Source organism: Xiphias gladius, chromosome 16 (genome assembly GCF_016859285.1).
Source record: "Xiphias gladius isolate SHS-SW01 ecotype Sanya breed wild chromosome 16, ASM1685928v1, whole genome shotgun sequence".
NCBI classification, from domain to species: Eukaryota; Metazoa; Chordata; class Actinopteri; order Istiophoriformes; family Xiphiidae; genus Xiphias; species Xiphias gladius.
Genome location: NC_053415.1, coordinates 26,559,363 through 26,620,310, shown reverse-complemented (window position 1 = coordinate 26,620,310; position 60,948 = coordinate 26,559,363). Strand labels below are relative to the sequence as shown.

Sequence of the window (60,948 nt, the reverse complement as noted above, 5' to 3'; positions counted from 1 at the left end):
TGAGGATTATCTTGGATATTTTTGGGGGGATGAATGAACGTCATTTTTAGCTGCGCCAGCACCATGGCTCTAGGGAGGGCGATGTCTGCTGGTTGGTCCAACCGCCTCTCTCCAGACGGAAACACGTCAACAGCTGCCGAATGGATTGTCCCGACATGTTGTGCATTACATTCATGTTCCCCTCAGGATGAAACGTGAAAGGGCAACTTTTCCTCTAGCGCCATCGTCAGGTCAAAGTTTCAATTTCTCCAATACTTTGGTTTATGACCAAAACACAGTAGCAGAACAAACTACGTTCCCATCAGCCTTAGCTGTACTTTGTGTTTAGTGCTAATTAGCGAATGGTAGCATGCTAATAGGCTAAACTAAGATGATGAACGTGGTAAACATTATATCAGCAGGTTGTCATTTGCATTCTGCTCAAAGCAACAATGAAGGTTTGGGACCGTCCTCCCTTAGAAAGTGGCCCCATATGTCATCGGTGCGAGCGGCTTATCACAACCCATAGTTACGTTCTCAGGACAAAAATACATCTCTGAGCGCCTGAACCCTCTCAGCTTCTCAGGTCATCGGGTCCTCAGGCCGCTAACTGTTCCCAGAGTGCAAACCCAACACGGACAAGCTGAATTTAGTTACCGTGCACCCCGGAGCTGCGCAGAGCTCGCTCCGACTTCACGTGCTTTACAACTTTGACGCTCTGCGCTGTCTTTGAGCGAACCTCGAAGACTGGTGACAGTCCCGCAACACAAAAGGTTTCTGTCCTCTTAATTTACATATTAGTTTTTAATGAATTATGTCGTGCACTGTGAATTCCCTCCGTGTGTGATATTTGCTAACAAAGAAACTCACCCTGCCAATTTTAGAAGACTGTAGATATTTTTACGCTCATTGTAAAACTCTTTTAAGGCATTAAAATATTTGCACCATGTGACTGGAGTTCTGTTTTCATTACACGACAATGTAAAGTATGATTTGGGTTCTTTATATTATTGCCTGCGTAAAGGCTTAGTGGGCGCAGGTAAAGAAATCGAGACGCATCGGCCTGTGTGCCGATGGCTCAAAGCGGGGTTTGTCAAAAGGTGCTGGGTCACAACAGGCACATAAAGCAAAGCAAAAGCAAAGAAAAGAAAAGAACAGCTCATGCAAACGGGCAGGAACGCGTAGCTAGCTGAGGGGGAAGGGGGCAGGTGTACGTGCTGGGCAGCTGATTGGGGAATCGGGAACAAGGGTGCAGGTGTGTGTGGGAGTCAAGCGATGACTGAAGGTCAGAAACAACGGGGACTTACTGGAGGGCGAGAGGGGACGAAAAGGCTCCGACATGACCGGGAAAGTTACCGATAAACATGCGGTGCAAAAATATTAAGAGCTGGCGGTAGCCATGACAACCTGTTATTTATCCTCCTTACTGGGAGGAAACACACCGGTCGTGCATCCCCTCGCAGGACACTATTTGAATAACTATCCAGATGTTTCGAGTCCAGGGCTGATTTTTGGCGTGCGGCAACTCATTTTAGAGTCTCGCTTCACTTGTCCCACCTCGAGGGCTCCGATTTAAATGAACCCATTATGATGACGAGGAAAAAGTCGAGCGAGACACGAGCTTGTAACACTCGAATGGAGATTTCTCATCATGTTTCACCACCAAGCCCGAAATGAGGATGCTCCACTCTGTCTGTGCTGCAGCTCTGCTCTTAATCCGCTGACTGACACCTTCCAGTCGTTCGAAGTGACACAGTCAGCTAGATTGTATGGTGACAGTGCTGCAACTGGTTTATTAGCATTTTTTGATGGCGAGTGATGGCAGCATCACCCCGAAAGCACTAAAGGGAGGCATCACATTATGATAAACATTGTCTCTGCATATGATACCGACGAAATGAAAGCACATAATTTCACAGAACAGCCTCACTGCTGAATCAAGTTAAATGCTGGGGGACGGCGATCGCAGGGGAACTGTTGCGATCGCGCCCTGAACACACAACCTTGAGAGGCAGTTCGGCACCGGCAGCCCCGCTGAGGTGCGGCGTCGAGAAGATGGGACAACACGCCCAGGTGTGATGAGAGAACAGAGAAGAGTATGCGGTGGCTGGTCAGGATTTGTGTGGAAATGCTTATTTAGCCACGGGCAGCTGCAGTCAGATTGAGATTAATGGGCTTCAGTGAATGTCGGGACGCTCATGGAAGTCACGCATGCTAAAAACAAAACAAAACACACACGCATGCACTGCATGCATATGGTACAACAATTCACCACAGCAATGAATCTTAAAATTGCATTTAAAACTTAAATCGCATTCGTTGTCACTTTGTGTAATTCACTTTTTTCTGGAAAAATGTCATTCTAAAGGCGAACTCCTTGTGCACTCAGCCTTTCCTTGTGAAAACAGTCGTATAATGTCTGCTGTGAACAGAGGAGCTTTGTAAAGTCTGAGAAAAATAATCTCGGCTCGTTCTTGTCTCTACAGGACACGAGCATGGATTTGAATTTAAGTGCAGCACTTGAGTAAAAGTAGTTAAAGTGCGCTCCGTCGCTGTACTTGGACTGATTTGACGTGAAATGTTGTCCTGTCCATGTAGGATAAAAGACTAATTAGAAATCGGATAGCAGGGCACTTGTGCTTCCTGATGACGGCTCTTCTCCAACTTAATGCCAGAGCAATTCTACATTTCTCGAGGACCCCTTTATAGCCGAGTATGGCCCTACCCGATGAACATTATTTTGCAGTGTGCTCCCTCTCCTCCTCTGGTTTAGCGAGTTTGAATCCAGAGCGACACCCTGCTAAACCACGTGTGACCGAAGTCGATTCCTCCGGATGATTTTCTAATCGGGAAAGTCTGATCCATCACGACAGCCCCCCCCCCCGCACGCTCCTGTTCACTCAGACAACACAAAATACTCGCATCACTCGATTCAGCCTCTTTGAGATGTTTCAGCGCGGCGAGGGCCAGTTTACACGAGGAACTTTAAAACGCCGAGTCGTTCCGCGAAACACACTTTCCGTCGGTGGGATCTGATGGCTTACTCTCATCTCTACACGACGACGCACTTGTGCGTGTTCACACCTAACGCCCAACTCCCCCTGCAGAGGTGAGCTCTCAAGCTGGGTCTGCAGCGGGGCGGAATAATCAAATAACACTCCACACAGTTAGCTTTCCAATATGATTAAGCCAGGTTGCCTTTTGTGGAGACTAATTGAGAATGAGTTGTGATTAGCTATTCCCACCCTCAAAGGCATTATGCATTTAATTGGGACACATTTTAACCAGCTGGGAATATGACAGTGGCAGCTGATTCCACTAAGTGCTGCACTTGAGTGTTTATTTCTCTGCTTTCACTGTAATGACCAATTTACCTGCACCGACAGGAGACAGGAGCGTCTGGCTTTTACTGTGTGGAGAGAGAGAATGAAAGACAGGGACTATTTCGGGGTCCAGGATCTGACTTGTACTGCAGTGGTTTCACTCGAGGGATTAAGACTCAGAAAGCCTCCCTGGACTCTCCCTCCCTTCTGCCCCCCCCCATAGTTATCTATCACTTTGGGGCTGTGATGGAGAGGCCTGCAGGGCCGGAGAGAGTGACATGATGCCAGGTCGTCCACCAGCCGAGGACGCCCTTCGTCCCTCTGCGGCTGGTCCATTCCTGCTGCAGACGCTGGCTGTATGGATGTCCTGCAGGGGGACGAGCTGACGTCACACTCGTGTCACCTGCCATTCGGCGTGACGCTAAAGGTGCCGGGTCATTTACTTTCACCGTAAAGTCGGAAACTCTCATCCTCAGCAGCCCACGGGATTCTCTAGAAGTAAATCCCAGGGATCGGGAGGGACAGAAGACTCTTGTTGTTATCAGAGTACCAGAGCAAATTGTCCACATGTTCTCGCCTTTCTCCTCTCCACTTCCTCTTGACGTTTTCTGCACCATCACCTCCTTTTTCCCCGCTCCCCTCCGAAGATCTTACCTCTTACTAACTTTTCTTGCCGCGCTCCCTTTCTTTTGTCTATGTGCTCTGACAGGGTGAGTGATGTTGATCATTACTCGGCTCTGATGGCTCTGTATCAGATGAAATCCACCTCAGTGCTCCGTCAATGTCACCGAGAAGCCATTCTGAGGCTAATGGTCCAGCTCCACTGCCGGGATCTCGGTGGACCTTCAGACTAAAAATAACCAATAGACGGGGCTATATTGGATATCATGAGCACGATATTTCCTCAAAGCTAAAGGAACAGTTTTTATCAGATTTTCGGAACTACGCTCATTCGCTTTCTTGCGAAGAGTTTTCACTCATGTTTGTACATGAATATGAAGCTAGGCCCAGGAGACAGTTAGCCTAGCTTGGTGCAGAGACCTAAACGGGGAGACAGCTAGCCTGGCTCTGCCGACCATCAGCTCTACAGCTCGATGATTAACGCATTAAATCTTGTTCGTTTACTCCACACAGCGACAGCGACGTCCTGTCAGCCAGGGCTGCGCTCCCGGCTAAGCTGAGCGAACCGGCTGCTGGCTCGCAGCTATCCATCTTCTCATCTGACTCTCAGCGACGGTAGAAAACGAACCGGCGTAGCTCCAAAAAGGGAGACGTGGCGTTTTCCAGGCGGCAAAAATGGCAGAGCAGGAGTTGCTCTGGACAGACGCAAGACTGAAAAATGACACAACTTTACGATTTAACGCACACAGTTCAATAAAGATGAAGACCGACTGAGCACAACCACATTCACTGCATAGTCTAGATGACTCCTGCTGCTTTCACGTTCATTAAGCGTCTCAGAAAGATGCTTCACTTCCTTAAAGCCCGTTCTGGACCAGGTACCGTCCCCCTCCGAAATAACACACCTTATTTGGCATGCTAGCAGTTAGCATATTTTTTTTGCCCCGGGAGATCCAATCTTCACTGAGGCTGCAGTTATTATTATTTTTTTTTTAGCAGGTGGGCACCGAGCCTTTCTTCGAAATGCCGACTTTCACAATGGTACCGTAGAGGGTAACCCGCTCCGCTGACGGTGACCACAGCTGCTCTCTCGTTAAAGTGTAATACTAACTTCTGATCAGCATCTGACTGGTAGTCCGTCAAACGGCAGCGTGGCAACAGGCAGTCAGCTGCACCCGGCATGTGCGCAGTTGTTTTCCAACTTGGGACACTGGACATTGTGAGCGTGGGGCTATCTATCCCCACATCGCGGCCTCTCAGGCCAAGCGCAATGAAGCTACCGTTTTTAAAACTATTCTCTCCGGCCACTGACCTTAAATTGTAGAATAAAGATAAATAACAACTGTAGCCAAGGATTTTTTTTCCTGTTGTCATGAGCTGGAATATTGTGTAGCCTCTCTTTGTTCACATTTACACAAAAATGTTCCATGAATCATGACGGTGGACGCCTGGAGAGCATATTTTTCCTCTTCCAGCCGGAGCGAAACTTCTGACGAGAGAAGAAGCTGCAATCAATTGAGGATCTCGCAGCAAATCCTGCAGCGGTCCCACCAGCCCAGAACAATAAGTTAGAAAGCCTGTAGCACGGCGAGATGGGAGAAGCACTGAACACCTCAGGCTCAGCGCAGGCTGGGAAAGCTCCGTCCTGGCCTGCTGATTCATAGAAGGCCCCGCTGTTAGAGTCAAGTGGGATGAGGAGCGATGATGGCTCTATTAGCTGCAATATACAGCCTACGCCAGCGGAGTCACAGTTCTAATAAGATGATGACGGTGACTGAAATATAGTCAGTGGGGATAAAAAAAAAAAGTATCTGCGCCACTTTTCTAATAGGACACTCTATATTAAGGGTTTCTAAGTTTATTTATTCATGCGTAATGAAGAATTTGCTAAAGTTTGATCGGTCGGTCATAGGCCGTTAGTTAGAACACGTTTTGGATTCCCAAGTTGTGAAAAAATCTTTTGACCAGTTGGACAGTCTGATCTGAACCCATTCATTCAACAGTTGTTAACGTTCATGGAAGATTACATCAAATAACGAAATACAGACAATCGACACTTTGGGAAATACACTTCTTTCTTGTCGGAAGTTAGATAAAAACATCAACACTCTCATTTATGTCTGTTAAATATGAACCTAGCAGAAGGTTAGCTTAACTATTAGCTTAATTATTCCTTTAAGAGCCCTTTAGTAACGACTTATAATATTCATAACTGCAGACTTGATGGTTAATTAAGACAGTGACAGACCCATCTGTGAATGGATAACCAAGATTCTCACCTGATAGAACAAACAACGGTTTAAAAAGGATTTTTCCCAACCTGGCAACCCAAAAGTGTGTTCTGATTAATGGCCTGTAACAGGCTGTAAAGCACTAGTAAATGTTCTGTTAACCATTAATAAAGCTCTTTGTTACAGCTTGCAAGCACTTTACGAACAGTGCCCAAGTTTTACATTGATTATTGCTGTGTTTGTCAGGCACATTTATACTTTAGAAGGAGGCCTGCTGGGGCTGGGGCCTGGTGGCCCTGGGTCGTGGTGTGGTCGTCCGGTGTTTGAGCGGAGCATGTCAGTCCACCACCTCTCTCTCCCCTCATTTCCCGCCATCACTCTACTGTCAGCTTGATGATAACAGCATTAAAAGTATGACCGTCATAAAGTTGCGTATCCTACGTCTCTGTATGTTGAACGTGCTCTTAAATAAAAACATGTGTCCATCGATCAAGTTGTGAACTTGGGCAAATCCCAAAGCTTTACTCAGGCATTTGCGAACCGCCAGAGACAGAGAAAGAACCCATTTTTCACCAGAAGCGGCCGTTTTTAGCGAACTTCGTTGTTGCTGTTCCCCTCGCCCCCGGGGTAGAGATTCCCTATCCAGCTCCCTCCCGCCCCGATACCTGCGGAAAACAATCTAACCCCCCGAGTCTGGGAGCGAGAACATTTAACGGGAGATTGCAGGCGATTTCAACGTTGAGGGAACTCGTGGGGTGCTGGTTGTGGGTTTGGGTGGCGGTTATCGGTTGTCAAGGCCACAGCTCCGAGTCCCCGGGCCCCCGCAACACTGCCGTCTGAATCCAATCCACAGTCTGACGGATTGGGAGGCAAATTGGCAGTGTCACATTTCATATCACGGCGAGCTGCAGCGGGGCCACGAGCTGGGCTGTAGTTCTAACAAAGAGAGGACAGCGTGTCCAAATGTGGCGGGGGAGCCTGTGTGTGTGTGTGTGTGTGCGTACGCGCTCCTTCGTGCAGTCGCATGCAGATGTATCGACACCTGGATGAAACGAAGGAAAAACAGCAACCCCAGCACCGCCGGCGTGGCTGCTGAGGTTTCACAACCTTTGCGCAGACGGGGAGGCGTACGCTGACGGCGCCTTGCAGCGTGGCACCGGAGAGCGGTCGCCGTGACCAAGTCTAGTGTGTCAGCCTGGGACTGCACAAGCCCCTGGCCACCACAGCTCCGACGGGAGCGACGAGAGCGACGCAGGCAAAACCAGCCGGGGGACAACATGACGAACCCCCGGTTCAGGACGCAAGCCCCCCCGCTCGCCTGCGTGTGTGCTCGTGCGGGCATGTGAACAATTCTCACGCCTGCCGTGGCGACAAACGAGAGGATCGGGGGAAAGAAACAGTGCTCAGACGACAACGTGTAGGTATTTGCACAGCAGTCTGTAGCGAGTTTCCTGTGATGGTCGTCATCTGCCCTCCAGTGGCCGTGCAGGTGACTGCAGGAGGACGTCACTGCCTCAGACTGCACTTCATAATCAGACTCTTGCTGGGCAGAAAAAAACACGACAAAAAAAGAAAAAAAAAGCCAGTAGGGACACATTATCTCGATGCTCGCGTCCAATCGTGATTGATATCGATGTTACAATTCCTGAATTTATGTGAATGGTCCTGGAGTGAAGAGCTCAGAGGGGAGATTAAGTTAAACACAGAGGAGATGAAAGAGGATGACATTTTATCCCCGCAGAGCAGAGCGGAGCGGAAGTCCTGGCATGAGGCCACACACACACACACACACACACACACACACACACACACACACACCTCAACTTGTACTTCTATCTTTGTGAGGACACTCATTGACGTAATGCATTCCCTTGCCCCTCACCCAAACCTTAACCTGGACCCTAAAACGTCCGAAGTCTCAACCCCCACACGGCGGTCTCTACCTCAACTTTCGCCCCCCACCATTTTTTAGTGTGCGTTCAGGTTCAAGTCCCCGCCGGGATATACGAACAAGTTCAGACACACACACACACACACTGAGGAGACTAGACTGGTCTGAACGAGATAAGCTACAGCGTGTTTTGTCTCAGGGAGCAGATTATCTGGGTTAATCAGAATGAAAGGTTCCTACATTTGGAGTCCGACATTTGTGCTTCAGACCGGCACCCTCGTTCTCCCGCTGGTCTGGCTTTGGTCTTGTCTCTGAAGAAATGAACTCTCTCCAGCCATTGTGTGGCCGGCGGCACTTTACGTCCGAATTTGAGCTCTCTTGGGGTTTTGCCAGAGATCTTGATGGGTTTCAGTTACACACACACACACACACACACACACACACACACACACACACACACACACACACACTCTGTACAAAGGGTCTCAGCGAGGCTGGAGGGCAGCTTTGAAACCCTCAGTAAATGTGAGTTTAACGTAAATCACTTATTCATCTCTCTTAATAACCTTTGACTGGAACTTTTCATCACGACCTACTTCTGGAAACTAATCAGCTTTCAGCTGCTTTTTGTTCACTGCACTTAAGATGAGATAACACCGAGAGCTCAATTGTATTTTCAGCAGTGCCAGTGGTCTGTTAGTCCACCGCTTCGGTCTAGACCTCAACAGGTACCGGGTGGATCGCCGAGAAATTTTAAGCAGGCATTCATCTTCCCCGTGGGATTATTTGGTGATGCCAAAGCGCCACCAGCAGGTTGACATTTGCAGTTCAGCGTCTAACAACTGTGGGATAGATTCCCGTGCAAATTGGTGCGGACATTAACGGTCTAGTTAACAATCAATGGTTAACTTGATCACGGTGATGGCGCTTTCATCTAGCGCCATCATCTGGTCAAAATTTCAGTTCTCAATACTTTGATTTGTGATCAAATGCCTGCAAAACTAATGACATTACCATTGACCTCAACCGCACTTTGTGTTTAGTGCAACTTCACGTCGATGAAAACACTGATGACGACGTTTGAACTTTACAGAAATGACAAACAGTACCATGCATATTATAAAGACTTCATGCCTAAAGGTCCAAAAAAATGAAGTTATATTTTCCCACATCTCTCAAAGCCACCTTTAAATATCATAAAATGTCAGGAGTGACTTGAAGGAACAGCTTGACATTCTGGGAAATAAACCTTCCTCGAGACCGGCTAGCTTAGCTTAGCATAAAGACTAGCACGGACACGAGTGCACACAGCTAGCCTGTCGTCCCCGAGAGGGGGGGGGGGCATCGGTCCTCTCATCCAACTCTCAGCGAGATTTTCAAAGTGTCCAACTATTCCTCTGACGTGTCGACCTTTTCTGTGAACACTGTCCTCACACAAAGAAACGATCTTTATTAGACACATTTCTTTACACTTTCCCGCTTAAAACGTGATAGACCCTTCTGATATAGTCTGCCAAAGACCTTTCCTCCGATAACACCCTCTGGCCAGTTATGACATTATCTTACCATGACTGATGAAGATCAAAAGCTAATTCCGGACCCCAGCTTTTATCTGTCTAAAGGTTTCTTTCCAATAAGCTTTATAGCATGACTGTAGACCATAGTCCTCCAAGTGGATGTAATACATGTGGCTGTATCCCCGCAACAGGAAGAAACACAGTGATACACAAGAATGGTTTTAATACGAGTAAAAGATTTATTTCACATTTTTTCTTTTAAACATCACCAGCTTTGTTTGAGGAATCAAAGACATCAAAGAACGGGTCACAGGGATAAATCAGGAGGCTCATGTGCACAGAAGGACGAGAGGGACGGTGGAACGGTCTCAGGTCTTCAGAAGACCATGGAGAAGGGGTCAGAGAGCGAGTAACCACACAATGTCTGCTGATGGTTTGATGCTAGCACTGTAGTGTGGAAGGACGGACAGAGTGTGCTGGCTTTTTCCTTTCACTGAAGTCGGATAACCCTAACCGTGAACACTTTGAGATCATCAACGTCCGGTCCTTACTTCTAGAACTGCAAAACCGGTGCAGGTGCTGTGATGAGGGGGGTCGGGGGGTAGGTCATAGGGGGTAAAGGTTGGGGGGGGGGGTCAGTGCTGACAGGGTGAAGTTAAGCAGCTACAGAGACACGGGGGCCATCACAACGAGTGGAGACAGAGAGCGAAGCACTGCAATCACGACACAAGCACACACAGACTTGGCTTCACTGGAGATAAGCAGTTTGATGAACCCAACAGTCTGAGCTCAATTATTCAAAGGTGACACTGTGTTTATACACCTGGCTTTACCTGAGTCCAGTTTATGGTGAGGATACAACTCAGGTAACACAGGGGGAATTTAAAAAGTAAAGGTTTTGGACACGCCAAGAGCGACAAGGTGGTGTTGTCTTGCCGGCCCCTGTGCATCGGTGGTTACTGGAGACTGCTTAATCCAATGACCCGGTCCATCTGACCTCTCACCCCCGGCGCAGGCGGGAGGGGACAGGAGCAAAGGGCAGAGTCACACAGGCACTTGAGAGAAATGACAAAAACACTACGACTTCCATTAAGGCACGACAGATAACTACACTCACAAACACACACACACACACACACACACACACACACACACACACACACACACACACCAGTCTTTGGGACAAGAACAGTGAGATTCTCTCAGTGAGCATACAGAGCTGCACACACAGTACACTGTCCTTCAAATCAGACGCAGATTCAGTTGTGTGTTGACTGGTTTTCTTCACGTCTACCTCCAAAATCGGATTTCCATTCGGCTGCGACTAAACACGACTCCTACTCCGACAAATGGCTGCGGACGCGACTCATCGCGGACTGCCGTTCGAAATGCTCGCGACGTGGCCGAAAAGGAGCATTTACTGCAAGTAGTCAGCTGCGTTTCTCAACTGTTAAGCACGAGCTTTGTTCCTCCAAATGTCTGTATAATCTTTTCTGAGAACAATTCTTCATTTATTCGTCTGTCTTCTCCCGTTATTTGAAGGAGAAGCAGTTTTCTGTCATTTTTAACAAATCAAAACTTTTCTTACAAACATGATCTACACCTCGTGTCACCTAAACTCATTAGACTCTGTATAAGTAAATAATTCGATAAAGCATCTATTAGGTGCAATAATTTAAGTCAATAGAACCCAACACGATTGTTGGAGGCCTTCGCAGAGGAACTGCAATGGTGGACTGCTCTAAAACGGCTTCATATCGGTTTTGCGTTTTTAAAAAACATAGTATGTTGGCTTTGTTAGTCCACAGTACTATAACTCTTGTGTTAATCGAAATTACGAATGAGAAAAAGTAAAAATATATATATATATATATATCTCAATAATTGGATCATCATAAAACAGCAACAAATAATTTTTAGTATCTAGTGTGAAGAAAATACATTCGAATGCCTCCGTTACATCTACCAAAAGATTAACCATACAGAGCAGCTTAGTAGCACATCACCACTAAATACAGGTTTTAATTTGAAGAAGAAAGCTGGCACTATTCATCCAATGCATTCTCTCATTGATTTAGAATGTCAACAAATCCCATGAAAACTGATGATGCCCTTGTCCAAGTTGAGGACATTCATCTTTAAAAAAAAACAAAAACATAGAAGCCCGAGAAGTCATTTTTCTAAACAGTCGGGCCCTGCCCTTCTCAGGAAATGTTAGTCAAACAGGATTCAATTCTGCATTTGCTGGGAACTATTTTGAGCCGTGAGCTTGGTTTGCTAGTGAGTGATATCTGGCACGGGAACAGTTGTTGTGGGATTCATTTAAAATAAATTAAAGTCAGGGTTGGCTCATGTTGTACAAATAGCAAAATTTTACAATTTAAGGCAAATGTGTGTGATTCTTGGATGCATAAATAAAACCGAAAATGTTTCAACCGGAACGAAAGACGGGAGCTCCTCGGGAGGGTGTACGACTCCCCCTTCGTCGTCGTACAGAAAGCGAAGAGAGCAAAGGAGAAAAACTGGAGCAGAACAAAAGAATGAACTGGAGTGTGAGCCTTCACATAAAGCTTGGATAACTGCATAAGTCACTTGGGCTGCTGGGGGTGAATAAAGGCGGGATGCCCGACCACACATCTGCAAAAAAAAAAATAAAGACACCGGGCAGGATTCTGCATCGATTCTGAACACGCCTTAACACGACCAGGCAGCAGGGCAGCGTGTGTGGAGTTGACGTAACAAATAACCGTGCTTAAGTTCGTCTTAGTGAAAAAAACATTTCCGACGACGCCGGAGCTCTGTGGCTCGGAGGAGCGAGCGATATCAGGCTTTAGCTGCACCAACGCTACTTGAGAAAAGGATGGATTCGTTGCCGGTTCTTGTCTTTTCATGGGACCAGTTGACGCATGAGAAAAATGTACAACATCACCAGCCTCATCCCTGAACCTCCTCTGTGATTCTCTAACGGGCAATGGCACAACTCTGTTCTATTCTGATGTTACTGGATCTCATCAAACAGCCGCAGCTGCTTGGCCAGAACAAATCAGCACCTAAAATCAGCAGAGGTAATTAGACACAGTGGGTACACACACACACACACACACACACACACACACACACACACACACACACACACACACACACACACACACACTCTGTACACAATTGACAAACACGCGCACAAATGCATGCTCACCAAAGAACGTGCGCATGCGTACAAACCCATACACACACAATAAGCATGATAAGTTAATCAACTCTCATGTGATCAAGAATGTGAATGTCATTGGCAATGAGTGGAATATTAACAGTGATGTATATCTTTTACTTTTAAATTGATTCGGATCATTTTCCTTCATTAGTTTCATCGTTTCAGTCTGAATGGAGTCTGAAGCAGGTAAGATTAGGATGAAGAGAAGTCTTCCTCACTCCCCTCAAACTAGCATCTCTTTAGTGTTAATCAGCCCGTTACTATTTCTCTCTCTCTCCCCTGCACAGAGTGACGGTGCAGTAGTGAGCTGAACGGTCTTTCTTACAGCAGGGTGTTAATCACAAAAACATCCTATTCCCTATGTAGTTCAAAACTTTGTATCTTGGAACATACTGTAAAGTAGTGCACTAGGAGTACATGAGTACAGTGTCTATTGAGATGTTACCCCCCCCCTTGAGATGCAGAGGAGTGAGATGACGGGTGCGGGCGGTTTAACTCTGGGGGAGGAGGCCCTTCTTGCAGGCCACCACACCGGCTGCGGTGGCAACAGACAGGAGGGTGGAAATTCCCATGAACTTGAGGAGACCGCCGACCGAAGGCAAATTCCTCTCCCAGAAGGTGGTGACAAAGGGCAGCGCTGGGACCTCCTGTTGGCGGGGCAGAGGGCGGAGAGGGGTTTGAGTTACCTTTATTCAACTTCTCAGTTTCATCTGGGACGTAAATATTTAGAAAGCTTTCCCTCACCACACACTGAGGCTCCGTCTGCCAGATCTGGCTCTGGTGGATTTTACCCATCGCACACATGACCTGCAACAGAACAGACTGGGTGGTCAGTCGGGACACGCACATCGAGCTGCAAAACATCTATTTCGACACGATGTGCGCTTGAGTTCGGCTCTGCTCATGTGCTTCTCCGGAACAAATCTGCAGACTGTCCCTCGGCTCGCGCACTCCCCAGCAGGGCCTGGGCTAAACCACGCGGACACACACAGGAAGCTCTCCTGAAACTGTGGCTGGGGAGGCGGAGGGAGAAAAATTGGAAGCGGCAGGGTGCGCGGGCATTTCAGTAGGCACAATAAACGGGTCTGATTTTATGAACAGTCCCCATAAGCGGTCCTCAAATGGGAGGTGGGCACCTCTGGTGAGTCACTGCAGGGGAGGGTGCACATGACCGGCGGGAAAATCCATTTACCGTCGGAAGAATCTGAATCATGCGAAAGAAATTAAGCAAACAAGTTTGTAACTCTCTTCCGTCTCGACTGTGCTCTGACCTCTCTGGCTGCCCGCTCTCCGGCCTGCACGGCCCCCTCCATGTAGCCACTCCACTCCGTGGCCGTCTCGGTGCCTGCGAAATACAACCTGCCGACCGGCTCCCTCAGCACCCTGGTGGCAGGAAGAGACAGAGGACAGCTGATTTACGGAATAGGGCTTAATGGTGGCCTTTAATGAAATACACTGCCATTAGTCTCCGGTTTTAGGGACGTTTGTCCCCGACCGCAACCACTACATAAAAACAGCTGCAGAGAAATAACATTATGCTGCACTACCTTTTCATTTCAAGCTCTGTCTGCCCTACTGCACCTGAGCAAACGTCATGGTAAATGAGTGAATTTCGTTGCTACGGGTTTTAGTAGCTCATGGTTCGGATTCCCGTTGTTGGGTGAAAACCTTGAACCTCCACCACTGTCAACTTTAAAGGACAGAAAAAAAACAGCGTCGTCTTGACTCGCTCCAACGGGATCGAATCACCGTTTTCTGGATTTTTCAGTTGAGCTGAAATCATGAAAAAACTCGAAGACAAAAAAGGTTTTCACCGGACACCGAGGAAAATCCAGCGAAAACATCTTTAGGCTTTTCTACCCAAGCGAGAACAACAATCTGACAAACGCCAGCATGGATTTGCATTAGTACATTTACCGTTAGCAACTTCATCTAAGAAAACAGCCATTGCAGGACGTTAAATGCCTGCCCAACAGCCACTAGCATAAAAAGGCCTGTGTGTGTGTGTGTGTGTGTGTGTGTGTGCGGGACTTACTTGCCATACTGCGTGAGGATTCCTGGGGGGAAGTAGGCTGTGTAGCAGCCCCCAGAGTACTCCTCCTCACACCAGTTCTTCTCCTCATAGTGCACCGGCTAAAAGACACAAGTGGCCACGTGAAGGGTTCAACTAGTGATGCAGTTCCCCTGCAGCTGGGTCACTATGTGTTCACCGTGGCACCGGTTCCCAGAGGGGCCTTCAGACCAGGTGAAGGGTGCCACGAATTTCATTCACTATTTTTGTCGGTTTGACCTTGAAAACATTTTATGTTTTGTTTTCAAACATTTCAAAACAGGTGAAATAAGCAACACGAAGTTTGCCGGGTTGAAAACCCTGTTAAATGTCCCAACACTGTTCGTGATGCTAAAACCCGAGCTGACCAGAGAGAGACAGGAAATCTAAATGTACAGTCGAAGCCACTTGAGCCAGAGCTTTACAGTAAGGTTTTGACTTTGTAAGGGGATGTAAAGTCTAGTCTGCACCCAAACTCACATGCAGAGCCTCCTCTGAGCCCAGCACCCTGGAGTAGATCTCGCAGATCCTCTTCAGCCTAAAAACAGCGAGACAAGAGTCTGGATGAAAGCCATCTTGCGGCTTGTGAGCGTACTGATCTGCCGTACCGTCTCCACCATGTTACCCACCTCTCTTCTTTGGTCAGCCCTGACAGCTTTCTGCACTTGCGGGCGAGGATGAATCTGGAGGAGCGGGAGGAGAGAAAAATCATCCACAGGAAAATACTCCACTCGGGCACTGGGCACACCACATCGCTACGTTTTGGACACGCTGTCCACACAGTTTTCTGAACTTTTGGTCTCTGAGGCCCGAACTGTTTAGACATTCAATGCTCCTGTGCACAAAGCCAGGCCTATAAAGAAACGGTTGCATTTTGGCAACATATTAAAGCTTTTTTTTCTTTTTCTTATTGTCATCAAATCTCATGAAAAGACCCAAACCAACAATGAAGGTCTCCTACTAACAAGTGTTGTGTGTGTATCCAAAGCCTGATATATCTGGTTCCACTGTCCCTGCAGAGCTGCACTGCTGCTCAACGGTTAGCGACACATCTGTGAGCCGCTCTGTTGCACCTTCATTGCCACAGTTCATTTGGATTCAATGCCACATTCACCATCCTGCTGTTGTAAATACAGACCAGAGCCCCAGGTGTGACAGTCGCCAACAAGCGCACTCTTCCCTCCCGTTGTAGGAACGCTGGTTAAAAACCACAGCGCCCAGCGGAAATGACTGGGCCGGATCTAAAGATTAAACTTCATGTTTTGTTCTTGTTTTTTTTTTTTTGTTGTTGTTTTAAAGATTTACTGTCTGTCTTGGGCAGGAAACAAGCGGCTTGGTGCTGAGCGCCACAGATGCCTCTCATCAGAACAGAGCAGTCACAAGGACTGAGAGACAGACGCACACGTCGCTGCTGTTGGTCTTTTTCTGGGATTTGTTGAGAGGAAAATACTGAACACTGCCAGACTTCGCTCCTTTAAACGGCCACGGTTTCGGGATGAGACGAGACAATCGCATATGCAGGAGGCCGCCTGCGCTTGGCCACGCAGTCAACGTGGCGTAAGCATAACGTCACCTATGTCACTTTGCGGAGAACTGGCTGGAGCTCTGTACTCACCCCATAATGGCAGGCACAGTCCCATCAGGCTTTGTGTCATCCAGTGTCAGGCCGATGGGAGCGCCTTCCTCCTCGATCACCATACTGCCACAGTAGCCTGGACACACACATCCACAGGCAACAATATGTAAAAACTGCGTCACACAGAAGGGAAGGCATGCGCGGCCCCGGAGGCTTTTGTTGGGATAACGGATCTTACTACTAACTGGTTCCCAACACCTGCAGGGGCAGAGCAGGGCGACGTCCTCTCCCCAACACCGTCTGCAGTCTGTTTTGATAATCTCCTCGACGCTTAATTCAACGCGAGCGCCCCTTCTTAACCAGGACGATATCGTTTTCATCGCAGAGACAGAGGAAAATCTGCAAAAAGATAATTACTGCCGCCGACGAACGGCCTCATCTCAACCCACAGGTAAGTTCCAGTTCACGTTAGGAGACAAACGTGCAGAACACGTAAACTCAGATAAATGACCTGCCTTCTTGTCTCCATGAATGTATGAGTTTTGTTGAAGGGAGAACACGTTCCCCCTGAATCAGCCAGCGGGGCTTTAGCTGTAGTCACAGGTAAATCTAAATTCAGTGCTTCTGGTTTCTCCACGTACACCCAACTCTATCAAGCCAGTGTTTGTAGTTTATTGGACTAAGCCGCTGGGGCCTGGGGATTTAAAAGGATGTTGGGCAGGTGGAGAAAAAAAGCCGTGAGATACCTTTTTTTTGGAGTAAACTCATTTGTTCCAACCACAGCTGGGACAGGAGCCGTGGGGTGGGGACCCCGTGGAGTGCGTTTGTTTGAGAAGACTGTGGAAAAGTCTGCTACGTATGAACGACAGCAGACTGTTTTAGAAAACCCAGACATGTGGTCCTTGGCCAGAGTGTATACACACTTCATCTCAAAGAGTCTGGTCTGGGGACACTTAGGGAAAATTGGCTAATATTGCTTAAGATGAAAGATTTTGTTTTTCAGTGGTTTAAAGAAAAATGGGCTGATGAAAAGCCAAAATTTAGAACATACGGTTGAATCAAAAACTGACTTTAGTGCTGAAAAGGATGCGAAATTGAATCTGCCTGAAGAGACAAGGACCCCTGTGTTCCCAGCTGAGAAGTGGTGTCTTACCACGACATTAGGAAACAGGACGGAATTGAAGAACAATATCGGCTTTGTTATGAGAGTTGAGTGAAGTCGACAATGAAATGCACTTTGTTTCGTAACAACCCCAGAAAGAGGTTGTTCAGTACAACTAAGAGAAAATGACTTTCCTATGGAAGAGGTTGAAAGTATGAAAACACTTGGACCCTTTGACCTGTTTGAGTATCTGAACAATCAGTGAAAAATGTTTCCCTCTTTGGAACGTGAATGTCATTTATATGTTGTACTATTCCCTGTCACGTAATCTCATTTTAAGAGCATTGCTTCTCTCGCTCTCTCCCACTCCCTGCTTACCCTTTTTCCTCCAGAAGTTCTCTTTGTAGTACACCATGCACTTGATGACCGAGCCCATGGGGACGCGGTGGATCAGCTGGTTCCTCAGCGGTGGCAGCTCGGGGTTAAAGTGCATCTTCAGATTTAGACCGGGAGGGGTTGCCACGATCACGTACTTGGCCTAGAACAGAGACAGACGTGCGCTAGACCGGCCTCTCCAGAGCAGATGTGCCTGCATCAAGGCGAAAAATGTCCCATCTCACGCTGTTAGGGAAAGTGATTAAAACAAATTCCCCGGCTCTCCGCCACGTTCGGTGCCTTTTGCGTTAATCCAGCTGACAAATAAATAAAACAAACAAAGCAGCAAAACCGACGCAGGTGAAAACAGAGCCTCCTTGGCGGAGGTGAAAAAAAGAGACAAACACAGACACAGACAGGACAGGACAGGACAGCGCGAGCTGCAGCACATGGCGCGTGGCGGCCAGTGGATGGCAGCACAGAGCAACACTGCCGGCTGCAGTGTGTGGCTCAGACTGTGCTGGTGGAAGCCTTACGTTTTTACAAATCTATTTCCTCCTCTCTCTAAGTGGCCAAAACAAGAGGATCCATGGTTTACTTCAGTAAAAGAAGTATTCAAAATCCTGCTTGAGTAAAAGTAGAAAGTGCAAAAGTACTGCAGAACGTAGAAGTACTCGTTCTGCAGAAAAATGGCCCCCGTGACTGATGGATAATTATTGCACTATTACACTTCATTCTAAAGGATCATGAGTGGTTGTGAAAGATTAACGGCCGAGGAAAGAAGAAAAAAAAAAAAAACATTCTGCTTCACAGATCTGTATACATTTCTGGACTTTTGTCTAATCCGGTGCTTTTCCTGTGAAATATTGGATAGTTTGACATCTTTGGGCCTTGAACGACACTGCAGACATGAGCCAAGAAGAGTGGGGGCACCGCTGGCGTCACCTTGAACAATGTGCAGTACATTTAGTAACTAGTAACTACAGCTGTCAGTTCAATGTAGTGCAGTAAAAAGTGCATTGTTTCCCTCTGATATGTAGTGGAGTATAAAGTAGCAAGAAAATGGAAATGGAAAATGGAGTAAATGTACTTAGTTACTTTCCAGCAGCGTATTGCTGTAGCAGACACATAATACGGCTGTAACGGTTACCATGTAAGTCTGCTTGTCCACCGTCTCCACCACCACCATGTCTCCGGTCTGGTCGATCCTGTAGACCGGAGACTGCAGCTTCACTTGGTCGCCCAGCTCCTTGGCCATGAATTCGCTGATCTGACCGGAGCCGCCCACAAACTTCCTCTCCTGCGGAGGTGGACGAAGAAAGCAGGGGTCACTCACAGAGGAAAGTAGCGCCACTGTTCGCTTGAGCCAGAGAGCGCGGGAGCCGCAGGACCGGAGGGGTCCCGCCTGGCTTTTTAGGCTCCACTTGTCAGACAGTCTGAATTTACACTGGGTAAAATAGCTCCTATCCAGCCTGGCACTGCTCGGAGTCTGACTCCGCCTGGCAAGTAAAACCTACATTTAGGAGGAAAGCTGATAAAATGTGCTGGTTTATCCTGGCGTTATCCTCAATCCACCCTCTATCATTCACTGCGACTTTCTAAAGCAGCAGGGGAAAACGCATTTGCAAAGCTCGGGCTAGCGACTGCTGAGTGGCAGCGAGGACTGAGAGGGTGGAGAGAGATTAAGTGCTGCCAAAGCTCTCGTACACTAAATTAAATAGACAGTGACCTTTTCCATATGGTTAGTGTCAACGTCTGTCCGTTCTCCCTGATCGGAAACACATGGTGTGCATTCCACTGTGGCATTTGGATGAATTTGCCTGCCAGTCGCCAGAGAACAATGAGCTAAATAAATCTGAAACGGTTCTGGCAGAGCAACAAGGTGAGCCCGCGCCTGCCTTGCTTGATTAAAGCCAGGACTGTTTCTTCAGTTTCGGTGGAAAGTTGCGCCGAGAGCGAAGAGTACCCGACGTGCCTCCGTACGCAGCACTTTACACTACACCTCTAGCTCCCTCCTTTACACAGAATATCCAGGGACCCGTAAACAAGCGCGCACGTTTGAAATGGGAAGGCGTGCAGCAGACGGGAAATGACGACAGAGCTGGCTACGACGTGGTCTGTTTATCTCAACACAGTCCCTTTCCTCAGTGGCTATGGCAACGGGGCGGCCCAGCCTTAGATGGTACGGCGGCAGAATGTGAACTCCAAGAAAACAGCTTTTGTCGGGCTGATAATTATGCAGGGCTGATCAGCAGCAAACTAAGGTAAAAGTCCCAGGGCTGATTTAGGAGGCTGTGGGAACGAGCCTCCTCTGCACTGGCCCCCGCCCTCGCCCCCGCCCCCCAGAAGCCTCTCGCAGGGAGACTTTTTAGGCTTTTAACGCTCTGTTTTACGGGTCCCGTATTTTTCCAGCTGATTTCCTGCGAACTCTCACAGTTTCCTAAAAATTAGCTGGTATTTAGCTGCGGATTACAAGGATATTTCCAAGAAAGGCCCAGACAATCTGGTATTAATTATAAGGGAAATGGAGGCAGTGTTAATTGCTACGGTTGCTGAGAACCCACAAACGACAGGTGGGCATGCAACATGCAACAACATGAAGCAATGACGTCGATTCATTGAACAAACATAATTATAATGTGTGGCTGCTCAAAGTCACGAGGAACCCAATCTTTTGTTAGATTTTCCTGGAACATCACTCACTTACCTAGTAACAACTAACACTTTTCTCGGAAATATCATTTACGGCTAAATACCAGCCAATTGTTTTTTAGGAAATGATGACAAGAGTTTCCAGGAAAAACAGGAAAATACAGGACCTGCAAAATAAAGCGTTATCTTTTATAGAAAGCTGAAAAGTGATACTGGGGCATTGTGATTATATTTTAAGTTCAGTGGGTAACAATTTACAAATGACTATTTTGATATCTGGCTTCTTCAAAAGCTGCATCTCACGTCGGTCTTTGATATAGATGCACTTCTCTAGACCCGACGTGTGGCTGCCTCTCTAAACAAACAAGACAACCCACAGGTACAGGGACTAATGCAGACACATTCGAACAGACCCACCTGCCCCCCGTTAGTAGTGGAGAAGATCCTCATGGTCCCTCCGCACTGTTTCACGTACCAGAGGAACCACAGCGCCGACACCTCGTGGGGTTCAGAGGTCACGTTCACGTTGACAAACAGCGTGGCGAAGCGGCGAACGGTACTTGGAGAGGGATTAAAGGAACAGTTTCAACATCACCTACGAGATCCAACACCAGTATTTGACTTACAGGCCTTTATTCATTCCCACGGTTTGGAACATCTCTTCATTGACATTGAAATGAATGAACCTGACAACCTGAATTAGAGGAAGGGAAAATACATTTTCTCCAGAGAAGGATAACGGATCTAACTGAACCAGACAGTGTGAGTTACTTATTTATAAAGTAACACATTTCACTGGCGGAGGCAGTGATCATGTAATAATTGTGGGTTTGTGTTTAACATTCAACAGTATTAAACTCTCGCTGCTGACTCATTACATAGACAGTGTGGTATCCCTTCTCTTGCTTTGTGTTACCTGGTCCAGCAGATTTTTTCAAAGAGCTGCTGCATGGTCATCTTGTCCCACTCCTCGGCATGGGGAGCTCTCCAGGGAGCCTCTCTGGGGATCTGAAACACGAGGAGGAGGATGAGCCAGAGGCGGACGTGCAAGCAAAGATGAGACACAACCGGTGGGGGGTAAAAAGCACACAGCAACGGCGACTCTTGCTTTACCTCCCTGCCCATCTCGTCCATTGTCCTCCACAGGTTGTTGAAGTCCAACAGGACGATGGGGTTCCACATGGTAGGGAAGGAGCCTTTGAATGGGTAAGACTTTCCCTGGTGAACACACAACAACAACATCAACTAAAAATATTCTTATAATATTATATGATAATATAAGATATTCTTATGATCCTCAGTCACCTGCAAGAGTTCACTTCCTCACATTTCTGTCCCATCTACAAACAAAACAGTCGTGTAAACTCTTTCTGCTCAACACTCCACCATTGGAGAGAGACACCTGATGATTAACTGTCACTAACTTTACCTTTTAGATATTGGCAGATGCTGTGTCTTATATTAACAGAAGTTTCCCCTTGATTTCAAGCAGATTTTTCTATGCATTCATTTTGCATGCATTTTCCTTTTAAATGGTCCCTTTTGTCCTTTTTTTTTTTTTTTTTTTAGGCACAAACTCCGCTATAAGTCTGTCCTATCATTCTGTCGATTTAACAAAGCTCTCAAGAACTCAAAATACATGGAGAACGACACAGATGCCTGCAACAATTTACAAATCTTTACCGATAATCACTCAAAATATTATCCTACAACAGTTCAAGGGTGGGTGTATCCCCATGTCTATCATACCACCATATATGTAATATATACTGTATGGCCGTCCCTGAGTTCCCGAAATTTATTCCCATTTACAGAACTGCGAACCCTGAAAATAGTGGAAAATTATTAGAAGTGGCAGGTTCAAAGCAACAGTATTGGTATTTGCTTTTGAACACCCAAATCAGTCGACCTTAAACTGACCTCTGATGTGCTTAGTCACAGTGACTGTGAACAATAGACAAAGAGGTGTGCAGAAAGAGGAACAGCTTGGTATATTGCCAGTTGTGCAATATTTTACGAGACTGATTCAAATATTCAGAGTCATCGAAGGGCGATAAAGAGCGTCCACAATCCATATGTTTATATGCCTGGACTATTGCTCTATTTCTCAACCACACAACTGATTTACAGTTGCAGAGGGAGTGGGTGAGTTTCACAGGGATCGGGGTCATTTATGCCAATTCCCTGACATGGGAGCTTGCACGTTAAACTCTGTGTCGCAAGAGTGTTTCCATAACACTAAAACCAGAACCCCACACATGGAGCAGAACCAGATAAGGGTCTTGATTAACATCTCTGGCAAACCCCCTGTCTGAGGAGAGCAGTGAAAGTAACCACCAAAGGATCACATTTTGCCCCTACCTACTCTCCAAAGGAATTTGATACTACGATTGACCTGTTTTGCTTCTACAGGAATTTACACCTCAAGACATGGTACAGGAAAAATCCCATGGCCTCTACAAGCTCCACAGACTCAGGTCAGACTGCCTCTCTTACCCTTACACCACAGTTTAACCGTAAATCCACCTTTTGTCCCTTGGTTCAAAGTGCTGCCTTAAATACATTTGCAACAAATTTCGATATTGAGAACTTATTCAAGAACAAAAGGGCACCAAAACACTGTAACCTTTCCCACGAAGAAAAAAGGACCTTGGAAGCTTTATCAATGGTTGTCATCGGGGGGGGGTGTATGTCATGTATGTCAAAGAGGCTCATTGTCAACTAAACAACACTGAGTTTTATCAACCTATGACACATAATCCAACCGAAGCTCTCAAGATAGAACTAAGAGAGATGCTCATGGACTAATCTGTACTAAGACTTCTATAGAATGAAAATCCACGAATGGCTTCTTTCTTCACGCTTCCAAAAATACATAAATGTGTTCATCACAGGTCCACCTCAGCAAGTGTCAAGGTATACTGGCTGTTTTATTAAACCGCTTTCACCTTCACTTCCTGCTTATGTCCGGGACACTACTGATGTGCTCAGCAAGAACCAAGCACCTGGAAAACACAGGCACAGAGACTGTTCCAGCCGCCGTGGATGTCCAATCGTTGTACGCAACCTCAGAACACGAACAGGGCCTAGCAGCACTTCGTCAGTGCTCGGCCAGAATCTGAAAACGCCAGCCAGCGATTTTCTTATTGTCACTGACAGAATGGACCCCGACTAATAACATTTTCATTTTTCAGAACAAATGATTTAAACAGATAAAGGGGTGTGCTATGGGGGCTCGCTAGAGCCCCTCTGAAGCAGGCCTACACCGGGGTAAATGGGAAGACTTTGTGTTAAACCGTGATGGGGAGGGGATGGTACATTGATGATGTCTACTTGTTTCGGTCGGGGTCGGAGGCAGAGCTACGAGCTTTCTAGATCTTTCTCAACGGTATTAAGGCCCAACTGCACGCTGTCTTTAGATTACAGCACGGGGAGCATACATTTTTTAGATCTAGATGATCAAGGGACAACACGCTACATGCCAGGAGATTCCATCCCAAGGGGGTCAAAGAGAGTGTGCCTTGTGGCCAGTTCCACCGGGTGAGGAGAAGTTGCGACCAGGAGAAAAGGACTCTGAAGCCAGATCGGAGGAAATGGCGTCACGCTCTCAGGAACATGGATACAGACACAGTACCCTGCAGAAAGCGTACACTGGGGCCAAACACCTGGACAGACAAACTTTACTACAATGAAATGCTCTCGAACAAATAAAAGATAAGAAGATCTGTTTTTTTCACAACACATTGGAGAGGCAGAGAATATTAAATGGGGTATTATTGAGAGTGGTAGTATACTCAGTCAGGTCTTCCCTAAACCACCATTAACCCACTTTAGGAGAGGCCCTACTCTACAAGATAAACTGGTACACAGCCAACCTCCGCCTAACACCCAACAAACATGGTTGGGTCCAAAACCCAAGGGGTCCTACAAGTGTAACCATTGTTGCTGCTCTTTAACTCAGCTTTGAAAAATATTGTGGGCCAGCGCGACGCCATCTGCTGGAGTCTCTGTATATCTACAGCCTCTCTTGGCCACAAAACCATGTCCAAGTGGTAGGTTCCTATTAGTGGGGCACCACTGGCTCTGTGAGAGCCAAAGGCTCGATGCTGCACCGTGTCAGAGTTTGTTTTCAGGTTAAACATGACAATGTCATGATAATAAAGGCAATTTAACCCTTTAAAAAAAAGAAAGAGCGTGCCTTGGAGTTTTCGTGGATTTTTATGTCTACATGTAACCCATCCACAGAGCGCCTCAAACAGACTCACTTTGAGTCCAGGAAGCGCTCATACCCAAACATCACCGCTTAGCTGTGTAGAAGGAACCATATCTGTCCATTCATGCAGGTGTGTTGTTGTGACCGCAATAGTCTCTCCAGCGTAACGTCACTGACATTTAGACTGACTAGTAAATTTCTTTTAAACCCCATTAAAGTCCAGCTTCATCTGAAAGAAAGTTACGCACAGTGATGCCTTTGCGAGCGCTCTAAGCCTCGCAGTGGATCCCTGTTCTGCTGTGGATGCAGGTCCAGAGTGCAGTCTTTCTGGGATCACTCTGATACTGTTGCTTCGGCACCAGTATCGAGCCAATAATAGCCTCTTATTATATACAGTATCTCATTCTGGCTTGTCATGTAATTTGCTGCCATTTTACTGGCGATTCTTTCCTGACCACTCCTACATAAAACGGCTAAATATACTATTTTAATTTCTCTGTAAATCTTACTTGTTCCCCCAACTGTAATCTGGCTTTATAAACATGCTAACTTCTCTATAAAGCCCTGGGTTTAATGCTGAAAGGTTTCTCTTTTTGAGTGGTTGAAGTTAAATATCTTTGTACTTATCTTACATTTGATGACTTAATCCATTAAAAACGTGAGGCCTTGCGCGGATACAGAATATAAATGTGTGTTTCGTGCACTGCGTAAACTTTTTTTTTGCTCATAATCGGCGTCATGAAGGCAAGAGAGCTGAAAACATACGGTGAATAGAGCATAGTGTCCTGGATGCGCACGTTTTAATTTTGAAAGTTTTACCTGAGGGAAAGTGAAGGGCAAAAGGAGATTTTAAAGTAAAAAAAATCAAAAACCAAGCATGTCAGTTATATTATGATGTCAATCTTAAATTTAACAGTTTCTTGCTTGAGCTGGCCCAAAGGAACCACCAAAGGATGTGACTTCTGTTGTATAAGAGTAACACGGTGCAGAGATTTACTGTCAGATCTTTGTTTTACTTCATGTTTTGGTAAATGACTAACAGACTACTTCCTCCATGAGGAATCACTAGTGTATGAAAAGAATGTTCAGTGTCTGAGAAACAACTTGTTCTTTGTGTTTTTTGTCGGCTGCTTGTTTTTATGTGCCTTAGTGTGTGCGCTGGTTGACACAGAATCAAATTGTTTGTTGTGTTTTGTATTTATGTGTGTGCACGAGGCAAAAATGAATAAACATGTTGTTTAAAAGCTCTGATATGTTAGTTAAGAAACGGAAGCATCAAAACGTCCATCGTGTTTTCAATATACCAAAGTAAAAGCTACTCTCTCATTACATTTCTGTTTAATTTTTTTAACTGGACAATCTTCATTTTTCTTACGTTTCTTTGCCCAAAGCCGCCACTAAAATCTAACCCTGTTTTCAGAAGAGCTTGTTAAGTATTCCACATAAGGAAATGTTACGTCTGATTGGCCAAGACTTATCAATCAATACCTGGCTATAGGAAGTGTTAATGAATAACCAACAAAAGATCATTTGTTCCTGGTACAGAGAGGCCATCAGCGCAGTAAGGGCTCGGGTCCATCCATGCGCTTTATCGCTTATCTCAGGAACTCTCCTCTGAAATGAACTGCGTGCGAGGAGGGTGAAAAGTTCTAGCTACCACATCTGTCCTCGTAAGCGGGTGAACAAAAAGCAGTGCCTTTCTAACACAGTTAAGTACAGCCAGGTATGATACAACTGCCAGACCACCGACCACAGGGACAATACCAACGTACGCACAAGCAGAGATGGCAGAGCGGCACCCCAGATGTGAACGCCTGACACTGAACACTGAGCCCACAAAGGCTGTCCTCACACGGACACCAAGAGGCCTGCTGCTCTACGGTTATTTATAATCTGAAAAGGATCTGTTAGTATTATTTCCCGCCAACGACTCCCCCTCCGGGCAGCGCGGGGTCAGGGCGGCACTTTTTTCCATGTTTGCTTTTTTGCGACGCTGCGGCTCAGGAGCAGAAACAGAAACAGACAGAAGATGAAGCGTCTCACGACGTGCATCACATTACCGTACCCGCTGCTGTGCACGAGACTGGCTGTTGCCGTGGAACAACAGGTCTGTCGCCATGGTGACGCCAGCCAAGTGAATACAGAAGTGGGAGTGCGACAGGGGGAGAAGAGGAAGCGCGGCAGCATCTGTGTCCACATCGGTGAGCAGCGAGTCAGCTTCACTCCCTCCATCGAGCCAACGCTTGATGAGGACACAGGTCAATGTACTGCAGAATGGAAGGTGTCTGCCGATCCTTCGGATGCCCGCTCAAAACATATGCTCTCCCTTTAGCTGTAGACAAACCTCTACCGTCTGTGTTTTCTGCCTTTACATAATCATCACATACTGTGATGCTCTCAGCCATGATCCTATACCAGCGGCGGAGGAAGTGCTTGGATCTTTTCATTAAAAGTGGCAATAAAAATACTTACTGAAGTGTTTTTTATTAATACTCAGAGTGCTACAAGTAAAAGTACTCAGAATCCTATATATTATTACTACAGTGTGGATGCATGAAGTAAGGAATGAATATACATGTTGCTCTGTGTCTGCCGGAAGCGTAAATGGGGTCTAGTTCAGCATACCACCTTTACAAAGTCTTAATACGTCAGATGTTGTGTATTCAGCTTCGAGCAGCTTTAAGCAAACACATTAATTAAGAAATACGAAACTCTTGTGGACTGGATGTTTGAGTACAAAGGTGACATTCAATACGCTTTGTGTTCCGATCGGACATCGATAGCTGAGCTTTGCTTCTTCACTTAAAAACAAACAGCTGGAAATAATTGCAGAAAAAGTTAATGGGTGTCAAATGACTCAGGATACAACAATAAATCTAATCCCTTTCTTAAATTTAGATAAGAGTCCATATGAAAACAGATGAGGACCTTTAGTTATGTAACACAACTACACACTTCTCTCCTTATCAAGGAATATCGGTGAAACATGTTGAGAATTACTGTAGTTAAGACAATCGTCAGGCGTTTCTCTCAGTGATCCCGTCAGCGTGCAAACATGCACGACATCCACGCTGCTGGTGGCGCGATGGGACAATCCAACGCTCTCTTTCTCAATCTCCGATAACCAGGGACAGTATTTAATCAAAGTCTGTTTCCCCCGTCTCTGATAGTGATGCCTCAATAATACTGTGCTGAGAGCTGCAGCCGCCTGCTAGGCCGTAGTTGGCTGATAAGGGAAGCCATAACTGGCCTTCTGGATTACAATCTGCCATGGAAAAACTGATTAGCCACGCGGCTCGCTTTAGAGCTAGCCCCAATTACACAATGGCTTTGCAGACGTGCTGCTTTACTTCTACCCTAGCTCCAAGTCGTGGAGACACCGTCACGTAGGTTAGATCAAAGTAAGGTCTGCTTTAGAAGTATCACAACTTGTGTCCCAGTCAAGGCATTACAGGGTCACAGCTTTCTGGTAACATTTTGACCCTATCTAAACACTGTGTGGCACCATTTTTGGTTAGCACCTTTCAAAATAAAAGTACATGATAAGTATGATTTTTAAAAAAAACAAAAACAAAAAAAAAACAGCAAATGTTGATGTATATTTTATGTTTGATCAGCATCTAAGAAATATACCTTGTCCTTTATCATACTGGTCGTTTGCCTGATGAAGACTCAGTAGAGTCAAAACGCTGTATTTTAGTGACTTCAAGTGCTTCATCCAGGATGTGGAGACTGTCCACCTTCTCCTGCTGGCAATGACTCCACAGTACTTTGTTCACCCCTGCAGCACCAGCAGCTTCTCCTCGAGGACGTCAGAGGTAAGGGTCGGAGGGCCTTCAGTTGATTGCTGTATAAATATCTGACATCCCGGCGCGAACTGTCGCGGTTAAAAAGGTAAGGTATTGCTTTGTCGTCTTCTTCCCTCCGTCCTTCTCTGACGCCCACGTTCGTTTTGTCTCAATGTCGACGCCACTGTCAGTTCACCTGCAGCTGGTGAGGATCAGGTCACGTCTACGCCATCCCTGACGGCTGCGTTGTTAGATCAGACCACCAGCTGCTAAAAGAGAGATACCTCCTCTCACCCCATAATGCACTTTACCATATCACCTGTCATTTATCATTTTAGGATGGAACTAAAATAAAACCGAAGACTTATTTCAAAGCTGCTGAGATTTCCCTGACTAAATGTAGAGGACAGGGCTAGCTTTATTCTCTATTTTCCTTATTATAAAACAAATACTAAGAACTGATAGTTGATTAAATGATTGGTTGATGGAAAGAAAATGAATCTGTAACTATTAGATTAGTGGTTTCAGTCCCTTTTCAAGCAAAAATGCCAAACATTTGATGTGAAGATTTCACTTACACATAAATGTATGAAGGTAAATGAAATATCTTGGGCTCTTGGAAAGTGTGATGAGCATTTTTCCCTGCTGGACGTCCCACAGATTACACGATTAATAAGTTAATCAAAATGAAATAAAATAAATCAGCAGATTAATCAATACTAATAATAAATGTGTATAAATCCGCAGCTAAAAATAGTTCCCAAATAATGCACTATTTCCTCCTGTTATAGAAAAAACACCAAACACACTACACGTGCAGTTTGTTTTAGTGTATGGCCGCAGCTAACAAACTACACGTGTAGTGTGTTTGGACTTTTCTATAACAGGAGGAAATAGTGCATTATTTGGGAACTATTTTTAGCTGCGGATTTATACACATTTGGTGGAATATTTACAGCACCAGGACGGAGTATGTGGGGTTGACTCAAAATAAACTACAGCAGCTGTGGGAACATTTCATGGTTCACTGATGATTTTGTGGAGCTGTGCAGCACAGGGGAATAGCATATTTCAGGCTTCGGATAAATACAGTATGATACTTGTTAGCAGGATCAGTTCTTTGTTGGCTTTGGTCTTTTAATGAGGTTTTCTGATAATACCAAAAAATTTGGAACATCACCGGCCTGAATCTTTAATTGGCAACGACTTTGGTCTCTGAGTATTGCGGTGGAGATTCGAATTTTTCTGCTGACCCGAGCTGTGACACCAAAAACATAACTCCCCTCCCCAATCCACACGCACATGATTGCACAAACGCACGCTGTCTGACGCCCATAGGGGCGAGCAGCTTTTGATGTGGCCCGATGCCATGGAAACCAGCCAGGAAGCTACGAGCGGCGCGGGTGCGCGTGTGAGTCAGGGTCTTTGAGCGGATGTTACAGAGATAGTAGCTAGGGAGACACCCCCACACAGGAGCTCCCTCGCACTCCCTCGGGTGTGGACGGATTCAGAGCTCACATAGCGCCTCACAACGGCCACGGCTATCCGGTCAAGTCCTTTACTGAGGCAAAGACTTATTTTCTAGCTGCTGTCCGCGCCAGCTGTCATGATGGTGACATTTCACACACATCGGTGCTAAGGACGCAGTGGTGAGACGGAGGACAGGATCCATACACAGCATAGCAATATTGCTAAATGGACAGAAGGAATATCAAGCAAACCAAATCCGGGAGCATACTGTGTTATTAAGCCCCATGCCACTCTTAACCTGATCAGAGCGCACAGGTCTGTTTGTGCTCAGTGAAGATCCTGTCTGTTCGCGTCCAGTCAGTCCCGGAGGAGGACAGAAAGCGCTGCACTTGGTTGAGGTCGAACGACATTCATTTTATAGTGCTACATCGTGAGCTTCAGTTTAAGCTTTTCATGTTGCATATCCAAGTCTGTTTGACATGAGAGAAGTCAGGGAGGTGCATGTTTACATACAAGGCGTTTGACTCACTCGGTTTTTCTTCAAGTTACAATGTGCTTACTTGAGATTTTCTTTACTTCACACCCACTAACTCTTTATTTTAATTCCCCCTATTTAGCGTTTTTGTTAATGGATTTGTTAACAACTGTAACTCCTCCTGGGGGCAGGCTGCTGTATAAACAGACAATCACTGAGTGGCCTCTATTCTAAACAAGTTTCGTGTGTCTAAAAAGTGCATCTTATTTTGGTCAACCTCTAGAATCTAATGCCACTTATGAAATAAGCCTGCAATAAAGTTTCACTTTTCGGACCCTTATACTATTCAGTTTGAATTGATAAAGTCTTTGATTCAACTTTGTGGTGTTTGTAGGAGGTATTTCCAAATATTCTGGCCCCCTTATGCATGTAAAGGGGGTGTGGGAAGTGTAGGTTACAAACAGCTTTCTATATAATTCAGCGAAAGTGTGTTTATACGTGTGCATTTGTGTCCACAACCCCCAGGCCAGAAGCTCAAAGTCCATCTCTGAATTTGAGATTTATTGACTTGAACACAGTCTATGTTGAGATAAGCGCACTCTGTCCCCACCACACACACACACACACACACACACACACACACACACACACACACACACACACACACACAGAAAGTTGCTGGCCATATTAGGCAGTCCAATGATTTACAGTAGGGGTAGTTTGGCCAGGGTATATGGCAGCGACGGCAAATCAAATCAGGTAGAGGAACACGACTGTGTTAAGGACAGCGGTGCATCCACACTAATTAGATATGGAGCAAAGAATAACAAGAAAGAAAGAAAGATGGCCTCAGTGTTTCTTTCTTCCTTCCTTCTTTGTTTGCTGTTGCTATCCTTTCAACCACTCAGAGAAAAGAGAAACTGCATTACAGAAATCCCTCAGGCAAAGATTAGAATCTCCAGTCACTAATGCTGGAGAGGAGAAGGGTGGCTGGCTGCTCAGCAGACATATAGGAAGTCATGGGAAGGACACAAATGTTTGGTCTTCTACTGGACGCTACCTCAGTCTTCTCTGAGCACCGTGGGAAAGAGTCAGAGGAGCAGTGCTAATGTAGCTGTTGATCAGAGGCAGTGCATGTTTTTAATGGCAGCTGAAGGTCGACTCACGCTTCCATAGCAGACTGTGCAGCTCATCTGTCATGCCCTCGGGTTACTGCAATTAAACTCAGCTGTAACTTCTGATTATTACCAGTCAGTCAGAGTAACAGCTTTGAGTGTTTGAAGATTGATTTGATAGACACATTCCCGTCTGACATTGGTGTAGCTAGACCAGGTATTCACGCCTGGGATACAAGTCATGTCGGAGCTAACGTTTGTGGCGCTACTGAATTCTATTGGATTACACCGAATCAACATCTCACTAGAACAGTTTCAGCAAAAACTATAGTAACTAAAACCTTCCATGAAGGGAGGATTTACTGAAGGACAGTTGTATTAGACTGCATTAGTTTTAGCTAGATGTTTCTAATAAACTGCCAACTGAGTGTATGGGAGACACTGAAATCATTCATGTGTCCTAAGCAGACATTTTGCTTTGGTGACCAATGCTAACAACTTGCTGTACATTATGCAAGTTATGCACATGCTAAAGGTGACAGCTAACAGCAGGTAAAGATGGTGGGGGATGGCAGATGGTAACCCACCAAAGATGTCTCTGAAAAACAGAAACATGGCTGCATCGGCAATAGTTCAATATCTGGGAAACGCGCTTATTTGGTTTCTTGCCGAGAGTTAGATGTGAAGATCAATCCCAATCTCTTGTATGTACAATAAATATGAATTCCAGCCCGCAGCTGACTTAGGTTAGCTTGTCATCACCGTGAGGTTGCCAAGCAAACATCGAAGACCCCAGGAAGTTCTAATTTTAGATATTGTTAAAGTTTAAAATCGTGGCGGGACATTGATTTGAGCCAGGTGATTGTCTTAGTCATGCTTTTATTTCTACTTGCACTTTTCAAGAATATTTAGTAATTCAGTATATTAATGTACTGATAATTATGTTTTAGAAATGTAAAAAAAGGTTTAATTTACCAGACTAGCCACTATAGTAAAGGCACTGGTATTTAGTCCCCCAACTGCTTTGGAACCTTCTCTGTTGATGCAGTATAACAAGGTTTACAACAGGCCATTCTCTCAAAAAATACACACCACATACGTATATTCACTGAAGGTTATGTCATCAGCCAAAGCTCGGAGCAGAATATTATTATTAACCAGCCCAAAAAAAACCACACACAGCTGCTTGGACACTCACGTTGACATAATGCACCAGTTTCTCCTGCTCGTTGACTTTGTAAGTCTTTACGTTGTATTCTTTGGCCAGTCGGAGGATGCGGTTCTGAGTTGGTCCGATGTAAGCCCCGCCCAGATCAACCCACTTTGTCTCCTTATTCTGAAAAACACACACACAAACAATGAAACACGAAAAAGGAGAACATTTACAAATCAGATATCTAGTAGTTTAGTTTCAATAATAAGAGTTTAGCTCGCACTGGCTAAAACCTATCCAGAAGCTAATGCAAAGACATGGATGAATCGTATCTATGGACTACCAGTGAGACAAAAGTTCTATCATCTGCGCTGCTCTACCTGATGCTGCTCCCTCACCAATTCAGATCAGAGCTCTCCCATGCACATAGATCATTAATTGGTTGAACTAATCAGATCAGATAAAGGCTACAGCAGCTCTTTGTGCCTTGTGTTTGGTCGTATGTGTAAATGTCTGGAGCCTTCTTTCCTTATTGCTTTAATGAGACCGAGTGCAATGGCTCCAGAGAACAGCTTTAGCTGCAGACAACAAATTGCTTACTGACATAGTTAAATCGTGGGATGAGTAAAGACAACACATGCGTCTCGGAAAGACGAATGCATTTGGACCTTTTCAATGTTTAGCTAGAATGCAGTCAGATTTTAATCCATCTCGAATGGTTCTTGGATGCATTTACATTTAGCTTTTTTGAGATCAGATCGCGATCTGATTCACCCGGAACACAAGAGGTGACCAAGTGTAAATAGTGTCATTGATATCACATAGGTCATATAGAGTACCATAATGCTCTGTCCTCGGTCCACTACTTTTTAATCTTTATACAGTATGTTGACAATCGGGGTTATCATCCATAAGCACAGCAGTAAGTATTCACTGCTATGCAGATGACACCCATCTCTACATAGCTGTTAAAGCTCCAGTCAGCGATTCTGATCCAATACACTTTTTTTTGTCAAATTCAGTGAATATCTCCTCATGGTTTCACCAGCTGTCGGATCTGTGCATGTGCTGAAAAAAATCTGGTGTTCCTACACAGCCCTTGCTCTGTAAATGGGAATCAAACAAAGATGCTCTGGATTCTGCCATATTTCTCCTTTGGTCACCTGGTCCAATTGTTAGTGTCGTCACCTTGGCAATGCGTGTCAATGAATGTTTGTCAGATGTTTTTTTTGTTTTTTTATTACTTGCCACCTTTTTTAATCCATCTATATATTTTAACCATTACTGTCTATTCTTTTATTTATTTATTTAATTGTAAAACAATTTGAGCTGCATTTTGGGTATGAAAGTTTCAACCCTCTCTCCTAGAAATTACGTCTCTATACAACTAAACTGCAACTGCAAATGTGTTTTGTAGGAAGTGTAATCACTGGCTGGATTATGTTCAGAGGCGACGTTTGTTTTGAATGAATGAAGCACTGCTTTTATTAACGGCAGCTGAGCCTCCAGGAGGGGGTTGTGGTGGATGGCATGACACCCTATGACTGTCACAACAGAGACCAAGGTCTGCATCCAGAATCCTGTCTGTGGTTTTGACAACAAAGGCACTTTGGTTAAAAGGTAAACTATGCAGGATTTTTCCATCTCAGTCATCACTTATGACCCACCAGAAGTGTGTGGCGGTGTATTTATCTACGGAGAACCTATCCTCTGCCTGTATTTTCTTATTTTTCCTTCTTCTTTTTTCGCGTTCGGGACCTTTCCGGGCGGCAACCTTTGGGCATTGGGTGTGTAGCCTCCAGCCAATAACAGTGCGCAGGGTGTGAGGGCCGGACTCTAACAAAAACACAGCGACCCGGTTACATCGCTGTCTCCGACTCTCTATCTCCTCTGCTCTCATTCTGTGTCATGGATGTACGAAGAGCTGCAGGTCTGTGTGTGTGTTTGATCGAGGGCGGGGGCTGAGCCACACACACACACACACACACACACACACACACACACACACACACACACACACAGCGGGAAAGAAGAAGCGTGCGCTTCGGCTGCATTCACACAACATCGGCAATGCGGCACCTTCCCGCAGGGTCAGAAAACAACGTTTTATTACTCTGATTCACTGCTGTGTTCTCGATCACGCTGCTCCTTCTCCTCATTCACTCTCTAGCTCGCTCGACCACCGCTGCTTCTCTCTCTCTCTCTCTCTCTCTCTATGTCTCTATCGCTTGTTGAGCCGGGGAGGAGGGGCCGACTTTGAATGGTGTGTTTACAAACAGCAGCCGACAAACCCTGCGTACTGTACCTTTAAGGTTAGAGAAAGATGGCGGTCGTGGTTCAATGTAAATAAACAGGTTGTGTCTGAAGTCACTGAACTTCTTCTGTATCAAACCAGACCAGCATCTCTCCAGAACCTTAACCAGGTGCTGTGAGAGTCTAAACAGAGCAATAAACCAGTTTAATGATGCTGGAGTCACTACAAGTGGGATCTGATATTTTGGTGTAAAACAAATACGTTGCCTGTGAACATTTTACTGATACCGATGTTCGATATCCACACTTTTGCGACTTGCCAAATAATTTATGTTAATTACCAGCAGTTTCTTATGTTTTATGTTGTCTTATGTTAAAACAAAAATTAATCCAGCCTGCATTACATTTCCTTCAAGACATATTTGCTGTTCCTAATTAGTTGTATATAAAGACAGGATTGCACAGGCGCCGTACAAATAAAGATTATTTATCATCATCATCATCATTATCATTATTATTATTATTATTATTTATAGCATATACCATATTATTTATATGGCTCTCCTGGTCTTACCCGCACAGTGAAGGTGCGACCACCGACACGATTCCTGGCCTCCAGCACTACAGGGTTCAGTCCATGGGCTTTCAGCAGCTTGGCTGCACTTAACCCTGCGGACAGACAGAGAAATAGGGCGGTGAGTGAGGGCACATACTTCAATACTTACTGTAAATTCCCTTTGTAGCGTTAACACCATATAGACACACAGGGGCGGAGGGGGACTGTCAACCTTTGTGACCGAATGGCCTCGTACCTTCCTTGAAAGAAGCACTTCATCAAGTCTTTGTGGGGCCTTCTTGATTAGTTAACTTTCAGTCACATTAGATGGGTGAAGGGGATTATTTGGAAAATCTGAGGAGAAAGATGAAGCTCAAAACTGTTTTTTTTGTACGAGGAAAATCCTGTTTCTCTTCTGCTGGTCAGATGTCTGTGTGTTTGAACTGTGTTTCTCTTCTGCTTTTTTTACTGTACATCTTTTTGTGCAGAGGCCTCCCTTGAAAAGGGATTAAATGAAGGATTAACAACCTAACATTTTTGGATGGCTTGGCTGCGTACTGAGGGAGCTATGGGAAAGATGAGAGAGCAGGGGAAGGGGCCCAAGAGGGGCGGCAACACTTCCACAGCGAAGAGAGACCGGAGCGAAGAGTAGAGCATGACTTTCACATACATACAGTGACTTAGCGACGGACTGAGCACCCAGAGAATCTATCGCAGCGCAACAGCTTTTCACACACTGACCTCAGGCGATCCTTGTCATAACTCCACACAAAGAGAGTGATTTATACAAGATAGAGATCAGTGGTCGCTTACAAGATATCGCTCGCTGCTAATATGATACATTACGTGGCCACCAGTATGTGGACACTTAAACGTCCCAACCAAATGGGATTGTCCAACGTCTCATCTCAAAACCATGGGTGTTACACTGCTGCTATAACAGCGTCCGCTCTCCTGTGGAGACGTTCCGCAAGGTTTCGGGAACCTGGCTGCAGGGATTTGATCCCATTCAGCCGTAAGGACCCAAGTGAGGTCCACCTCTGATGGTGGGCGATGTAAAGCCTGGCTAATGGTTGGAGATCCAATAGAGGAAGGGTTTTTTTCCACATTTTATTTTAATGACATCTCAGTAATGCTTTATTTTATGGGCTAGTATCTTGGAAACTTTCCTCTTAATTTCGTAAAGATTCGCTGGTATTTAGCTGTAAAAATACTGGGATATTTCCAAGAAAGGCCTACGCAAGTTGGTACTATATTAAGAGAAGTGTTATTATGTTATTATTTATTACCCGCTTGAGTTCTTAAGTAAAAAGCTAGGAACTTATGTAGGAGGTAAGTGAAAAATGGTTCATAAACAGAAAGACTAACTAAAATTCTCAATTAGATAGAAAATGTTCCAAATTGAGTGACTTTTATTTTACAGGTCTGACCTGTGGAAATCAGGCAGAAATGTGTTTTTAAGTAGAACTGCGCAGAGTGTGTTTTATTCGTTGATCATCATCAGTCAGAAAAACAAAATTAAGGAAATTTTGAGGCAGCTGATAACAACAGCATGCAACTCAACCAATATGCAGCATAGACATCAATTAAATGAATATTTACCGATTATCAATTAGATCTATAATGTCTGGCAGCTCAAAGTCACGGAGAAACAAAATTTAGAATTTTTATCAGTCTTTCTAGGAAACTCAGATGGGTAATAATGTCACTCACTTACTTACCACTAGATAATTTTCTAGTTTTTTTCTTATAAATTCAAATATAATGAACACAAGCCTTTGAGGGAAATATCCTAGTATCGGAGGAAAATACAGTTAAACGCCAGCTAATTATTAGGAAAATAGGAGGAAAGTTTCCAGGAAATTAGCTAGAAAATACAGGACCTTTGAAATAAAGTGTTACCGATGTGTTTAATGTGATAAACATAGCAACAGAACACAGGACCACAGTGGATGAATTCATCCTAAATTTACCAAGCATGTGACAGTACAATGATTTAATCTCCTCAGCTTCTGCATGCCGTTGGCACCGCATATGATGTTATTGGATGGTTCTCACCTAAAAGCACCTTGGGAGTCGTAGTTCACGTCTTGCTTTATGTTTTTATCTACACAGGCTGTTACCTTGGACAAAGAGCCAGATATTTTCTAACAATCTTTAATACTGATGGTTCAACAGGGAGAGTTTTATGCTGATCCAAGCCGTGGAAGTGCTCCAACTGTCAGTCACCTAACACCTAATGAATGCAATGCTTATTTCTGGAATAACCTCCAGAACAGCACTTCCCTCTTTGCAACTCTATTCATCCCAAAGGTGTTTGATGAGGTCGAAGTCAGGACTCCGCGCAGGCCAGTTAAAAGACGTTTCTGAGGAAACCATTTCCTTTCTGCTTCGGGGGCATTTTCGTGTTGAGACAGGAAGGAGCATTCATCAAAATGTGGCCACAAAGTTGGAAACGCACTACTGTCTAAAATATTACCGTACGCCATGGTATCAATATTTCCCCTTCAATGAAAATAAGGGCCGTAGCCCTTAAGCCATAAAAAACAGTCGCAGACCAAAAGTACACAAAAGAATATGGATACCCATTCATTTCTGGCCATCTTGGGTTTTAAACCTGCACCTTGGGCAAGATTTATAAGTGCTAAACACAAGAGCAGAAGGTAGCTTGTAACAGACAGCACAGCAGGCACCCACATCTGTGCGAGTGTTTTTCTGGCCTTCAACCTCAGGTCCCTTCCTGCCTTTCCATCTTCACCCTCCCACTATCTACAACCAAATCCTGCTAAGCCCTATTAAGGCCAGCAGGATTTATATTAGCTTTAACATAGTTTGTCCTGTATTACCAAACTTCAGCCTTCCCTCCCTGGACAAACACACCCAGCCTGCCAGGCTTTGAAGAAAGCATTAGCTCTAACCAGAGGAGGCTCACAAATCTTCCCCTGTTAAATTGATGCTATTACCTGCGCAGCTCAAAAGGTCAGTCTCTGCCTTCGAAAACAAAGCTCATCAGTCTGCATCTCTTGTTTATGCCTACAGCAATCACTGCAAGAAAGTAGCCTCATGTTAGGATCCGTTGATCCGAAGACTTGTTTGGATTAATTTAACTATTATTTTTTTTCTTTGCTTCATAAAAAGGCCTTGTGTAAATATGACCAATAGGTCAGTATAAAGCTTTCAGCACTTCAAAGGATTCGGACTGCGCTTTCCCACGTTGTTTACCTCCATTCCCGCACCATGAAACAAAGAAGGGGAATGAACTGTGCTGCTGGAAAAATCAACATGCTAAAACTGTTCCCGAGCTGAACTTTATCTGAGAGGAGAGACAGCGAAGGAGATTGAAATTCAACTCACGCAGCAGGGAGGCAGAAAGACCAAAAGCAAGTAAGAAGGGAAAAATGTCAGCTTATGTGCAGGGACTTGGGAATTTTGTTATGGAAATGTGAAAATGTGTGTAGGTAAGAATCAAAGACTGTATATATTCATTTGTTCTTTCCTAGCCTCGATATTCAGAAATATATACAGACGTCTGCCGTCCTGCTGGTCTCTGAAGCATCTCAAAGAGTAACTGCATACCTCGCACTTAAAACCATTCACCACAACATTTTCCAGGTGCAGCAGGCGCTTCTGCAGCGTTTCAGGCATTTCCCAGGTTGAGATACTGCACCAGGTTTTTGGAGAACCAAGGTAACAGCTTTTTTTTTTCGCTCGCTGTAATCAACCCTCGGTGACCACGAAGACGGCCCTTTCTGAAGGAATTTCAGTGCAAGTGATGGGGTACAAAATCCACTCCTCTATCTGTGCAAAAACGCACATATAATACTTCTCTGAAACTGACTTAGACAAATCAAGTGGGCGTCTTCCAAACTCGCAGTCTTTCTAGTACTAAATTCCCTCTATGCTAGTGCGTAACCATGCATTCTTTGGGGAGTTACCCCCCCAATAGTGAGAAAACACCAATCAGTCCCCCCCGAATATACAGTGGAAAATATGTTAAATACTTACTCCTTTTATCAACCCAGTCAACGGATATGCCTCTTGTTATTTCCACATGCTGTATAGCTGGTTACGACATTAAAGTAGCCTAAATGAAACTGGCAATACAAGCAGAATATTCAATGATATTAGTATGATCATCAAGGTCAGTCATTGGTCTTCTGGTAAAATAATGGGGTCTGGTCACAATGCAGGCAGCCCCGAGGTACAGGGAGAGGCATGCTGAAAGCAATGGCCAGACAGGGACATAGGAATGATCAGGGGAGAAACTGGACTGTGAGCTATAATGCAATTTATTAATATGCAGGGGTTCAAGTGGGCCGGAGCGATCTGGGCCAGCGCTCTGGCACCTTTGATTAATAAGCAGGCTAAATCAATCGGATTGGCAGTTACATACATACTGATGTCAAGCTGTGGTGTAACGGCCATCGGGGCACACGGGGAGAAATCCTGGCGGGCCGTCAAAGAAATCCATCAGGTTTTTGAGCTCTGTCTGTCTCTTTGGTCCCTTTAGCGGCCCTGCCGGTGTGCGTGTCCAGGACTGGGCTCACAGGCCGATCGCAACCAAGACAGTTAACGTGCATTAACATTCTAGACTAATGCAAAACTCATCGACCCCATACCACGGCTGCCCTCTTTGTGTTACTATCCCTCCACCAAAGCTCAATAGTGCTCAACAGCAAAGAGGGATATTATACTAAAAAGTCAGTAACTTTGGGCCATACCCATTTGACTTGAATAATTCAGACTGCCGAAGCCTCGTATTAACTTTAAATTAACTTTGGAATATACGATTTGCACAGAACAAGGGCTGTGGATTCCGACCCCCATGACTCACACCGACAGTGCATTGGTAAGGGATTTAACGGGGCTCCTTCAAAAGCCAGGATGAGCAGGAGGAATGATTACAGCGAGCAAAAACCTGTTTCAAAGTTGTGAACCTATCCTTTAAATAACCCGATGTTTTTCCGTTCTACCCCAGCCATGAAAAACATTGCCCGAAGGGACTACAAACGGAGGAAAAAGGTCAGCCGGTCTTTGGTGGGAACCGCGAAGAATCAAAGAGAGAGCAACACACATTTCTCCTCCTCCTCCTGTCCTCACTCTGAGCCGGCTTTCACACGCTGTTGGCGGCTTTCTGCACCTAAAGACATGCTTGATTTTTATCGAACAGACGCAGCCGCCTAGAAGCGCAGTCTTCCTGTCATCTGGGGCGCAGCTGGCGCGCATCCAGCGCTCCATCTCCCTCCTTTCATGCGAGTGTGCACTTAAGAAAGGAATCGGACAAGAGAAGGGAGGAGATGTGATGAAGTCAGGTTGATTGTGCCGAACATCTGTGTGTCCCGCAGCGCGCACGGGACAAAATTCTCTGCCTACAGAAAGGCAGGTGCAGCTCTGTGAGGGTGTATCGATGGACCAGTGTGTAGGATTTAGTGGCATCTAGCGGTGAGGTTGCAGACTGCAACCACCTGAGTACCCCTCCCCTCACCCCTCCCTTTCCAATAGTGTGGGAGAACCTACGGTGGCTTTCAGGTAACGGAAAAATGCAAAAGGTCCTCCCCAGAGCCAGGTTTTGGTTTGTCCACTCTGGGCTACTGTAGGATCATGACGTTGCAACACGGTGGAGCTCAGTGGAAGAGGATAGGCTCCCTATGTAGATATGAAGGGCTGATTCTCAGCCAATGAAAACACAACGATTCTTAGTTTCACTTATGAAAACATTCTTATGAATATTGTGGCCATTTCTGCCCTTAATCCTACGCGCCAGACCTTTAGGTATTAAGTTGCTGTGAGGAACGGAACTGACTTGTGTTGCATGAAACTCTCAATGACAAAACCAAAAATTAAAGTGTGCAGGGAGGCAGAAAGAAAGAGGAAGACAAGTTCAACAAAACAACAAAATGTAGCAGAGAGCAGAGAGTTGTGGCTCATTGTGTCCTCATTAAACATGAAGTTCACTGAGCTGCTAACAATGCACCTTTTGTGTGCGTTTCGTATCGTTCAATCTGCTCCTCATTTCCGTAGAGGTGTGTTTAATGATTTTTTTACTGCAGATTTTACAAGCCTATCTGAAAGTAAAGATTGTTAATAATTAATAAATAATCGACCCCTAAACATGTTTTCTCAGGTGGAAGTGAGTTGTGGCCTTTGGAAATGTTGCACCTTCACTAATGAGCATTTCCGTTTCACTGTTACCACTTTTTGACTGTTTTTCTCAGCTTGATGATCTCAGACAAATCCCACCTGCCCCCTCTGAGCTCTGGAGCCAGTCCCTGTTGCATTTTGTGTGATATAAGGCTGCTTCAGACACAGCACACGTATCTGCTGCTGCATTAATGTACAGAATCTGAAGCTAAAAAGACACAACGGATGAGCGCGAATCGTTTGGCGAGTCTCTGTCCCGCTAATTCTCCTTCTACTACAGGTCGTATTTGTCCTCCCATCTCTCTGCTTACACTTTGTCTCTTTTCCCTCTCTCTCCTGGTTCCCCACCACTGCTCCTCTCCTCTCCACCACAGCACCTGGGGGCTCCGGTTGACCCAATTGTCTGGTCCCTCTGGGATGTTTGAAAGGGGGAAAAAAAAAAAAAAAAGCAAAAAAACAAAACAAGCTGGCTGTTTGTACTTGAATGTACAGTCTTCAGAAACACTGTTATTTATGTGTTTAACCTGAAGGTGCTTGACAGTCCTGAGCGGGTTTCTGGAGCTTTTCGTGCAGATCCGCAGTAAAGCACATGCACATGCACGCACGCGTGTGCACACACGTACAGTCCATTCCTGCCTCACCAACGCCGGAACGCCGGGCTACGCCGACCAAGTGTGGACCCCTATTTCTAATCATTCTGAACGAACAAAGAAGAAATTCAAATTCTTTTATTTAAGGTCTTCCTTCATAATATGAATGGAAAACTGCTTTTGTAATTTTCTTTTTAAACATGTCAGGAGGGAACTTGCAACCCTGGCCGAGGTCCACCTGTCAACCAGGGAACCTCCGTAGCCTGCAGTCGACCTGTCTGTGGTGAACACAGACTGGGACGTGAATACGTACAAAGGATTTCTTGGTTTCCCTCAAAAATGTTTTTAACATTTAAACATCTTGCCTCTACGCATATTCTGAAAATAATCATTTGCCCCGCACTACGCCCAGCAGCATGGTAGCGTGGTTTACGGCCTGACCGACAGTGGACCTCCAAACTGTAACCCCGTTGGCTCACCGGTCCACTGTTGGACAGGCGACACAGTACCAAGTACACGGTGGGAGACGGGGCGGGTTTCTAAACACAGAGGCACACTCTCACACTCAATGTTGATCAAGGTCACTATTGGGGACTTTAAATAGACTTGCAGTCATTTCCTGGAGCCATTAACACTGCTTACCTCACCTTAACCTTAACCACTGACCCAGAATTCAGCTTTTTCCCCAATTGGGAACACGTCCTCTGTCCCCGTTTGGACAAGCTGTCCCCAATTTACTGGTCTTTAATATGAAATCTGTCCCCAAAAGTAGCCTATGACAGACACAGACACAGACACACACACACACACAGACACACACACACACACACACACACACACACACACACACACACACACACACACACACTCCTTTTCATCCTCTGCCCTCTGTGCTGGAAAAAGAGATAGGGACAGACTCAGTTTCCTTGACAACAGTAATTGTTAAGATGGAGCCACTTGGCAGGAACAAACTGCATTCGTATACTGTGTGTGTGTGTGTGTGTGTGTGTGTTTAGAAGTCCCCCCTGTCTTTCACTGTTTCTGGACTGAGTCTCTGCCATATTTGACTGTATAATTCAACATGAATACACACCAGTCTCCCAGGCACTCAAACAACACACTGCTCCACCAAATACACACACACACACACACTCCAAATCTTTACAAAAGGGAACAACACTTACCTATATTTATTGTTATCATTACTGTATCTAGTATTGATTATGTATTGAAGAAAGCCCATGGTCCAACCAGTGGAGTCAGTGGCGACAAGGACCGTGGATGCGTTGGCTACACTGATTATTGGTAATAACATCCAGACGCAAACATCCAAAATACGAAGTCACAGTGGGAATGAGAGGCAAAAGAGTTGAAGTACCCAATCATGCCAGACACTTTCCCCACCCACAAGTCAAAATTCTTTGTTGTGTTGTTGTTTTACAAGATCTAAAATTCAGCTCAATGAATTAATATCCTGCAGAAACGACGTACAAAAGTGAGGAGATTTATCTGATGTACTGCACAGGAGTGAGGCGCAGTTCCTCCAGACCTGTGGGAGAGCACTTTCAAAAGGTTCGGCGCCAGCTGGTGGAGTGTGTTTGCAGATTTGTCATTAGCGCTCAACGCTTGTACGTGCGAATCTGGTTACTTGGCAAAATAAAGTGTATTCTGCGCGATCTGTGCGTAGGTATGAATGCGCGCGTCTATTTGTCGAGGTGTGTTACTTTTACCAAAGACGGACAACCTGTTCAGGGCGTATCCCTCCTCTCATCCAGAGAATGCTGGGATACGGGACAGGAGAATGGAGAGTTGAAATTGTTTTTTTTGTTTGTTTTTTTTTAAAATCAGTGCGGCAGCCTGGGTGTAACCACGATTGTCAACTCGGTTATTTCGTGAGCAACAATTAAATAGTGAGGCTGACAAAGGTGCTTCTTCTAAGGTCTGATGTGAAACCTGCTGCACCGCATCAGCTCTGTTACCTCTAAACCTGTGATCACGAGCACGTTTGTCATTAATGGCCTCTTGGATATTTCCTTGGCTAAATCTCTAACCACGTGTCTCATCGTACGAATTTAAGTTTTCAACGCCGCTGTCCTTAAAAGTCCTCCGGCCATTTCCTGCCTCTGCCCTCATCTATTTTCGCTGCTCCGTGCCCTTTGTCTTTCCCTCCTCTTACTCCCGCCTCGTTCTTCCTCTGGCTTACCACCTGTCATTCGTCTTTTCACTCGCCCACTCCTGCCAGCATTTGTCCCCCAGCGTTTCCCGGTTGTAATAGTCGAAATCACATTAGCGGGCCTCAGTGGCGGAAGATGAGAGCCGACGTGCACCTTCAGCTCAGAATCTTTCACCGGTGTCAGTTCGGACATTACACACCTATTTGGACACCTGTCCAATGCGTGTTCACGGGCAAAGGATAGTTTGAACATTTGGGAAATATGCTCACGTGCCCTCTTTGCCGAGACTTAGACGACTGAGAGTCAGATTGTTATCCCTCTCGTGTCTGTATGGTAAATATGAAGCTACAGCGCGGAGACGGTTAGCTTAGCTTAGCATAAAAACTGACTAGCCTCTTGAAACCACAACTTTTTGACTTTATAGTTTTTTAATGAATTAAACATAATAGATATAATGAGATTAAAGGTGCTGGTAGGAGGATTTTTTAAACCTTTGGACAGAGCCAAGCTAGCTGCTAGCTAATTTAAGCTAACCAGCATTTGGTTGTACATGTTATATACTTACATACGGTTAATGCAAATTTTGAACAGTGTTCCTACACCTCAGTTATGTTTTATTTTTGCTATTATTTTGTTTTAAAGTGCTAAATTACAGGTATTTGTATAGTTGTTATCTGAGACAGGTGATAGTGCTTTAAGACAACAAAAACGATGACAAAAATGTTTGACCCTTTTTCACAACGAAAACGAGACTAAAACTAAATAAAAGGAAACGTTGTAAAACTCTGATGAACTGTTACATTTTCATCAACAGATAAAAACTAAACGATAATGCAACAAATGGACGAATGGACATATAAACTAATTACTGTTTTAATACAAAGTCTTACTCAGCGACCCGCAGGCGCCACTGGAATCAAACACTGTAGCTCCTGATCAACCTCAGATGTTCGAGACATCCCCATTGTTCGGAAGTTGATTTATCTGTTTGACCTGTTGCTCTGCCGTTAATTTTGCACGTTTGGTCCCTGTCAGTAACGTTATCTGACGTAACTGGTTATGGACTAAAGTCACTTACAGTCCACTGGGAATCCACAGCTTCTGAATGACGTGCTGCTCTGCAGTGGAGAGAACAGGGGGCCGTGGTACTGCTCCTTTCAAAATAAGGCAACTGCTTTAAAAAGGACAGTAGTTTTATTAATGTGTGATGCAGATCATCTAGGGTGGGATGGATTTGTTTTAAAATTAAAGTTCTCAACATGTGGAAATAGTTCATGTATGATAGTATCAACAATCTCAATTTCCACAGCCTTTCTGCCTCAAATCCTCTCGGTCCCCAGGTTGTCATTTCCCTTCACCCCTTCCTGAGAACTGAAAATGTAAACAGAACACTATTTTTGCTCTTCTGAGAGAGGAGTCACTTTATTCTCCCCGTGTCTGGAAAATGTTTAATAAAACACATACATTTCTCAACAACCCATCTGACCACGGCTGTTCTGTTCTCTCAAAGGATTCTGCACGAGGCCAGGCTGCTAAACAACGTCAGCGTGTGACATTTCATTTTCTTTGAAAACTCACTCCGATGTGTGCGTGTGTGCACCTCCGCAGAGTGTCCTCTTCACAGGAACACAAACAAAAAAATTCAATAGCAGCTGAGTGACAAGTGAGCCACTTGAATCAGGGCCCCGAAATGTTCCATATTGATCCCGAGGGGGAGACATTTACGAGACACGCAGCAATCGCAGTTTTTCCCGTCTCGTGTTCTCAGCACCGAGACACTGATTGGCTGTTAAGGGGAACAGACCGAGGAGCAATACTGACAAGCAATTACGTGATAGCCTGAAATCCAGAGAGACAGGTGTGAGAAAGAGCCGACAGGAGAGTAATATGAGAATCTATTGTTCTCTCAATGTTGTCATTTAACGAGCCGGGCTACCTCGAAGGTCTGTCAGTGAATATTTTATAAAGATGCAAACTGCTTTGTTCACCAGATACAATGTTAAGCTCTGAAAAAGGTGAGAGCTGACTCCTGGTATATGATTATGTGAGGGTGAGGTAACAGGCCGACATTTAGGGGGAGGACGCAAATGCGACAATTTGGCACGTAACCACCATAAATCGGTCATTTTCACACTTATGTTTTTGTAAGGACTAAACAAACAAGATATGATGTGCACAAGAGCGAGCTTTAGAGGTGATGGTAGGTGGATATGTTACTGTTGGACAGAGCCACGCTAGCGGTTTCCAGTCCTGATGCTAAGCTAAGTTAGCAAGCTGCTGTAGCTCCATATTTACCGTGCAGACATGGGAGTGGTATCAATCTTCTTTTTTTTTTTCAACTGGTGGAGCAAGACAAAGCGACGCACGTGATTTAACATGGAAAGACACAACATAACCCTATATAAAGTGAGACAAGCCGCAGTCAACAATTCTTTTCATTATCAATTAATCAAATAATTAATCATTGCAGTTCTAATTACATCGAAGCGAGGATAGGGCACGAGAGTGAGACGGGAGGTTGATGTGGTGCAGGGATTCATGTTCAGATGAAAGGGAGGGGATTTGTGAAAGGAAAGAGTGTGTAAAAATAAAACTCAATAAATGAGGAAAAATGAGAAGAAAAGAAAGAAGGCGGATAAATAAGAGTTGTCGGTAATTTAAAAAAAGGAAAGAATAAAAAGCAGCAGGCAGGTGTTAGGCAGAGTTGTGTTTAGAGGGATCCAGGCAGGAAGAGGGTGGGAGGGCAGGGAGGAGTTGACTTCCTGGGAGGGGTGGCTGTCAGGACTTGGTACCAGGCCTGGCAGGGTGGCAAACAAGTGCATTTCCCAAATTGCTCAACTATTCCTTTAAACTGATAAATATGAGGACAGCACCTACTTGGAAAGCCAGCGGCACCAACATCTGCAAAATGACTGCGGTGAATCATTTCATAAACACACTTTACCTCCATGCAAACACTGAGTACAGAGCACAGAAAGGCGCAGCAATCTGCCTGACAAACACTGAACAAAAAAGGGAAAAAAATCACGCAGAACACTCGCCTCAAATCCCTCGCTTATTATATCAGAGGCGGAGATGAGTCCTTTTCCAGTTGTGCAAACATCCATCAGCTGCATGTGCTTTTACTCACAATCAGTGTCATCATTTATAAAATTAACTCAGCTGAGATTACAGCTGCACATTTCTCATGGCTTTACCTGCCACACGCAAGGCAAACACAGAGGCGCTGGCACGCAGAAAATTACATATGGAAACACACACGAGCCGTCCATCTAATGATAATATCTGGCAGCTCGGCCTACAGGTCCTCTTGTTTGCACAGCTGGACAGAGAAAGTGGTGTTCTAGGATTATGGCCATGTTGACGGAAATCAGACCGTCTGTCAGAGAAGGTACTGGTTCGTGCTGCCTCGGGAACGTTCAGATACGACGCAAAGACCAACAGTGTATCGTGCCGACTCAAAAGGTGCATCTGAGAGTCCATGAAAGGTAGTAAGGGACCGACCGGAGAGAGCACGACGTTACATCTTAAGACCAAAGCCCAAAGGTCCGGCAGCTTTTAGGACTATCAGAGAGCAAGAACGCAGAAAGAGCTCAAGAAAGGTGTGAGGAGCGATGTTATGACACAGCGCTGAGGATTCAAGAGGCCACAGTGTCGCCAGCGTCATGGTTTCTGTGGACCTATAGCTCAGCTCTCACACACGTGAACGTAATTATTGCAGTGTAGGCATGGGCGTGTGTATGCTGGCACCAACGTCTGTCGGGAGGGCTGATGTCCTTGGCTGCCACCCAGCTCTCTAAATAACAGTGCTATTTTCAAATAACAATGGAGCACATCGGGAACACTGGCACCAAGACACAGACAAACACTTCAGCGTTGTTTGCAGTCATTTACACTCAGGGGAAATTGCAGAGACTAACATTCACTCCCTGGAGGCTTACTGTTACCTGAACCACAAGTACCACTTCCTGCATAACTCTTACCTTCACCTAACCTTAACCGTAGGTGTGAACCCAAATCTTAAACCTGATTTTGACATATCATCACCTTTTAAGTTGATACGGTGACTTTGTTATCTCACAGTTTCTTATTTCCACGTCCAGCAATTACAGAGTAACGTGATCCTTCATCTGGACCCGGTGTCTGAGTCCACCTGATGAATCTAACACCAGTACTCCTTCTTTTTTAACTCTGGCTTTGGTCTCCACCACCTCCTGAGGGAAACATCTGGCTCTTTAGCTGCCGAATGCTCCACCATGTCCACCAGCTGGTCTCTGACTGTGTCTGTCTGCTGTTTGCTGCTGAGCAGTTGGTGGACGGTGGCTCTTTACAGCTGTTTCTCTGAACAACGCCTGCCTGTTGTGGCCGAAAACAACACCATGAGAGGGTTGATACATAAATATCAGCTGACAATATGGACGGGCCAACATGTGCTCGTGAGAACTGTGGGCTATTACTCACAAGCATGGTTAAACCAAACAACTCATCCAACAAAATAAACACCCAAAATAGAGTAAATACAGACACAGAGCCATCCAGTCAAACCTGTTCCATATTTTCTGTGTGAAGCCCTGTCACTTAAGTAGGACTTTTTTTTAACCGGATAAACAGAATTAAAAGGCAGAACGCGCCAGCAGTGCAGACCCCGCACGCATTGTTTTCTATGTGAGCCCACACACTGGTGTTGTCTTGACAAGCCTCATCGTTGGTTTGCACGTCAGCATATGCCACCAACCTGTTTCCCCATTGTTAATGTGCATAAACTGTGCAGAAAAACAGCACTTTCATCAGATTCATTCCTGCCACCGCACCCCGAAGACTTCCTCTGTCTGTGCGGTGTGTCTGGTGTGGGCTACAGGCTTCAATAAACCGGGGTCAACAGTGCAGTGCTTCACGGCGTGGCCGGTGTACGTTGCGCTTAAAGGGAAGCTATTGTTTGTAACAACTTGGGTTTAATTTTCATTGTTCTACGCTGTACTCACGTACGTAGCTGCTGAGATCTGAGAACACTGCAGCATCGCGAGAGACAGTTCAAACAGGGCAACGAAACAAAAGCTGTGGGGTGATCGACACACGTTAAACAATCAGCAGAACGTATCTGGAGGAAGTGTGTACTGTCAACATCCATCAGGCCGGGTTCATCTGGGACCTGCTGTAGTGGCTGCAGTCGCGTGCACTCATAGTGGTTCTGTGCCATGAGAACATCGTTTGCAACATTACAGGTGCACTCACGTGTGGTTTTACATCCAAACAGACTGGTAGCTAATCAGGCAAAACTGCTGGATTATTTCAAACCTGTCTGATTCCCTGGCTGCTCAGGTCGCTCTTCCCATTAGACCTGTATTTAGGTTGTTGCCATGTTTGATGGTCTTTGGTAGAGCGCTTAAGTCCTGATGTCACGTCCCTTCTAGACTCTTCTTCCTCTGGCTTCAGTGACTCGAACCAGTCTCTCATTCTGCATTTCTTTCATCGGTCTTTCTGAAAAGGGAAGCGTGTTCCTGCGGTTTACTTTGCGTGTTCAAAGACAAACTAGCTCCACTACAGCAGTGATGACCAGTAAAACCGGTGGCCAGAGCTACAAGAACAAAACCCGAGCGATGACAAAAAAAACGTACTTTTCATTTAAGTAACAGGTTTAGTCCACGGATGCGGTCCTGCTTTCAGTAGTTTGGCAAAGCGAGCACAGAACACGTCCTCAAGAGAACTGACCCGTCCTTTCTATTAAGCATGTTGGGATTTTATTCGGCAGCGAAGTCATTTAACTTCACTGTCGACCTTGTCTGAGTAAAGGTCTGTGAAGACGAGGAATCAGGCCCATTACAGGCCCATGACTCAGTGCAGCCAAGTTTTCTAAATCATCCACTGCACACACTCTGGTGTGTTTCAACATATCCTCCTTTGCGCTATATTCAAAACCACCTCGAGCTCCCTATTTACAGTTCTCATAAATACTTGTTTCGCTTCCTCCATTCCCCAATTTTCCGACCTATCTGTTTCATTCCTCATTTCTTTATTTCCCACTTTGCCTCCTTACATTTCCCACGTTCTCAGCTGCTGAGACAAAACAAGAAGTGGTTCCCTCCTTCCCTCCCCTATTATTTCTGCTTTCCGTTCCTCTGTCTCTCCTCCCCCTTCCTCCCCCTTCCTCCTCCTCTTCCCCTCCCTTCCTCGGCATCCTCTCTGCTGCCGGTTTGATAACAGGCTGTCACTAGTGTTTAAGGTTTTCTCAGGAAGTGCTGGCTGCCCCTCGAGGGTGGCAGTCCCGCTGGTGGGTGGCTGGCAGGCAGGAAAATGACAAGCGCATTTGCAGGCAAAAGGAGAAAACACACATCTCAGGAGAGAGAGGGTGACGGAGACGCGGCGGGGGGAGAGAAAAGAGCACGCCGTCTCCCCCCTTGTTTCATCTGTCCTTTGATTGGACAGTGATTGTTATATGTGGACCTCATTGCAAGCCAGTAAAGGGCAGCGGTATAAACAAATGGCGTAATTACGGGACCCCAATGTGACACGAGGGCGGCCAGACAGCGTGGGAGAAAGCCACCAGGAGGGGAGGGCTGCGCCTGTGTTATTGCATTAACTTCTTTCTGAAGCATTTGTTTTGCGTTTGACTGGTATTTGAACTGACACTGACCTAAATTCGTCCAACAGACAGACAGGCAGGCGGTGGATTGAGCTGTCAGTCCAGCAGAGAAAGGACAGAGGGTCAGTCACTGTCGGGCCCCAGCACCATCCGTCAACGCAGCGAGTTGACGGGGCATTCAGATCCTCCTAAAAGCACCTAAACGTCTGACTGCTCGTCTGCAGACGAGTCAGAGTGGCTCCAACGGTGCGCAGCTGCGGGGCCGGTGGCGATTTTCAACCGAAAGCTCCAGCTCTGCTATCGCTCTGCTCCGACCACGCTGTGTCCAGCTGCAGGAGACCCTGCTCGAATCAGCTGAATCTAATGAGGTAGCGGTGGCCTGTGCGCTGTACGATGGCGAAGGGCAAAACAGAGGCCACCGACGTAAGACACACTTCTGTGCCCACCCCCCTTCTTCACGGGAAGTAAAGTGCCATCTAGACAATCGGCCTCAAAGGAAGCTGCAGAACCTCTGTTATTTCCACAAGAAACCTGAAAGCTCAAGTCCCTCTCCCCTTCTCTGAGTCACCCCCATTACTATCATCACCACCGTCGTTGTTCCACCCCGAACATTCGCTCGTAATTTAACAAGCAACGGTGCAGTTTTACAACCGGCCAGGTGTAGTTCACCTCACGCAGGGCCGGTGGCCTCGTCCTCGGCATCACGGCCCGTCTCCGATGGGCTCACACGCTAAACACAAAAAGCAGGCAACTTTTGTGACGAGCGCATTTAAAATGCAACACGTTTACTCAGACCCCCCCCACACACACACCACCACCACCCAGCAACCGCCACCCAGCAACCGCCACCCTTCCTCTTATGTAATACAAACTATGCTCTGGCTGATTAGCTGTTACTCAACAGGCGCTGCTGTGGAGATACAGCGGCGGAGGGGAAGAGAGGCAGCCTCGCGGAAGAGACGTGAACGCGGACAGAACTGGATTCACGCACCGCGGGGAAGAAACGCCCGAGCCTCCGGAAGCCTCGGCCGGCCGCGGAGCCAGCTCCGGGCAGCGGTTGCGAGGGATCTGCGTGCAACAGTTGTCTAGTCACCTCACGCACGGCGCATCACAGCGCCGCGGGCGGGCGCGGCGCGGCGCGGCGCTGTGGGCTTCAGCCAGTTCATCTGATCACAGCTCGTCTCCATCACACCGCGCCGAGCAGAAGAAAGGTCTCCGATGCCGCACCTACCTGATATGCCTCCACCGACCACTATAACGTCGTAGGTGTTGCCGGGTGCAGTCATGGTGCCGTCTCGTCTCGTCTCGTCTCGCCTCGTCTCTGCCCTGAACGCAGGGCGCACGGAGGGGCGCATCTGTATTAAAAGCTCCGGCCAGGCCCACTCCCCGCAGACTCCGCCCACCGATAGTAGAGCGGCGCACGGCCTTGTGGACGGGGAGGATTACCGGGCGCGATGGACCGTCACGCTCCACCTGATTTGTGTGCAGCGTGGAGCAGCTCAGGACTTCGCTCAGATGGTCTGGTCCAAGGTCTCCCGTTATCAGTCAGACTGCGCGCTATTGGCCGCACGCATCTGAGGCCCCAACTTTGTCCCGCTGCTCTAATCCTTTTAAGTCCACTTAAATATTTGGCAATTAAAGCAATGTTCTCTCCGTCAAGCAAATCCCCTCAAAAACTTAATTTAAAAAGTCGACCTCAGCCTTTCTCTGTGCCAGGAAAAGCCCTTCCTCCTCCCAGCTCTGGCTCTCAGCAGCCAGGCCTGCGGATTAAAGATGGAGTTGATAAAGTAATATGAGAAATATCATCTGCATGTCTGTTGCCAAAACCAGAAGAATGAAAGAATTATTCCCGGCCCGGGAGCTGCAGCCTCTAATCCACTTCAACCCAAATATCATTCACCGTAGCCTGGGAAACCAAAGCTCTGCCATCTGATAGAAGAGGTAATGGAAGTCTCCGGCTGAATCCACACAGACAACACAGTAATTTGCTTTTAAAGATTCTACAGGCAATAACTCAAAGGCTTTGCGCTTGACAGACATGTTATTTTATGGTATGGTACCCTCCTGGGCATGGACAGGCCTCGCTTCGGTATTCTTTAGTTGCTGTTGCCCTCTTGTGGTTGGTCGCTTGCTCGGTTGGTTACAAGTGGCCGAGAGCTGATCTGTGCACATCTTTGGCCCGGTGGCGTGGACGAAGCGCGGTCACGTTGGGCCGGTTGGGGCACATCAGCCCAGGCGGGTGAGGCTTCCCAGCGTCCAGAGGGAGCAGCTCAGTTTGCGAGCTGCAGCGGGGATTGACTAGGGCCCCAAAGATGCTGAGAAATGAAAGAGAGCCTCGGGTGGAGAGTCAAACCTGTAGAGGGCCACCGCAGTCCCAGTACCCCGTCACCCAAACTCTCCGTAGAATGACCTGTCTGACGTGACAACTGACTCAGCCTCTGCCCGCCCCAGCTGACCGGGAGCTACTGACGGTGTGCTATAAGATGAGATGGATTTCCGATGCAGACTTTCAGGTGGGTTGACACTAAATGAGGGGGGCCCTAGGGGGGTCAATCCTAATCCTGATTTGATTTTATTTGTGGAAGTCCCACGCTAGCACATCCCCGTCCCTACAGGGACGAGGGCCGTGTGGACTGTGAGGCATGGGGAAGAAGGGGGGAGGTAAGAGTGTAAAGTGACGACACACACCGAGTTACCAGTTGACACCTGTACAATCTAATGTAATCCAACACAACAGCCCTGGGATGAGACCCACACGGTTTTTTAAGCATTGCTCATGGCATCAGTGGGGCTGTGTGTGTGTGTGTGTGTGTGTGTGTGTGGGGGGTTATGTGGAAACATGTGGTCCATCTTTTCCATCTTTTTTTCAGTCTCTTCTATTTATTTATTTCTCATAATTCATGTGATACATTTAAAACGAATACTCAACACTCACAAGTAAATGGCTCACATGCGCGAATGAGTTCAGTTCGTAAAGATAAGTTATCCACACATGGTTAACGCTGGCCAAGTTCATGTATGGACAGTTCTGGTCCTGACGGGGGGGGGGCTGCTTCATTTAAATCTGAGACAGATCTGTGCTATTCGTCTGTGAATGTATTACACTTCACTGCAGCACCGTGCGCCGTTCAAGTAGCCTGGCACCGGGTGAGATACAGTTCCTGTGGTCCGCGTGCTCCAACAGCATCAGATGTTATGTCAATAGGTCCCGTTTACTGGGATTTAAATGAGCTTTGTATTTACATTGTTATCCATAGCAGATTTATAATTTAAAAAAAAGTCAGGTAGAGGTTTTAATGTAAACTATGAAAGGGAAAAATTATATTTTTGTCAGGGGCCCAAACATTTCCGTCGGAGGGCCGGATTTGGCCCACAGGCCGCTGTTTGACTAACAGTGATCTGATGCACTTTTAATTTTCTGTGTAAGACTTGGACGTAAACACATCTGGGGGTCATGAAGTCCTTTAGGAGACTGGTGCTGACCCTCCTGAAGGACATCCGTCGCCCCCTGCTGGACCCCCGGCAGTTTTCCCAGCGGGTAAACAGGTCACCGGATGATGCAGTCAACATGGGACTGAACTACATCTTGAAAAACCTCACCCCCCAAAGCCACCATCGCAGAAGTCCTCCGGTCCAAACGCACCCAGCTCACTGAGACCCAGCAGTGAAACTCCCGAGGTCTGCAGACAACACAACCCGTCGCCGGCCTCATCAGAGACGGTGACGGGTCTGCGCACAGACGCTCGGCACAGCCTGGAGCTGAGCGCGCTCAGAGCTGTGGAGATAACACTGCCCCCCAGGCCACGCCTGGCAGGTTTCTGGGTTCCACAGTCTCCCAGGACCTGACAAGGGTATCCACGACAACCCAGTCATCAGAAAGGCCCAGCAGAGGATGAACTTCCTGCGCCAGCTCAGGAAGTTCCACCTGCCTCAGGAGCTGCCGACTCTCCATCGCCACCTGGTTCGGCTCGGCCACCAAACAAGACAGGAACAGACTGCAACGGAGAGTCGGGGCTGCAGAAAGGATCACTGGTGCCGGCCGGACCACCGTCCGGGACCCGTACACCTCCAGACTCGGGAAACATCACCGCAGACCCCTCACACCCTGGACACAACCCAGTTCCATCCCCTGCCCTCTGGTAACAACACAAGAGCCAGACACATCAACGGTTTCCTCCAGTCAGTCGCCTACACATCACATTTATCTTTCCCTGGTGCAGTGACGCGTGTAAATCATCCATCAACCGTTAACACAGATACGAGCAGGCTGCAAACACAGTGGACAGACACTGTACAGAACCACCTACTGTGAGTATAGAAAGTATCTTATCACATCACATCATCTATTTCAGCACTTTTTTCATCGCTTGTATCCTTGTTTACTACTTTCAGAAACTGTCTGACTTGTATTAGACATTGTATGTTGTGTCCATCTGCTGTTGACGCACACACACACACACACACACACACACACACACACACACACACACACACACACACACACACACTGTGTGTGTATTCCATTTTTAATTTTTAAAACATTTTACATAATAGTCATATGTTTATGTTTTTTTTAATCTTTTACTTAATTATAAACATTTATTTTTTATTTGATTTGATTGATTTATTTTTTAATAGTCATATGTTTGTGTTTATTTATCTCTGTGTAGATTAGTTGTCCTTGTTTTTGCTGTGTGTCCATGTGTGTCCTCCTGGACATAGTTACTGGTGCTGGGTGTAAGTACGACGAGGGACACTGGAAACCAGAGTCAAATTGCTGGTATGAGTAAATATAAGCTGATTCTAAACACATCTAAGGATGTGTGTTGAGATCCAGAGGATCTGGTCGAACCAGCAAGTGTTTCCACGTATTATATTATACATTATTTCATCTGAATATGGTTTCAATTATACCTCACCTTTGTGCATTTCATCTTTTCTGTTTGTTTTTCTATTCTGATTTTCTGAATTATCGTCAGCCCTCATCGTCTACACTTTAAATATCGACAAAACAAGCTCAGCCTCGGTGTCTTGGTATGTTGGTGTACATAAAACACATACATGAAAACAAACCAAACATTTCTCCGTATGCGGTTGAACCTCTACGTAAAACACCTTTCCATCCTCCCACAAACTGAAACCTTAGCATTTAGAAGCATTAGTTTATTCTTCTCTGTATCAACCGTCTTTTGTACACTCAAATGGTTTCCATCCCTCCATCTAACGGTTATCATCCCTCCATCTAAGGGTTATCATCCCTCCATCTTAGGGTTTCCATCCCTCCATCTAAGGGTTTCCATCCCTCCATCTAAGGGTTTCCATCCCTCCATCTAAGGGTTACCATCCCTCCATCTAAGGGTTTCTATCCCTCCATCTGAGGGTTACCATCCCTCCATCTAAGGGTTTCCATCCCTCCATCTAAGGGTTTCCATCCCTCCATCTGAGGGTTACCATCCCTCCATCTAAGGGTTTCTATTCCTCCATCTAAGGGTTTCCATCCCTCCATCTAAGGGTTTCTATTCCTCCATCTAAGGGTTTCCATCCCTCCATCTAAGGGTTTCTATCCCTCCATCTAAGGGTTACCATCCCTCCATCTAAGGGTTTCCATCCCTCCATCTAAGGGTTTCCATCCCTCCATCTAAGGGTTTCCATCCCTCCATCTAAGGGTTACCATCCCTCCATCTAAGGGTTTCCATCCCTCCATCTAAGGGTTACCATCCCTCCATCTAAGGGTTTCTATCCCTCCATCTAAGGGTTACCATCCCTCCATCTGAGGGTTACCATCCCTCCATCTAAGGGTTTCTATCCCTCCATCTGAGGGTTACCATCCCTCCATCTAAGGGTTTCCATCCCTCCATCTGAGGGTTATCATCCCTCCATCTAAGAGTTTCCATCCCTCCATCTAACGGTTTCTATCCATCTATAACGTTAGTAGAAGGTGCTGCTACATTATCAAATCCCAAGCGCGCCACTTTGTAAACTATGAAACATAATAAAGACTCATGCACTTACTTGCTGTGACTTGTTTGGTCTGTTTTAGCAGTTACAGCGTTAAAGTCTCGATCAGGTGATGGAGGCCGACGGCAGGTCACGTCGGCCGTTGAGACAATGACGCAGAGGGTGGGGGAAAGGTGAGGGAACGTACGAGGCACGAGACGGACGGCGCAGGCGTCTCCGTGACAATGTGTGTGTGTGGGGGGGGCGAAGTTTCGGGAGCAACGCGAGAACACGCTGTTTCCCCTTTCTCCAAAAGGTGTCGGAGTTAGGTTTTCATCCGAGACTCAGCAGGACACGAAACGCACGACGGAGCACACAGAGGTCGGCGCGTGTGGGGAGCGTTGTACTCTACCCGTCCTGCTTTTTACTCCCGCACCGAGCGGGGACCACGAGGTTGCACTGACCCCGGCGCGCAGGCGTGGGGCTTGTCAGCAGAGGGCAGCAGTGGCCCGGGCTGAGCGCGTCGGGCCTCGGAGGAAGTGTTTCTTCTGCTCTCGGCTGGGATTAAGAATCTTCTGGCTAAATAGAGACGCGTTGATGACTGAAAATGAAACAAAATTAAAAAAAAAAAAAAAACAAGATACCAAACAGCAGCATTTCCCTGAAAAGTAAAAAAAAAACAAACAAAAAAACACAAAAAGTCAAGTTTAAAGAAGGGAAATGTGTATAAATGGTGTAAATCAAGTATTTCTATGTGGTCACTGAGGTCCATAAAAACACTTTCCAGTAGAACGGTTGGCACAACACAAATTAAGAGCTACATTTTCCTAAGCCCTGACCCGGGACGTGCATGTTACCCAGTCCACTGCTGCGAGCTCATATTCCCACTTGCCTCTTGCAGCGTGACGCATTTGTAACTTTCCCGATTTCTCTCTGTTGGTCGTTTTTAACATCTGCAGCTCTGATGCACCTCGTGCATCTCTGTACAGTTTAATAAATAACTGGTACCCTGCACTTCCTTTCCTGCCTTACAACCCTTTACTTTAAGCAACTCAGCCTTTATAATCAGTGTAGAAATATTTAATAAACGCTTTAATACACACTACGGTGTCGTCGTGCGCTGCGCCATAAGTGGACCCTGCTGCATGAACAGATATTGAATAATAACATGGTAAAACGCGGTTGTAATAGTAGAAACTATGTCCGGGAGAAGTCATAATTAAAACATGCGGCTGGGGATGTTAACGCAGAGGAAAATAATCCCTCGGTTTGGCTAATCCAGACTGATTAATCAACTTCAGTAGATGTGGTTCCAGAAATCCGGGACTGCGGACTTGACCATCCCGCTCCGGGATCTTGAAATGGCCTTTATGACCAGGAGGACTGATCCCGGCGAGGAAACCCGGTTTTTTAATGCTCGCCTGAAAACCTAACGGGATAACGGCCCAACGGTCGTTATCCCGTTCATACTCTCCCAGTAAACTATGTGCCGACAGCCCAAGACAAAAGGCGGGCGCTGAGTTGGTTGATTGTCAGCCACAGGCACGCGGCCGCTGTCCTGGTTTCACGTCCGGCATTTTTAATGGAATGAGAGTTTCACCTATAGGATGGTGCAGTCCAATAAAATGCTACGGTTTTTTTGTTTTGCTTGGTTTTTATTAAAGGCCCTGGATGGTTATGATTAGGATCAAGGATGAATAAATGCGTGTGTGTGTGTGTGTGTGTGTGTGTGTGATGTCTGCTGATGTGAGGGGTGCCTGCCTGCCTGCCTCACACCTGGAAACAGACTGAGGTGAAGACCGGTATCTGACGAATGATAGTTTGGCTTCTTTAATTAGAAAGTCTCCTTCGTGTCTCTCTAATGGGACACGGCTTGACAGCCATCATCTTGCCCCTCTGTCATCCTGTCACGCTGGTTCCCCAAATAATTACACCTCCTGCTTCATGTCACAAAATGCCTCCTCTCCCCTAGTGTGTGTGTGTGTGTGTGTGTGTGTGTGTGTGTGTGTGTGTGTGTGTGTGTGTGTGTGTGTGTGTTGATAAAGGAGCGACACAGTGAGAGGAGACAGCCGAGAAAGGCAGATTAATCTCCGGAGTCGAGGAGGAGGAGGAGGGGGGCGCACATTTATTAGGCTCACGCGTGAAGCGGCCGGCCGCGCTGTCAGTCGAGGGCGGGACTGAAGCGTCCACAGACCGGAACGGCGTGTTGTGCTGTCCCGCAGGGGAGGGGCGTCCCAGCTCTGAACCCAACATCGAGGCACCGTGGAGGCCGCGCAGCGTCTCTACCGCAAGTCGTAGAGCTCTGCACATCTGGCTGTGCTGAATCAACACGATACGCTTCTTGATTAAGCCACAGATTTGAGGTTTTATTCTCCCTTGGAGTCGCGGCGCGGGGGCGGGCGGCTTCCCTGGGGCCGGTGGGATTCAGTGGAGACTCCAGCAGGAAGGGTCAGTCTCGTCTCTCTGGCCATCCTGCCAACCCCCAGTTCTCTTTAAGACTCGTCCATGTTTACTTCATTCACGTTCGCCTTTGTAGCACTGCACCAAACAGCCTTTGGTGCACTGGGACTAACAGGCTGGTTTCCAGTAAAGGATACAAGATGGCCCTGATTTCAGGAGGAACTGCTCACCTACTTCACGTCTACCTTTTTGGCTGGTATTACAATCTAAAACTCCCTGGAGGCAAAGAAATGCCGCAAAGATTACACGTGTTTTTAAATAGCAGCTGTATACCTATTTGTGAACAAGTGAGAACTTGAACATATTCAAATTCAATCTATTTACATTTTGTATTTATGTGTCAGTAGCAGTTCTGTTTTGCAGTTCCTGTGCTAGATTTAAACTGCCTCCGTGTGCACAGTGGGCTCACAGGAAGCAGTGCGTGCATGTAACCTGGTATTATCGTTTTCAATCCGATCCCACTGATGTCAGCCTCGCTGCTCGCCGGTCGCTCTCCTGCAGCCGTACCGCAGCTGCTTGAAGTTCCCGCTGGTCCAAACTGAGAGGTTCACGCCGTTGCCGCTGATACGACCGATCGCGTTGGAGCATTTCACTCTGAAAACCTGTATTTACGTGGCCTGAAGACCTTCTTTGAAAATTCCTGGGGTTCCCGGTAACCTCTCGCTTTTTTGTCCTGGGATTATGTGACCGACAGGATTTTGTCCTGATAGGACAAAGGTCCGATTGATGGATCGTCCTCGGTGCCCGGATGTTCAAGTTTGAATTTTTCACCTTGGATTTTGGCGTCTGGATGTAACCGATCTAGTTTAAAGCAACCGGATTTTTTTAAAAATCTCGCCTTAAATTTTAGATCAGAATTGAACTGAACTGAATCGGAGCAGCTTTGACCATCGGACGCTCGAATTACGTATGTGAATTTGTGCAGGACCTGAAATAACCTTCTGGAAAATGTCAAAAAAGTCAGACAGATGGGTTTCAAAGTAAAATACTTCAACACTATAAACTCAGAGAGAAAGGTTATCAGTTGCCCATAGAATTCAAATTACTCCGGTGTTTATTTGCGTCCATAGAAGCCCCGATTATCGATATGACCGAAATGTGTGCGGTGTTAGAAAATTGGAGTTTTTATAAAAGAAGAAACCACAATCGAAACAATGGGACTCAGTTCTTCATTTTTCTCTTCAGGCAAACTGACCGCAAGTTCTGATGTTTGAGCCCGGCACACCCAGAGTGAATCGTTTGTGGGTCTGAAGTTCCGTATTCGTCATGGCGGACGACGAGGACATCGTGCGCAGGCTCACAGACGTATGCAGAGCAACCGTAGCAATTTTTCTGACGAGGCTGTTTCCTCCAACTCAAAACACTGGACATGTCATAGGTAACGATACACGACAGGCAAAAGCGGCGGTTTCATGACAGAAGCTACAGTTTCAATAATGTTGACAGGAACGTCACAAAGATTCAAATACAACAGTTTACACTTCAAATGAGCACTGATGGTCTGTCGACAGTCCT

General features: G+C 46.1%; 2 protein-coding genes across 9 annotated transcripts in view; both read right to left on the bottom strand.

Moving 5' to 3' along the window:
* Positions 1-9,798: 9,798 nt before the first annotated feature.
* mao (monoamine oxidase) lies at positions 9,799-52,425 on the bottom strand. Of its 3 annotated transcripts, none has more exons than XR_005709090.1 (16): positions 52,268-52,424; positions 35,570-35,664; positions 32,788-32,925; positions 21,642-21,746; positions 21,445-21,536; positions 20,946-21,087; positions 19,027-19,176; positions 17,880-18,039; positions 16,439-16,535; positions 15,453-15,506; positions 15,304-15,361; positions 14,809-14,906; positions 14,045-14,156; positions 13,518-13,580; positions 10,396-13,420; positions 9,799-10,275 (listed from the first exon to the last, which is right to left on the bottom strand). XR_005709090.1 is itself a non-coding variant. In XM_040148237.1 (16 exons), the coding sequence occupies exons 1-15, from the start codon at positions 52,389-52,391 to the stop codon at positions 13,265-13,267; spliced, it is 1,644 nt and encodes a 547-aa protein (XP_040004171.1). In that variant the 5' UTR covers positions 52,392-52,425; the 3' UTR covers positions 9,799-10,617; positions 13,219-13,264. The 3 variants fall into 3 exon arrangements, 2 of the variants coding, with proteins under 2 accessions (XP_040004171.1, XP_040004169.1); XM_040148237.1 differs by having other exon boundaries at positions 9,799-10,617; positions 13,219-13,420; positions 52,268-52,425; XM_040148235.1 differs by having other exon boundaries at positions 9,799-13,420.
* A 6,583-nt stretch (positions 52,426-59,008) lies between these two features.
* The window catches only part of LOC120801950 (norrin cystine knot growth factor NDP), an 18,867-nt gene continuing 16,927 nt past the window's right edge, over positions 59,009-60,948 (bottom strand). For all 6 annotated transcript variants that reach the window (XM_040149321.1, XM_040149318.1, XM_040149319.1 and 3 more), the window contains exon 3: positions 59,009-60,948. This exon is cut by the window's right edge and continues 1,030 nt beyond it. The gene's annotated coding sequence lies outside the window, so the exon portion shown is untranslated.

Bases quoted from the DNA above. Each gene is read 5' to 3' on its own strand.
- mao (XM_040148237.1), bottom strand. From the start codon at position 52,391: ATGCGCCCCTCCGTGCGCCCTGCGTTCAGGGCAGAGACGAGGCGAGAC. The intron at 19,177-20,945 runs GTGGGTCTGTTC...CCACCTCCGCAG, and splicing joins CCACTACTAACGGGGGGCAG to GAGAGGAAGTTTGTGGGCGG. The intron at 13,581-14,044 runs GTCAGAGCACAG...GTTCTGTTGCAG, and splicing joins GAGAGCGGGCAGCCAGAGAG to GTCATGTGTGCGATGGGTAA.